The sequence below is a fragment of the Nicotiana tomentosiformis genome, chromosome 9 (assembly GCF_000390325.3).
Source record: "Nicotiana tomentosiformis chromosome 9, ASM39032v3, whole genome shotgun sequence".
Classification (NCBI taxonomy): Eukaryota; Viridiplantae; Streptophyta; class Magnoliopsida; order Solanales; family Solanaceae; genus Nicotiana; species Nicotiana tomentosiformis.
The window spans coordinates 15,841,867-15,913,955 of NC_090820.1; the positions used below are offsets into that span (position 1 = coordinate 15,841,867).

Consider the following 72,089-nt stretch of genomic DNA (forward strand, 5'->3'; position numbering starts at 1 on the left):
ATTATGACCAAAAAAAATAAAAATTACAAATATTATTTAAATTATATATATCGCTCTTTTCACAAGGGCCTAGTAAGAAAAACGTCGTAAATAAGTGTTTATATATATAAAAGGATACAATTGCATTTTGCCACCTCTAGTATTGCTAAATTGGATAGTAGTGAAGAAAATATTTCTTCAAATTGTTGGCTTTGTAATAATAGACAGTAGTGAAGAGCAATTTTCTTCATCTGTTGGCTTACTAACGAATCATATAGTAGTTAAGAAAATTTAGTTTATCTCATGCTTACTTTGGATAGTAGTGAGCAATTTCTTATTTTGTTTTCAGTTGGTTAAATTTTTTTCTAAATTCACTCAACTCTATAGTTCAAAATTGTTGAAGTGTTTTATCATCTCATCTAAAATTTTAAAATGTTAGATAAAGCATATTTTTATTTATTTATTTATTTATATTTTTAATATATTCCCTCAAGTGTGGACCTGGTTCTTTCTTTTTTATTTAATTGAATAGCCAAACATGTGTAAATTTTTTTATAATAGTTGACGGTGAGACACGAACTCATAACTTGTGTTTGCATGTTTAAATATCGTTTTGAATTATGTGATCATTCATCTAAAAGCTTATATCAACGGTTTGAAGAATTTCCACACAGATTAATTACATATATAGACGAATATATGGTTGATATCTCTAACATATTATATTTGGTCAAAATTATAATCTTCCACAGCAAAAACTAGCTTTATAATGCCTTTATTTTTTAATAAAATTTTTTCTGATTTTAAAAATTCAACTGGCTGATTGTGTAATTGTAACTAGACTCAATTAGGAGGAATTGAGTGTGACATGTAATACCATTAAATTAAACACAACTTATTCATTGGTTGGCTATAAATGTGAACATTGCAATTGAAAAATCAAAGTTCGTTGAAACAAACTTGATGTACTAACTGGTACAAGTTGCAAAATTCCACTGTGACAACCATAAAAAAATAAGTGCAATTTTAGCTACCAAGTGACAAGTGACTAACAGCAAATTTCTCTCTTTTACGACTGCTGCTTTTTGAAAAATAATAAAACTTACAATGTATTTGCAATGATTGATCATGATTTATGGAGTTAAAAACAATTAAAGTTTAGTGGGATATGAATTGGACAAAGAAAAGGGAGGTGAATATGGCAACGTGAAAAAGTAAGAAAATCTGGATTAATTATAGTAAATTGGCGACATAAAAGTCAAAGATTTAAAATAAAAATGAGACGCCAGTCTTAATAGGATTTGATTAACAATTTTCAACATTAACCATTATTTAAAGAATAATCTATTGTGTCATTTCATTACTAATTGACCTGCTGCACGTAATTCTCCAGTCTTTGTATCTATTAGTTAATACAAAAGTTTTTGACCTAATAAATTGTTAAGACTAAACATTAACTTCATATCCATGCACTTCGTTCAAAGATAAAATTCGATTTTGCTTCGCTTTATAAGATCTAAGTTTGTAACTTCCAAAGTACTATGTATAACTTGCAAAAAGGATTAATTACGTATATCATTTTGACAAACATATATTTTTTCTTTCGTGTACCGGTAGTTTTAGTGTTAGTATGATATCTTTTTATTCCTAGATCGCTGTCACTACTAACTGTTTGGCTGCTATCTTTCACTTCGATCTTCTTAATGGAGTATCTTGTTATTATTATATATTGCTTGTTGTCACCGCTTCATTTCATCTTTTCTTTAGCCGAGGATCTAACGAAAATAACTTTACTGTCCTCCCAGGGTAGGGGTAAGTTCTGTGTGCACCCTACCCTCCCTAGACCCTATTTATGGAAATTTACTGAGTTTGTTGTTATTGTTGTTGTTATTTTGACAAAGATAAAGAATTTATTTCAAGGTATTGGATGGTGGGGCGGTTAATATTTTTTTATAACTTATAATTTTAAATGAGATAATCACATGCTTCAATATTATAGAATAATTAAGTATGATGATATTTTACAGACTTAAAATCTTAAATTGACTAGGTTTACAAGTAATGAGTCTTAGCACAATGGTCGATATAACTTTGAGGGTTATTACTAAGGCAAATTTATTTCCATCTCGTAAACTTTTTTATTTTACAAAATAAATTTTTTAGCATTAGTCGACTTAAACTCGTTTTACTGTTTTGAAAATTTACATAAGTATTGACAATTTGGGACATTAATTAAGCTAAATCAACTATTCATGCTTTGAGAAATAAAAGACCCTATTTTCTGTCAAAGGGTCTTTAGATAAGACAATTGTTTCTTTGCTTTGACTCAAAGTAAAATGTCGACCTTTTGTCTTCTAATGATTTCCCATTACATTTGAAGAAATTTTTAACACCCATTTGCGCTGAAATAATAGTTGTTCTTTAACTGATTTTGACCAGAAATTAAAGCTACCCATTTCTCCAGTTACGTCTCAAATTTGGAATTTCCAAAGTCTCAATTTTCAACTAGACTAAAGAAAATCTTACATTTATTATTATTTTATTTTCAACAGTATGAGACTATTAGACACCATTCTGTACACATTTCGTAACCTGATGGTATCTTGTTATAAATTGAACCTGAGAGTCGACGCTATATTTATGTAACATTAGTGATATTATTAATTTTTGGCCTATGCTTGCACGACTTTAAAACACGTTATTAGGGTTTAAAGCTTGCTTTGTTCAAATAACTACTAATATATTTGCCTTATAGGTTGATATAATATTTGCTTAGAGTGTTCTATGCACCTTTATAGGGACTCAACATTCTCGTCGAGGTCTGTCACATCGCATCCAAGATTGCACGCGAAGCAGCTTTCATGCCAAGTTTAACAATTGAATTCACTAGTAACATTGTCTATTTTTGTCTAGCTAGGTTGACACGGCCTTAAAATGTATACACGTATATATACACGTATATATTTTTAAAAAATAGTAATATATTATAGTTATACTTTATATACAAAACAAATTTTAGTTGAATATAAATGCGAGTCCGCTACCTTTAAATCCCGGTCTGTCTTTAATCGTTGTGAAGGCCAATATCTGTTGGGTGGTATGCACTTAATTTTCTTTTAAGAAATACAATGTGAACATGGTATAGTATAATACGGATATTATACGTCACGTCAATCAACAAAACTACAAAAGCAAAGGAATAAAATGTATGCTGGCACACGTGTGCTATATAAAGACATGGCCTAAAAAGTTGACTTTGACTAATTGGATAAAAGTCTTCTAACAAAGTACACTATTTTTGTTGGCACACTAAATTAGCAATATTCTTCAACATTTTATTAGTATTTTTCTTTAGATATGTAGTGGGGAAAAAACAAAAATCAAGTAGCTATAAAAAGATAAGGATTAAAACTATAAATGAAAAGAAACAAGGATAATAAATATATTAAAGCAATAATTAAGTGGACTATAGGACTCTCTCACGCCCGACACAGTATAAACATAAAATGCGATTAGGAAAAAGAAAAAGATAGCGAAAGTGTTAATATGATACTAATAAACTAGAAGAGCAGAAAATGATTAACAAGAAAAAGACAATGTTGTAAAAAAGTATACAATAATTGAGTTGGAAAAATATAAGAAATACAAGTAAGCAATATAATACAGCTGGAAACTTAAATTTACCCAAAACAATAAAGGGAAAAGAAAGATCAAATTTTGACCAAATTTAGGAGGCTTCAAGGAATTGAAAAGCAGACATGAAAAAGCAGGCTGAATCCTCTTTGATTTGAAGTGCTTCACTCAATGAACATAGTGGACCTCCATTTACTTTTCAACTCAGTACACATTTGATTTTGGAATTTCGGATACTTCTAAAAATTAATGAATAATATCATTTATCCAATGGTGGAGTACCCTTATTTCGCCAGAAATTATATGGTGTATAAAAGTTAAAAAAAAATGTGTATATGTATTTATGATCCCCATTAAGAAAGAGGAGTCGTTAGAGCAGCAATAAAGTTGTTTCTGTGTGACCTAGGTTATGAGTTCGAGCCGTGGAATCAACCACTAAACTTATTGCATTTGATTAATTAGTCTACCTACATCACACCCCTTAGGACGCAACCCTTCCTCAGATCATGTGTGAACACGAGATACATTATGTACCGAGCTACCACATTAAATCCTCATTAACTTCATATATTTACTTTTTTATATTTTGACTCATCTATAATCATAGCTTCGTTATTACCTTTATCCAAATTTAAACATTGTTAGAGGCATCAACATCATGGGACGGAGGTCTTGTACTTGAAAATCTCATGAATTAAAGACGGATAACATAGCATCTCCATTGTTTTAGCAATTAAAAAATCTTATAAATAATCCAATAGTCAAGATTTCTGATTGGATTTTCTTTTCTCAACAGACATTTATGTATCAATATAAAATGACAAAGTAGGAGACCCGAATCAGGCAAAATTGGCAATATGACAAATAGAACAAGTGACAAGGTTAAGGTTGTTGGACTTTAAGTTAGTAAAAATGAAAGAATTGTGAAAAGGTACCAATTTGCCTTAACTATTTTTGAGGTAAAGTTGGAATATAATTAACTTACTCGCTAAAAATAAAATTAACATGTTTTTAAAAGTACTATTTTCTTGGGCGAAGTCCATGAGAATTTTAATAATGAGTAGTATATGTTCTCATTTTTCTTTTAAGTATAAGCTTATGCCACTGAAACTTGGCGGTTGCATATTTAAGTAAAAATAGCACGGGCTAGTCAGTTTTCGAACTGATAATTGAAAAATAACAGCATTTGTAAAGTCATTAAAAAATAGTCACTATTTTTCTACAACACGGACCGGTCCAATATAATATACTGGAGATTGATGCACCTGTGTATGAACTTCCAGCATATTATGCTGGAACTCCAACATGCGGAAAGTTCCAGCATAATATACTGGAGATTGGAGCACCTGTGTATGATCTTCCAGCATATTATGCTGGATCGGTATATTATATAGGAACTCCAGTATATTATACTTGAACTCTAATATAATATGTTAGAATATTTTCCGGATTTTGAACAGTATTTTTGTTCATATTTATCTTTACAATAAAAGTGACTAAATTTCGATTATTTTTGAAACTGTGGCTATTTTTCAATTACCACTTGTAAATCTGGTTATTTTTGAATTTCTTCCTATATTTACTTATCAATGATAAAAAAGAATATTGCTTTTACTAGTCGAGATTTCTAACTGGTACATTTTCTGAGTTAATTCCCAAATTACAGTCATTCAATTTGATGAAATTACCTAATAAAATTAGTTTTTTTTGTTTTAGGATAAAAAAAAGTCACTAAAACACTTACTTGAGTATTTTTGGAAAAACAAATAAATAATTTAATAATATTTTTGTTCTAAGATAAGGAAATAGATAAATTCATCAACTTGAATGACCATTTAGAATTAATTCTACATTTTCCTCTTCTTCTTTTCTTCCTTTTTCGGGGACAAACTTTGGTGTTTTGTGATTCTGCGTTTTGGCAACAAATTATAAGAATGCAACTTGAGTTGACAATATACCCGTTAAATCCAAGAACTATTACTATGTCACCAATGAGAACGCAGATTTCTTCCTCTTTTTCCTCCTATTTGTACTTTATCATTCAAATATACATAAATAAATAAATAGAATTATAAAACGTGAGACAAAGAATGTAGGCTACTTTCCGCCCTTTCTTTGTTCTTATTATTTATTTGCTTCGTACGTAATCATTTCACTTTTGGTGGGTAATCTTTGCAATTATCAAAATTTAGCTTGACTCAACAAAGAATTTAAGACAAAAATTGTGACTTTTGAAATTTGTGATCTTAAAAGTTTAAGTGGTAAAAGTTTTATGGACCAATGATATTTGTGTGGTTATAAAAACTTCTCATTAAGATAAAATGAGTAAAATAAAAAGTTTAAAGTTGAATTATTTTCAATTATAGAAATGCGTCATTCTTTTTTAAAAGAACTATTAAGGAAAGTGTGTCATCTAAATTGAAACGGACAAAGTATTATTTTTCAATATTGACAGTTGTTTTGCTTTCGAAAACATAAATCCCTTTTAATCTTTAATTTAACATGGTTGTGATTTGAAAAAGAGGCAATCTGAAAATGATTGAGTCAATCAATGATATTTTCAAGGAGTGACTGCTTTCACTCTACTTTCAATAAGATAGCCTTTTGAATTTGCTGAGATTAAATTTCATCTTCATATACTTTCAGATTTTCAGTATTGAATCAAACAAAATTTGAATGTCACAAACCATAACCTTTACGTTCTACCATTAAATATCTTCATACGACTTAAATATGTTAGTGAAAATGCATCAAAAAATTATGTGGGTGTTAAATGTAGAGAAATCTATTGCTTTTGTCTGTCATATTTATGTAATAGTGTTTGACTAAGCGTGAACTTTAAGAAAATTAAAGAGGACCTTTTGAAGTTTAAGAAATTAATAACGATATACATAAAATTATCTCCGTGTGATCTATAAGTCACAGATCCAAATCGTGTAAGTAATTACTAGTGTTTGTATTAGGGTAAGTTATCCATCAAACCCCCTAGAGTGCGGCCTTGTCAGACCATGCGTGAACGTGAGATACTTTGTCCACCGAATTTTATTCTGGACATAAATTGTTTTATATTTTAGTACTCAGCTTTCATTATGCCGGAAAAAAAGTATGGATTTAATACTAAAAATAAGTAGGAAAATAATTAAAAGGCGTTTATCGATAGAAGTGGGCACAGCACGTGGATTGACTTGGTCTTATCTATCACGTGCATTATGTTTTTTATGAATGTTATTTGCAACTTGTAGCCACTAAAGTCCATCTCTTGTAACTTTCAAATACTAGTTTTGTGATTTTGTACGAATAAATATAACTTTATGTTAATTCGCACTAATAAACAACAGACATCGATCACGACCAAATAGTGTACATACAATTGGTAAAAAATACCCTTTTAATGAGTACAAATATTATATATTAAAGTTAAAAAAAATTAAAAATGTCAGTTGATCTCATAAGGATCAAAGTAGGATTTCTCAAAGCTGATTGCAAAAGTTTATCGAAAAAATGTTTTACAACTAATTATATATAGCTGTTTATAACATTTCACCAAATTCTCTTGTTGGAAAAGTATATTAAAGAATTAAAAATACGTAGACCAAATGATTGAAAGATGAGCACAAAGAATAGATTAGATATGAGAACTTTTTTGTTAAATTAAATAAAATTTTATTAGGAAAAAGCATTCTTTTGTGTGATTAATATTACCTACAGGCAAGTGGCCAAACCACACCTCTCAATCTTAAAAAGATAGGCGGCTAAAGCAAACAGCTGAAGACAAGTCTCCTCAAATGGTGATGTTTTTTGGTTTAACTAGTCTTATGAGTACCTACGTCGGTAAGTATATAATCTATTTTAAAAAATCATATAAAAATAATATGCTTTCACTATAAAACCAAATTTGTTTAATATAAGTTACTAAAAATAATAAATGTTAATCATATTTAGCTTGCTCAATAAATGAGAAATATGACTTTGATTTTTGGTATTTCCGCCGGCTATCGAAGTTATGTAATTGACTTTTTTTCTCCCTCCATCTCTCTGTCTCTTCTATATTTTTAAATATTTTTTGTTATTTATTCTGATTATTGAGTGTTGTTTAAAAATACTATACAAAAATCCACGAAGAAGATAATTTTGTTTGAGTAAAAAATTTTAAAATTTTAAAAATAATATTAAATGGATTATAGTCATGGTATGACCAAAAAAAGGAATTATGGTCATTGTTATATTATTCAAATAAGAAAACATTTCATATGAGGCAAATCATGAGTGCTTTTAAAATTTAAAATATCAACACTTCCAATATAGTTTAAAGAAAGAAGAATTCAGAATGTTAAAATTGATGAGTATATATTTCAGTTTTGAATCTTAATTATTATTATTTTAACTTTCCAAATAGGAGTTACGTGAAATTGGGACTAATATTGGGATGAGATACTTGTATAACGGTTTTGGACTTAGCTTTATGCATGAACTTATTTTAAAGTTCTTGTGCAATCTTGTGTAATTAGTTTTGTAAGTAGATCATCAAAAATTCATATAAACCCTTTGAATCATCTAAAGCTCTTTTTATTAATAACATTTTAAAAATTATAAATACTAATATCATGTCATGAATGTAAATTTGATAGAACCTTCCGCCCGAAATTTTTTCGTATTTTAACTTTTGTTTGGTCTTCATTATTCAACTCTTTATAAAAAAAAAAATCAAATTTTCTTTTATTTTATTTTGTTTGATAACAATATTTATGTATTTGTGGGTTATGCAACTTATAATTTAAGAGTTATTGATCTTTGGTATCAACTTACAAATAACTATATTCACTAATATTCATTTTAGTAATGAATCAGAGTATTTAATTGTTTGTTAATTTATTAAACAACCTAGTGAAAGCACACACTCCTAAGTTGTGTTATATAATTTTGATTTATTCCTCTAAGACCGTTTTCTAATTTATTTAATTTGTAACTTGGTTGGCTCGTAAAAAATTCAATGATGAAACTACTGTTGTTCGAGGAAAAAAAAGATTGAATTCTCTATTAAAAAATATTTTTGTACTTACTTTTTGAATTAAAAAAAAAATACTATTTTAATAATAATAAAATAGAAATAAAAATTATTACTATTTATTATTATTATTATTATTATTATTATTATTATTATTATTATTATTATTATTATTATTATTATTATTATTATTGCTACTACTACTATACACTTATTTTTACTACTGCTGCTACTATTCTTATTTATATTGGCATGATAATAATATGAGTTGAGTTTAAAGAAAATAATGATGATTTATACCACTTACCAAAATTTTGTTTGGGACTAAGACGTATTATTGTTGTTATTTTTTTTTTAAGAGGTGAGATGATAGTTTACTGGACATTTGGATATTGTTTATTGTGACTTGTCGTTTCTATGTGTTGTCTTTTCTTATATGGTCATTCTATTTTGAAAGAGGACTTTTAGCTTTACATACTAGTACTATTCGACAGTACTAACATCCCTTTTGTCGGGGGCGCTGCATCTTTAATGGATGCAGGTGAATCCACAGCAGGCGACATTCATCTGTGATAGCGGCACACTTTCTTCAGCTGACTTGCTGAGCCCCCTTCATTTCGGGGGTTATGTATCTTTTGTTTCTCATCTACTATATTTTTGAGGTATAGCCGGGGTCTTGTTGTCGGCATTTTCATATTACTCTAATATTGTACTTAGAGGCTCCGTAGATAGGTTGTAGGTTGTGGTTGATGTTGGGAATTGAACTAGAAATGTTAGTATTTAGAAATCATATTTTTCATTAATTCTATAAACTCGTAATATTTTAGAAATTATGAATGAAACTGCTAATGGGAATGAAATGGAAGTTGTTAATAAAAATCTTTTCAGTGTTTGATTAATGGAGTACATCTCCTATTTATTCATGGATGAGTTTGGGTAGAAGGAAATCTAACATGTTTGCTCGGCCGAGTTCTTTCGGTTGAGCGCCGGTCGCGCTCCCCAAGTTTGGGGCGTGACAGAACCGGCTACTGCTCCCGGGGATATGGATACTTCTATTCCTTCCGATTCTAGTGATGCTGCATCTTAGCTTTTTCTTTCCCTGTTTTGTATTTCTTTTGGCCCATTCTTGTGAATGTATACATATTTTTACTCGAATGTTTGATTGAGTTCTTCTTTTGCTTGAATGTCTGCATATTTTCCTCTTTTTCTGTATGTGGTCTCGGGCGTATTTTCTTTGATGCATTTCTGTTGTCGAGAATTATCCCTTTTACATGAGGGTTTCAATAAGTATTTGCAAAAGTTTGGTTCCTGCATCTTTTTCATATGTGGCTTCAGGTGTATTTTTCCCGATAGCATTTTCGGTTCTGGGAATATATTCTTCCGGACCAAACCCTTTAACATGAGGGTTTCAATAAGAGAGGGCCCTCTTATGTTTACGGTACTCTTGAAGAGGACGTCTCCTGTTTATTACGGCACTAACATTTGAAGTACTTGTTTAACTTTTAAATGACAAAATTAGCTCATCGTGTAGACAAGAAACGAGACAAAAGGAAAAGGATTCCATTTCATTGCTATAGTTTACATAGGCATTTTGCTACGTAGGAAAGAAGCTGCCATGACTTGTGGCTATCTTGTTTCTTTGGGGCTGGCTGTGCAATCCCTGGTCCCGATGATGCGTGGCATTCAGTGTTGCCTTACATGACTTTCATTTCCGGTTGACGTGGCATTCAAAGTTGCCTTGCCGGATTTTCGTTCCCAATTAACGTGTCATTTAGAGTTGCCTTGCTGGATTTTCATTCCCTGACATGAAAGGGAATAGAACAACATGAATAGAAGAAGTCATTTCTCTACACTCTTCTTGCCTGCTCTTGAGCTTCTTGATGTTTGATTGCTAAAGCCATTGCTCTACGCACTTTCTAGCCACTTCGATTTAAATATTGGGCACAACCCCTACCTCCCATCAGCTTAGTATTAAAATAAGTAATCTACACCTCTCTCTACATATACGTATTTGTTTTTGGACAGGTGTGTTCCACGTGTATCTCGTACTAATTGATACAAATATTTTAAAAGTATAATAATACACGTGCGATAGAAGTTGAAGGGAAAAAGGCAACTCAAGTTGATGAATGTGAACTTATTAGGCGGATACTTATTGCCATTGCAAAGCACAATCATATCTAAAAATTGCTTTTAGAAAGGTTGATGTGGCATTTAGTGTTGCCTTACCGGATTTTCATTCCCGGTTGATGTGGCATTTAGTGTTGCCTTATAATCATATTATTACCCCCCCCCCCCAATTGTTCTAATGCATAGAATGCGAGTTGGAACACTGGAAGTCCTGTATCTTCTAAGGTTCCACAGATAAATTGTTGCGTAACCCTTAGCTTAGTACCATATTTTGCTTTCCCTTTAGGAATTCATGCTGTCGAGCGAAAGAATACCTGACAATCCCTAGCGGTTTATGCTCGTGAACGACCGTATAACCCTTGTTCGGTAGCAAACTTAACTTCCCGGTGGGAATTTGCTACCCAATCAAAGATTACCTTATCGTCCTCGAGTGGAGACTTGTTTGTTTTGACTTTTCATAACAGGTCTTATTACTGCTGTTGTTGTAGTATGCTTGTGGTCGTTGCCGCATTAATAATCCTTGCTTTCTGTCTAACTGTTGTTTGAATGTTGTTTGTCAACAGTAATATTTTTTGAGATGAGCCACGTTCCAGTTGATGGGCAAGTTGTCTCCGTTGTGCTTTTCTAACTCGTATGACCCTTTATCGGTGATAGCTGAAACTTGGTAAGGGCCTTCCCATTTAGAGGCTAACTTGCCGGCGTTGCGTTCTCGAGTGTTTTGAGTCACCTTCCTCAAGACCAAGTCCCCTAATTTGAAGTAACGGAGGTTGGTTCTTTGGTTTAATACCGCTTCACCCTCTATTTTTGAGCTGCCATTCTTACATGTGCCATGCCCCTACGTCCTTCGAGCATTTCTAAGTTGATTAACATTGCCTCATTGTTTGATTATACATTTGCCTGGGAATATATTAAAGTGGGCTCCCCCACTTCCACCAGTATCAAAGATTCTGCGCCATACACGAGGGAAAACGAAGTTTCTCCTGTGCTTGATTTGACAGTTGTTCGGTAGGCCTAGAGTACCCCCGGTAATTCCTCGGGCTAGCGGCTTTTTGCTTCTTCTAGCCTTTTCTTCAGATTTTGCACAATTGTTTTGTTTGTTGACTCTGCTTGTCCGTTTGCGCTCGGATGGTACGGTGACGAGGTAATCCTTTTTACCTTTAAATCTTCAAGGAATTTTGTGACTTTTGCGCCGATAAACTGTGGCCCGTTGTCACATGCAATTTTCTTCAGTATTTCGAACCTGCAAATTATATTTTCCCACAAAAAATCGACCACTTCGCACTCTCCGGTCTTTTGATAAGGAACTGCTTCCACCCATTTTGAAATATGTCCAGTCCCCATTTCATGAACGACCACGAGGACAGAACTGAATGCAGGGGTTCCGTCGATTGATGTACTAGTGGTGTGTGGCGTTGGCACTTATCACATTTTCATACAAAGTGTTTGGCATCTTGTTCCATACGGGGACAGTAATATCTTGCTCGGACTAACTTCAGCATCAGAGAATCTGCGTCCGAGTGGTTGTCGCATATCCCTTCACGGACTTCTCTCATGACATAATTGGCTTCTAATACACCTAAGCACTAGGCCAACGGTCCTTGAAAGGATTTTATGTACTATTGGCCTTTCTTGAAGCTATAGCGTGCGGCTTTGGCGCACAATGCTCTCGATGTTTTGGGATCTTCGGGCAACTTTCCATGATCGAGGTAATTAATTATCTCGTTTCTCTAGTCCTAGACCAGACTAGTCGAATTTACCTCATAATAACCATCTGTGTCCAAGGCTAAGTTCATCAGTTATATAATCATACTTGATTCCGGTCTTTGGATTTCTGTTGATGAGCCCAGATTTGCTAATGCATGTGCCTCCACGTTTTCTTCCCTCGGGATGTGGGTTATTGGCCACTCCCAGAATCTTGTTAGTAAAGATTGAACCCTCACTACGTATTATTGCATACGCTCTTCTTTGGTGTCAAAAATTCTGTAGACCTAATTTACCACCAAATGTGAATCACATTTCACTTTGATGGCTTCGGAGTCAAGTCCCGGGGCTAATTCGAGCCCTGCAATCAAAGTTTCATACTCTGCCTCATTGTTAGTTAGAGGGATCGTTCTGATGACTTGCCTTAAGGTTTCCCCCGAAGGCGTGATCAAGACTATTCCGAGACCCTTTCACATTTGAAGCTTCGTCCGTGAATAAGGTCCAGATTCCCGGTGCCAGTTCTGACACCATTGTTGCCTCTTTGGCAGCCAGAGGCATTAGTCCAAGGCTGAAATCGGCCACGAAGTCAGCCAGGACTTGTGTTTTAATCGTTGTCCTCGATTTATACTTTATGTCAAAATCGCTCATTTGAATGGCCTATTTGGACAATCTGCCCGAGAGTTCGGGTTTATGAAGTATATTTCTCAAAGGAAAAGCAGTCACCACAGTTATCGGGTGGCATTGGAAGTAGGGCCTTAGCTTCCGGGCGACTACCACGAGAGCTAAGGCCAGCTTTTCCATATATGGGTAGCGTGTTTCTGCTCCCGTTAAATTTTTGCTATTGTAATATGTGGGGAATTATGTACCTTTTCCTACCAGACTAAAACTACGCTTACCGCAACTTCTGAGACCGCCAAGTAGACCAACAATGATTTTCCTTCTTTAGGTTTCGATAGCAACTAAGGTCTTGACAAGTATTTCTTCAATTCCTTCAAGGCTTGCCGATACTCTGGCGTCCACTCGAAGTTGTTTTTCTTTTTGAGCAGTGTGAAGAAGCGAAGACACTTCTCCGATGATCGGGAAATGAACCTGCTCAAACCCGCTAATCTGTCTGTGAGTCTCTGTACTTCCTTTACATTGAATAATTGATCTGGGATGTCCTCTATGGCCTTGATTTTGTTGGAATTCACCTCAATTCCTCTTTATGAGACCAGGAATCCAAAGAATTTACCTGATCCGACCCCGAACGCACACTTCTCGGGGTTAAGCTTCATATTGTGCTCCCTTAGTGTGTCAAATGTTTCTTGCAAATGTCTCAGGTGATTACCTGCATGTAGAGACTTTACGAGCATATCGTCTATATATACTTCCATAGTTCTTCCTATTTATTTTTTGAACATCTTATTTACGAGCTGGTGGTAAGTGGTTCCGTCGTGTTTTAGTCCGAAGAGCATTACGTTGTAACAATATGTACCAAAATATGTTATAAACGAAGTCTTTTCCCGGTCTTCCGGGTTCATCTTGATCTTATTGTACCCGTAATAGGCATCGAGGAAACTCATTAACTCGAGCCCGGCCTTAGCGTCGATCATTTGATCGATATTTGGCAATGGGAATGAGTCCTTCGGTCATGCCTTCTTAAGGTCTTTATAATCTACGCACATGCAAAATTTGTTCTTTTTCTTAGGAACTACTACCACATTAGCTAGCCAGTCCGGATATCTTACCTCTCGTAGTGAACCAATCTTAAGTAGACGAGTTACCACTTCTCTAACGAATCTATTCCTTGCTTTTGCAATAGGGCGTTTCTTTTGCCTTACCGGAGATATGCTCTGGTCCAAGCTTAGCTTGTGTACGACGATCTCAGTCGGGATTCCTGTCATATCCTCGTGCGACCATGCAAAACAATCGGCGTTAATTTTAAGGAATTCAATAAAACCTGACATGAGGTCCCGGTGTAGTCCTGTTCCCAAATATAATTTCCTTTTTGGGAATTTTTTGTACAGTACAACCTGCTCCAGCTCCTATGTCGTGGATTTTGTTGCATCCTTTTCCTCTGGTACCTGAAAATACCTTTGTACACGATATTGCTCCGACTCTCCTACCTCCGGGGGAATTTCTTCAGGTCAGGGTCGGAAGTCGCTTCCGGTAACTGCTATGCCGCAGGTTCCTTCCCTTGCTAAGGGATACCGAGATTGCATTCATCTATATTGCTGCCAGTTGATCACCCCTTATCTGCTTGATCCCCTCGTGTGTTGGAAATTTCAACAGTTCGTGGTACGTCGAGGGCAAAACTTTCATTTCGTGCAGCCATGGCCTCCCCAGGATGATATTATAGCCCATGTCCTCGTCTACTATTTTGAAGAGAGCCGTCTTCGTTACGCCCTCGGCATCCGTAAGAAGTAAAATTTCCCCTCGGGTTCTCACGTTTGCGAGGTTGAATCCATCAAGGAGCTTTGTTGTTGGGACGATTCTCCCGGTGAGTTTAGCTTGATCTACAACTCTCCATTGTATGATATTGGCGGAACTTTCTGGATCCACTAAAACACGTTTAATTTTAAAATTTAACACATTTAAAGAAATTACCAGTGCGTCGTGGGTTATTGATACCTTTATTTTCTTCGCGGTCGAGAATGTGATCCCATTAATCTCGCTCCCTCCGAAGATCATCTTGATCGCTTGGCGTGAAGGTTCCTCTCCTGCTTTCGAGGTTTGAGTGTCGCTCTTATCCCAGCCATAATTATTTTTGGTGTCGCGCCTCTTTTTCTTGCGAAATCGGGTTTCGCCGTTGACAACTCTTTTAAAGGAAGGGTTATTCAAAAGAGAGTCGTGACCTAACGGATTAAGGTGCGTTAGGGCACCTATTTGCAAATAACTCGGGTTTACTAGTTTGTATCACCAAAGATCGGGTTAGGACTCAAACTACCTCGAGGAGAAGGTGTTAGGCACTCCTCGAGGTCCACAATGGTGGGTCCCAGCCGAACTCGAATTATGTGAATTGATCTAAGAGAAAAGAAACAGTTTGGACAAATAAAGAAATATTTTAACAGGAACGGGGGGAGGGGGGGTCCTAAGTTTTTTAGCCTAAAGGATCACCCCGTGCAACATAAATAATATTTCATAACTACCTCAAGATGGGGTATTACTCATATTATTCAGCGAGCACAGACTATCATTTCATGCTACCCGATTACTATATTAAAGTTATTTACCTAAAGCGCTCTATTTAATTCTAAGTCCTGCCCTATGCGTGCACTACCCGTCCCATGCCTATGGTCCATGAGGCATTTGGACCTCTATTTCAGGGTAGTTCTAGACCTTAACTTAGGCTGCTCAAAAGAAAAAAAACACTAAGCGACAGACAAAAACAGTTAGGACTCTCAAATAGAAATAAGTATGGGCTCAAGTTAGCCTCCGCATTTAGACATCAAATGCACGCCAAACTGATTAGCATTGACAGATTTTATTAATTGCAGAATCCTATAGGCAGTATATCTATGTGATATTGAATGAACGAGCAGGCAGTCATGTATAAAATCAGTTTCTTAATACGATTATTAGAATCTACATAAATTTGCCTACTGATTTTAGCATAATACGATTAAGCCTATTAGTATGGTATCTAGGTGTTTTATGCGATAGTAAATAGTGGCAAGTCACAGAAACAGACCCAGAATTATTTGTTTTAGCCCTACAAGCATGTTTTCCATCGAGGGTGAAAATATAGTATTTGGAAACTCATGAATAAACATGCAGAAATTAAATTAGTTCGAACATATAGGCATGCTTTCTACAATTTGATCTAGTTTTAGATCCTATAGGCATGATTTCTATAATTTGATCAGAACGGTGCGTAAACAGAAATTTGCATACATATTGGATCATACCAGAACATAATTGAACCAAGTATTGAACCTATGGACATGGCTGCTAGCACATAATGACTGAACATAATAAAGTACCTATAGGCATGATTTCTAACACATCACATATGATAACACATTGATGGACCTATAGGCAGGACTTCTACCCAAGTTATTGCAAATATAAAATAGGAACCCCTTCCCAATTTCACTAACACCCAAGAATTGTTATTACAAATAATTATTACATACCAGAATTTAATAAATAAATTACAAAGTAAGTGTAACTATAGGGAGCCTACAACCAACCCAAATACACCTGGACAGGCCATGCCTTCCACTCACAATAGCTCCAAAACCCATGTTCATAGATACAAAGTAACCAGTTGTTGAGTGATTCACTCATATATCAAGGCTAAACATACAGAACCCAAATCCCTAATGTCTCAGAGTTCCCAAGGGCTTCAAGAACCCAGGACAGTGCTCACACTAGAGAGATCAGAGGATAGAACCTAAGTAGCCTTGGCTTTCAGCTGGTTAGGAGTAAGAATTCAGAAGGATCAGGGGAGTAGAATGGGATTAGGGAATCTACTGAAGGACAGAATCACATATTGAGCATATATGAATAAATAGTAGACATGCTTAATCCTAAGCAGACTTAATTAAGTTTTAGGAATCAAATCAATCACATGCTAACAAGGCAAGTTCATAAGCAGATTCATAGTGATAACAAAAGAGCCAGATTAGACTAAGTGCAGGAACTAGTATCATAAGAAGGGATCCCATTAACTAGCAATAGGTCAGGACATGTTAAAACTGATTAAGGCAGTTACTAGAGGTGTCATAATATAGTAAGAACAAAGTCAAACAAGCCACATTATAACAAGTTCAACAAACTGGCTTATAAATCTATTATTGCACACATCTATACATGGTTAACCAATCCACAGGAAAAGGTATTAGAGCATGTTTATAAACAGGTTCATAACAGACTTAACTTTAAAAGATAGTCATCAATAACATAGAGCTTACGCAGAATTTCATTAATCAACTCAAAATAGGTTCAAACATGTCTCAAACTACAAGTAATAGCATTTAAGATAACATAGTCTAATTAAAATAACACGTTGAGCAAATAATCATAGTGAAATGACAGAGGGTCTAATAACTCACCGGTTGAGATAAAACAGGGAAAAAGGGATCCAACAGTGTGGTAAATATCACCAACAAAAGCAAGAAATTGGAGATTTTTGGCCTTGGCTTTCAGCCGGTCAGGAATCAGAATACAGAATGAGATTATTCAAGAGTGAAAGCACACACCTTTGTTATAGTAGTGAAAAAATTGTGAACTCAGAACTTCCAAGTCCCTTTTTTAGGGGAGTGGGGAGGGGTTTACATAGTGCAGGGATTAGAACATAAACATGAAAAATAACTGGTTTAAACACTAAAAAGGGCAAGTACTTAAATCAATAAAATTGAAACCCTAAATTTTAGGTAAAAATACACAAGATTTGCAGATAATTAGGCAAAGAATCACATAATGGGTACAATGAACATAGACAGAAAATTATTCACAAGAAGCACAGAGTAGAACTGGATTTGGTTCAAGTAAAAAAAAGTCTGAAACGCTAATTTGGGTAAATCACAAAATCGGCGGAAAAATAAAGGCAAAGAATCACATATTAGCATAAAACGAACATAGATAGGAGATTATTCAAAAAGAAACACAGAATCGAACCAGATTTGGTTCAATTAGAGAAGATCTGAAACCCTAATTTAAGGCAAGTAAAAGGAATCAACAGAAATAGGCAGATTCATGCGTAATAGAATGAATATAGACGAAATAATGCTAAAAATCAAGCTTGAACCAGTTTTGGTTCGATTCAAAAGAGAATCTGAAACCCTAACCTTAGGGAATCAGCAAGATAAGAACGAATAAGAACAAATCGGGCTTACATAGTTCAAAATAACACGTTTGGAATTAAGGTCATCCAGATTCAAGAGGTAAAGATCGATTTGGACAGAATCAAAGATGGGGCACTTTCCATATTTAGGAAAGTACTTAAGTTATTCCATAAAATAGCACCAAATAAGGGAAATATCTCGAGATGGTAGGTGAATGGGGAAATAATCCCATTAGGAACGGGATTTGGGGGGATTTTAGTGAGGTGGATGGATTAGGGTTCATCAGAGGAGGGAAATAGAGGCGGCGGATTTGGAAAATGAGGGTTAGGGTTTAGGGGGTGGAGATATAAGAAAAGGGAAGGATCGTTTATGAGCCGTTGATCACTTTTTATCAACGGTTGGGATTTGAGAAGACTGGGTTAGGTTTAATTGAGTGGGTAAGGGTAATTGGGCCAGGGGTATTGGGCTTGGGGTAATTGGGTAGGTTTGGGTAGTTTAGATCCGAAAATTTAATTGAAAATTAGGGCCAGATTTTAAATACCTAATTTATTAAATAAATAAATTATAAAATAATGAGTAAATAACAAAAATATCATTTGTGCATAAAAATGATTAAAATAATTATTTAACACTACAAAAATATAAAAGGTTATTTTGTGCATAAATAAAGTAATTATAAGCAATTTAGCCTTAAAAAATGCAAACGTAATTATAACAAATGTACTAAAAATATTTAAAACCTAATATGGGTGTAAATGATAAGTTTAGATGATAAAACTATCATAAAATAATTTGTAAGGTAGTTAATAGATATTTATATATAATAAAATACCGAAATATATTGATTTAAAGCCTTTAAAAATTATGAAAAATACTTATATACGCTTGTAGATCAATTGATGATGCATGTGCACTATCTTGAAAGTATATATATATATATATATATATATATATATATATATATATATATATATATATATATATATATATATATATATATTGGAAAATATGAGAGAAAAATTGGGTATCAACATTTGGCTTGGTCACTCAAGAATTCCTTGAGGTGACTATTTTTTAACAGTGTTGCCACTTCTTCACGGAGGTGCCGGCAGTCCGCAATTCGGTGACCATTAGTGTCGTGGTATTCACACCATAAATTTGGATCCCTATAGCTGGGATCAGACCTCATCAGTCTCGGGAATCTCGCTTCTTTGATATCTCTTATGGCAGACACTAACTCCACCAGGCTGATGTTAAAGTTATATTATGATAATTTTGGATGGGAAGGACCTCGTGGCCCCTGGGTTTCTCTATCCTGCAACGATCTGTTATTCTGCTCGCGATCGGTCCTACTGTCAACGGTGAACTTGTCCGATGTCTGGAAGCCCCTGTCACGATCTTCCATCCGCTTGTAGGGCAGAAACCGAACCCTTGAAACTTGTCTATGTGAGTCGACGTAGTCCTTTATTTTTTATTTGTTCTTCTCTCGTCCCTTTGGTGATGATGGGAAGTCAACCTGATCGTCTTCGATCCTTATCTTTGACTCGTACCAGTTGTGGACATCCGCCCAAGTTGTTGCTTGAAACTCGAGCAGACTTTCCTTCAATTTTCGGGAAGCATGTGAACTCCTCGGGTTCAAACCCTTAGTGAATGCTTCAGCTACCCATTCGCCCGGGACGGCCGGTAACAACATCATTTCCTTCTGTAACCGGCTAACGAACCTTCGTAATAACTCGGATTCTCCCTGTGCGATCCTGAATATGTAAACTTTTCGGGGTCGTACCTTTCTGGCGCCGGCATGGGCCTTGATGAACGAATCCGTGAGCATTTCGAAAAAATCTATGGAATGTTCGAGCAATAATGAGTACAATGTCAAGGCTCCCCTCGTGAGAGTCTCACCAAATTTCTTCATTAACACAGACTCGATTTTGTAAGGAGCCAGATCATTTCCTTTCACCGCCGTTGTGTAGTTGGTGATGTGTTCCTGTGGATCTGAGGTCCCATTGTATTTTGGCACTTCAGGCATTCTGAATCGCTTTGGGATTAATTCTGGGGCTGCACTCGGTTTGTACGGTAATTGGATGTATTTATTCGAGCTAGGGCCTTTCAATACCGGGGGGTGCTCCCGGGATTTGGTCCATGCGGGCGTTTACTTCCTTCATGAACCGCAAGAGTACCTCCTTGAACAAATCGTTATCTCCGTTGAGGCCAGATCTACTCCCCCTCAGCCCGGTCGGAGCCAACTTCTCCCCTAGAGTATTGTTGTCGACTCTCTGCATCGTTTGGTTCGTTAAAACAATGAGAGGAACTCGATCTCGCATGTTTGCATTATTTGAAGCGTTTGATAGTGCCTATTTTAACTCCTTCATAATCTGATCCTGCCACGTGAGGTGGTCGAGAATGATTGCCTGTTGCTCTTGCAGGATCCTTACCGTGTCTGCTACGTGCCCCTGGTCAGCATCATCTAGAGTCGCCTCGTGTATTTGCCTGGGGTACCGCCCGTCATACACCGACGTGGCATATTCCCCCTCATTGCGAGTGTCGCTGATTGAGTCCTCAAAATGGGAATATTCCCCGTGAACCTCAGGATCGCGAGTGTTAATAACAGTATTGATTGTTAATGTTTTTGGTGATTTTTGCTAAGATAGAAAACAATCAAAGCTTGTCTATAGAGAAAAAATAAGGACCAATTTTAATCGCACGACTGTCTAGGTCCCACGGTGGGCGCCAAACTGTTTACCGGAAATATGGTATAGTTGAATTTGTTCGTGCTTTCTAGACAAATGAATCAATTTGATCTCAAAAGATAATGAATTAATCAATTTTCGTACAAGATACTTAGCTCAAATGTACATAAAATGATAGATTTGGAGTGTCTTGGAACATGGTTCCCGTCTTACTATGATAGTTGAAATGCTATATTAGAATCTCTTCTTTGGAGCATGATAAGAACAACAAGCTAGAGAGAAATAACAAGCTAGAGAGAGAAATAATATCGAAATGCTATATTAGAATCTCTTCTTTGATGCCGAGAAAATCGTGTCTTACTATGATAGTTGATCCTATTATTTATAGCTTAGTGGGCGTAATGGTCAGGCCCACCTCTAACGACCATTATCGAGGTGTGATAATGGAAACCTAACGGTAAACATAAATGCTCAGATTTCTTTAATTAGTCGTTACTCTTTAATGCTATGAAATATTCTTCATTAAATGTCATCGGGCACAACATGCTTAATGCCCTTACGAACTTGCCTTCTTCGGTGACACACGAGATAGTTGTGCCCGGTTTTCCATCCTCCTGATTTTGATTTCACGTGTCCCCTTCTCAGGTGGCCACGTAGCATAACGTATTTTACCCAATACAGGAACTCAAATAAGCGCCTACATCAAATGTACCGTACGAGGTTCTTTAATTATGTTTCCAAATATTATATAATCGTAGGATTTCCTATATATATCTCAAATATGGAAAATTTAATAATTACAATTTTAGTTAATTTTATTTTCAATATCTTAAATATCTTAAATATTAGGAAGAATATTATTAAACGACTATTATGTCTAGTGTAAACTTTATTTTTAAAGGGTAAAACAGGCGAACGACATTTCGCTAAAGGTTTCTTGGTTTTAATATAGTATAAATAAATTAGTTTGATTTTATTAATTTATTTAGTTTTTACCATTTTTCGAAAACATGAGAAAACATTGTATCTTTAGATTAGTTTATGAGCAACCGTTTTCGAAAAACATATACAATCAAATTTTTCTATAGCAGTCTCATTTGTTTCTATATCTTTTGGCCGCTATACTGAAGTGATGTTATAGAGGACATATATTAACATAACATGAAGATCGATTCCGATAAAAACTTAGCTTTTATAGTGAATGACTATTATATAAGAATGTTGTTTTAAAAAAGTCTAAATGTATATCAACTATTTTAAACATTGAGTTTTGTATTTGTTCGATTTGCATCGTACTCAGCATAGCCCGAACAAATCAACAAAGCAAAGAATAAATTTCATAAATGGTTAATAAATTTCTTTTTTCTATTTATCAAAATCACATAACTTTTTGTTTTGTCACATAAAAATCATAATACTTTCGCTACCACCAACAACAATAACAACAAAAAATCCAGTATAATCTTATAAGTGGGGTATTCGGAGGGTACGGTGTACTCAGACCTTACCCCTATCTTATGAAGATAGAGACTCTCGGTTCAAAGAAAGCATAGCAAAAAATCACAATATTCACCAAAAGGGTATATTTCCGGCTAGGGTAACTTTTCTGTTATATTGGTGAGAGCATTGTGATTTTTATGTGATAACACAGGTGAAAAAAAAGAGAGAGTTTGGGGACCGATTATAAGAATTTACCCACCAAAGTGATGATTTGACTCTACGTGATTGGAGATCTCTATAAACCTATTTTTTTAAAATGAATAATATGACATTATTGTTAAACATTTTGATTTGCTTTTTGGAAATAAAGATCTTTTTGTAGTTAAAGTTCACTCTGTTTTTTTGAAAACCAGTGATCCCAATTTTAATTTTTCCCCCTGAATATTGTATTTATAATCAAATTAATACTCGAAGAATAATCATCATATCGATATATTATCTATACCAGTTGAGAAATGGACCATTTGTGTCGTTTTGTCTCAAAAAAGATACTTATTTAATAAACTATAGAGCAAACTAATTTGGAATAAAGTACACTGGCATGCCAGATTTGGCTCACTAAAACTTTATAATTATGTAATAAGGGGGACCAAGTTGCACCATTTGTAAACTTGAGAACCCACGACCCAGCTTCCTAAATCTTTACAATTAATTATTGTTTAGTCCTTGAAAAAACAAAAATAGAAATTAGAACACCCATGTGACTATTTCACAGCGGAAAAACCTTTTTTAATAAAAAGAATCCCAACTTGTCTAACCGTCATGTAGTGACGACAAATTTTCTTGATTTTCTTTCTTTGAATAAAATAACGACAGATTTTCAAATATTCTATTTGAGTTATCATAATATATATATCTAAAAATAAGATTCATGAATTTCCATGCAGGATTACACTTTGTCCGCATACATTTATTGGGCCCTACTCAGTCACACGTTTAACGAAACGGTGACATAGGAGACCGCTTCGTCGGATTTTTTTAATTAAATATACACATTTAATATCCTAAAAAATGGATAAATAGGAAAAAATAACACCACTTGATATAAATTCTCTCTTGACACGTGAGTTATGTGCCTGATTTTGTAAATATTTGAGAGACTTAGGCTATTTCTTGTATAAGATAATTAAAATTATTATTCTCGTTTTTCTATAAATTTAGATATCGCTTAAATTCCTATGTACACCCCTTTCTTGTGTAATCGTGTTGTTTTACCAAATCACTTCATGACAAATTCTTACTAATTAAATTAATAAGCTTTAGGGCTAATCACTTATACTAAGTCCACACATTTAACGTAAAATATTTAAACTTGATTTGTTCAAATCACTTCTTTCGTTCCTTTTTCGTGTTTTTTTAAAACCTTTGTGGATGTCTACAAATTGAAAAAGCTAAAATAAATAGAGGCAGATTAGGGAGTTAAATTTTATGGATTCAGATTTAGGATTCTATTATATTCATCAAATTTAATGGATTTGAAATCTGCTATTTGTATTTATTTAATAAATTTTTTAACACATATATAAAGTCTTAATTAAAGATATTAGATTTAGATAAACTCATCTCTTATTAACGAGATCTCTCCCAGAAAATAAGAAGCTTTTTATTTGGATTTTCAACTAGTGTGTGTGATATCTTATGCAAATATCTATTCCTGCAATAAAGTTGGCAAAATCAGCCCATAACTCAACTCCTTCAAATTTTGACGGGTTAAGTGAATGATGTAATTAAATTAAAGAAAGAAACAAATGACTAACAAGATCATTTAAAAAATAGTGTGAATTACACGAGGATTTTCTGCGCATTATATCGAAAAATTCATATGTGATTTAGTTAGTTATAAAATCTTACCCAATTTTAACAACAATTTGTATGAACACTAGTCTTGACTCTTCAGTTGGACAATTGCGCTATGGCAAAAAATATTTTATCATGTTAATAAATGTGACATTTAAGGAAACGATTTAACCCTCCTACTCAAAATTGGTATAATTCATTTTTCCTTTTCTTATCGACATATATACCGTCCATTTTATAATTGAGCGTTTAATTAATTTTTTTTAAGTGTAATACACACTTGTCGTACAACATGTAAAAAATATATTTATTCAAATCATTATTTTCTTTTATTATTTCTTAGTGAGAGAGAGAGAGAGATCCAACTTCGTGGAAATCGCAAACAAAGACGACTTTTTGAAATTGAGACGCTGGTTTTGGACTTATTCGTTTATTTTGTTATAAATAATTATGTATTTTACAAGCATAAATAGGTAGCCAACCTTGGTCTTTCTCATTTCTTGAAGAAAAGAGAGCACTGAAAAAGAGCTAAAACTTTCTGTTCAAAAACACATCCAAAAGAAACAGTACACTTCTGAAGAATAAAACCAAGTGATTAAAGAGTCATTTGTTCACAAATCAAGATTAGCAAGTGATTAAAGCAAAAATGGTGAGAGCTCCTTGTTGTGAGAAGATGGGGTTGAAAAAAGGACCATGGACTCCTGAAGAAGATCAAATTCTTGTTTCTTATATTCAAACAAATGGCCATGGCAATTGGAGAGCCCTCCCTAAACTAGCTGGTAATTAATTAATTCCTTCAAATTCCAATCTTAAACTCTTCTTCATTTCTTAACACCTTTTTACTGCATCCAATGTTCAGACTAATTCAGATTCACGCTGCAATAAAAAAACACTTCCTACCAAGAGTTTTTTTGGCTATCATTTTTTTCCATTTCTTATATGATCAAGATATTAGGTCAGACCCGAATACAAAGTATTCGGCGTTATACAGAATCCGGGGAAAGGCCAGCACTCCGGTGTTATATAGGCCGCCTACTCCGATACAAATTTCAGTGGATGATTTTCCGGCTCGAACTCGTGATCTATAAGTCACTCGAGACAACTTGACGGTTGGTCCGAGACTTCCCTTCTAATGATCAAGATATTGATTGGAAAACAAATATGTGAAAGTTGCAAAAGATTGGTTTAGAATTTGTAGCATTCTGTTAGAGAATGAAAACCCATTTTTGTATTAACATTTTCTTGAAATTTTTACTAGTAAAAAAATCATTTGTTAATGTTTTTTTCATTTTGGATTGATCAGGACTTTTGAGATGTGGGAAGAGTTGCAGATTGCGTTGGACTAACTATTTGCGTCCAGATATAAAGAGGGGAAACTTTACTAGAGAAGAAGAAGACTCCATTATTCAGTTACATGAAATGCTTGGCAATAGGTCAGTTTCAAAAATCAAATTTTTTTATTTTTCACCTTTTCTCCAAATTAACAAAATTCAAAATCTGAGAAAACCATATTCTTTATTTGCTAATTAATTAAACAGTTTCCTGATCTATCACATTCATATAATCCCTTCACTTTTTTCTTATGACTAAAAAAAAAAAGAAATAAATTTTAAGAATAATGATCACAACTCTAAAAGATTGTAAGAGTATTGTCTTTATCATATTCAATAATGCCTTGCATGCTGACATGCTCATAATCATTATTCACTGAAAAAGAAAAAAAAAAGAAGAAAAAATAATCAGACTTTCTTTCATTTTTAATTCCCTTTTTATAAAGACAATGCCAGTCATGCTAATTTTTATCTTGGTAAAACCTTTATCTTTTTTATTCAGAGAGTAGTTACAAAATATAATTGAGATTAAACAAAAGAAAAGTATCAGAATATACTTATCTAATCATTTTGTTTGTATCAAGGAATAATCCAAATATATATAAAAAGATTGGTTTAGACAGGTTTGTAGTTACATAATATAATCTCATTAATTAGCAAATCTATGTCATTAACTTGCTAAACAAATCAAGTCATGTGATTCATATCTCTATAGGTTCTTGTGACAATAATTAAAGTTAAGCACTACGTACCTTAATGCTTGTCCACTTCTCTTTAAATTACAATTATAAATATTTTGTTTAGATTTTGTACGAATAAAAATTTCCTTAATTATTTTTTCAGATGGTCTGCAATAGCAGCGAGATTACCGGGACGAACGGACAATGAAATTAAAAATGTATGGCACACCCACTTGAAAAAGAGGCTTAAAAATTACCAGCCTCCTCAAAACTCCAAAAGACACTCCAAAAACAACCTTGATTCCAAAGCTCCTAGTACTTCTCAAACCTTCAATAATTCAGACAATTTTAGCAATATCCAAGAAGATATTAATGGGCCCGTGACCGGCCCGAACTCGCCACAACGATCGTCTAGTGAGATGTCGACTGTCACGGTTGATTCAACAGCCATGACGACCATCACAATCGATGATCAGAATATGTTTAAGCAATTAGATGAGATGGACTCGTCTGAAAATTTTATTCCAGAGATTGATGAGAGTTTTTGGACGGATGATTTATCCACAAGCGATAACTCGACTTTTGGTATGGAGGGTACCGGTGGAGAATTACAAGTCCAATTTCCATTTTCTTCGGTGAAGCAAGAAAGTATGGACATGGTTGGAGCAAAATTAGAGGACGACATGGACTTTTGGTACAATGTTTTCATAAAGTCCGGGGACTTACTAGATTTACCGGAATTTTGAGTGGTCAATTTGATTGTAATACAAAACTTGAAGTAGTGGAATGCCAGCTAATTATTGGGAGTCAACAAGTTTGAAACTTCATGTTTGTTTATTGACCTTTACCTCTTGATAGGACCACCAAATACTACAAGTTGATACTTTCTTTTTTTTAGTTAGGATAATCTTTTTCTTTTCTTTTCTTTTTCCTACTTTTTTTCCTGTCTTTATTTTAACCCTTTTAGTTAGTTTAATTGGGAGAAAGCATATAGTGGATGGTGATATGAAAAAAGAAAGATTATGATGGAATAATTATTAGTAATATTAATTAGGATTAGGAAAAAAAAGATTTTAGAGAAAAGACTTCAAGAAACTCTAGTCAACATCCTCCTAACTTAGCTTAATTGTATGTGAATTACCTCTTTTGTAACATGACATTACCCAAAAAGAATAAAAATGTTTTCATTTTCATCTTATTCTCTTTAAATTGGATAAACTATTGTCTTCATTTTCCATGATGAAGTTGACATTGAGTTTAATACAATTCTTAATTTCTGGTTTAATATAACTATTTAATATTTGGATAGCACTAATCCGACTAATTTAAATTAGCATGCATAAGATTTATTAAAGAGAGAATTAAATACCCACTAAAAATTCAATACGGGGAATCGGTAGTGAGTGTTTTTACCAATCCACCGGTAAATTACCTATTATTTTGGTCAATTTATTTTTTTCATCTCAAAGAGGCAATATATTCTCTTAACATCTTAAATTAATTTGAGCCCGACTATTTTTTTTTAAGTTTGCAATACTTCACCATATATATTATTTGAATCACAACAAGTAATCTATTAACTGCTATTAAGTATTGGGAACGAAAATAATTAGAAATATTCATAATCCCTTGGAATTGTGTCGTACTCTTAACAAAGGTCTTGTTTTCCATAAGTTTAAACGTCTTAGAGACAATTTCTACATGCATTCATATGTCGATTGAGGGAGCGAAATTAGAATATAAATTGTATAGTACTCTTATGCTTGTATTTAAATTTAATTATGTATATTGCATTAGAAAATTGTACAAAATGCTTATATGGATAACTTATAAATACATGATTTGTATAAACTATAAAGTTTCCTTAGTGTATAAGTTTCCATTTTTCTGAATTTTGATAATATCCCCCCTCCCCCGGCCGAGGTATATGATTCGAACGCAATTATTTTGATTTTTGCCGTCGATATCCGGTATTTATTTTGAGGTCCGTCTAATCTACATAATAAAGTCTATGCCATACATTCGCACTAAAATATTGATCTTTGATACCTTTAAATGACCTCCAACTAAAACGAACGTGCTAACCACAAATACCTATCCCATCTATAGCCTAGGTTTGATGATGATATATGTTCCTATTTTGACAATCAAATAGGGTTTTCTTATATTTTTATTTAATGTTGTTTTCCTATTCCAGATATCTACTGTTACAAATGAAAAAAATGGTAGATCGATTTCACGTAAAATTCATACTAATTAATTAGACTATCATATTCTTGAACTCCATTATTCTTTTGGATTTTGGAGCTAGAGTAAAAGATTTGATGATGGTTCCGAGCATATGTAATAGAACCAGTTTTAGCTAATGCCAATGTCAGGGCGAGGGACTCGCAATAGCAGTACCAGCTCTACGAAGTCAGAATCGAATCTTTCTGTTGGCTTTTTCAATTCATTCATGAATAAAAATTCAAGGGCATGAAGCGGGTACTTCCAGCTGCTTCTTATTATGGCATATTATTTTTTGTGACGAAAATGAAAGAAAAGTGAGAAGAGCGTGCTCTTTTCAAATCGTGGCACCTATATATGATCATAATCACCATAGCAATAAGAGAATTTTAATCAGATTTCTTCACTAATAGTCTGGTTCCCCTTTCTTGTTGAGCATCTCTCTAGACAGGGCTGGAGTTAGAATAAGTAATTCATCCATAGTCCGATTCCATAGTATAGATTATGTGAATGATCATTTAGCTAGTAGCTTAAATATTGATTACTAAGTGATAAAAATTTTACATTTAAAACTTTACCTACTCCGATATCATATTAAATTATGGGCACAACATCATATGACGACTAACATGCATGCTACAAGATAACATTTTATTTTTTATTTTTACCGGTATATTGACAACCTATTCCTTAATAGAGAATTAGAGATGAAATATAGAGTCGGAAAAGATTTATTACGTGGAATCATAAGGGAGAAAACTCTATCAGTATATGACTAATAAACAAAAGGAGGAACAAAGAAATTAAGGAAGTGAAAGAAAAAAAAAGGAGTTTTTACTAGTCATATTAATCACAAATAAGATAAAAAGCAACTGAGGCGAAAATTTCTACTGAAATGACTTAACTCACTACTAGAAGAATAAGAATTAAATTAATTATTAAAAAATTATGTTAGCTACAAGTGATTTAGCGATAAATTAGCGATGAAGTTTATAGCTAATTTTAATTATTTTTTTTGTAATGATTTTATTACTATCCGCAAAGCCATCTTTAAATTCTCACATAGAGCTTTGGTGGTCTTCCAAACTTGTCAACGTGGAATTAGTTATAATTGAATCTTGAAATTGGAAAAATAAATAAATGCAACTAAACGTGGTCCCTAATTTTCGAATACTAGGTGAAGTCCTACGTTGTTCTTAGTCTTTTGGTTTGTCTTGTTCTTAAAAAACTATTTATGATTTCGACTACTCTTTCAATGAAACTGTACTATATATAGTTATCATACTTATTAGTCAATTGGAGCAAGTCATGAGCACAAAAATCAAAATGATGGGATTGGCTAGCTAGCTATTGTTCTTAGTCGTGGTGGGTAGCCACATTATTAGAGAAGAAATTAGAATTAATGGACTTGATGAGAATTAAACACTTATAATTTTTTAATGCAAGGTAGGATTTCTAGCTTGCTGATTTGCTATAATCTACATATTTTTAGAAAGACAAATAATTTTAGTAATTAATTGAGTACAATTCTGTTTGTTCTATTGATTCTTATCTCTAGATTGTATTTAGTGATTCGAGGGCTAGAGTAGCCTATTTCTCGAACGTAGGATAATACGGACCGGACCTCATTTGATGTATTTGATCTCCATTAAAGTCGAGCACTGTATAGATTTTCTTAAAGTATTAGATTATCAAGAAGCATTAGGCCATATTGAGTTGATCTTGGGGAAAAACATCTTTTGATCACTTCGGTCTTGAAAAAGATATTATTATATGTCTTGATCTTTTTGTGCATATTCTAAGTTTATGGGATTTTTGAGATTAGAAACTACACATTTAAAAATTCATTAAAATTACAACGAATGGTAGATCTGAAACCATGAGTTTAAAAAAATATATTGAATTCGATGTTAAAATTCTTAAAAGTTAACATACAAAATTTAAAATGGTACCTTATCATACTGCTCATTATTTTCACATAATGGAACGAATCATTAGGGATGGCAATTGGGAGGAAATATCTCATTGTATATATAGAGTAGCTTCTCAACAAATGAAAGAAAGGGGGGGGGGGGGGTAAAATGAAGAATAGAGGTTTCTTTATTCTGATCGTAATGTCATTTTGACAAACTAGAAGTTGAACCTAAGCAGTAAGCCATTTATTTGGGCTGAAGCATTAATTTAAGGGGACTTACTCTTTTATAAACTATACTATAATATTGATCAAAATCATATTTTAATCAACTGATACAAATGAACTATTTCATGTGAACTATTTCATGTCAAACAAATAATTTTAGTGACATGTTAATTTAAATTAAAAAAAAATAAAGAGAAAAAATGAAAGAGAATCTAAACGCGGTAGGACGGGGTAGGTCAAAATTTTGGAAAAAAGCTATATGTGACAGGACAGGGCGGGTCAAAATCTTAGTGGGCCAAGGCTTGACCTGCCCCGCCCCGCCCGCCCCAATTGCCATCTCTAAATCATTTCCTTTTTGCTAACATAATTCTGCGTTTGGTTTCATATCCAAGAAATTTAAAATGACTTTCATTACATTGACTCACTTCATCCTTTTCTCATCCTCCCTTCTAAATGCATAACAATCTAAATATCGGAAATTTATCCCTCCCCCAGGGATATCCTTTATTTTCTGATTAATTTCATAGGATAGCTGCTATCTCCTACCAACACAGGTAAGGGCGGAGCTAGGTGGGTGAAAGAGGTTCAGCTAACACTATTAAAAAAAAAAAAGGAGGGGGGGGGGGGGGGGGGAGGGGCCTGCCAAAACAGATCGACGTTGGTCATTAATTGACAAAAATTGATCGAAAATCGACCGATTCGTGGCGGTCGGTAACTGTATGGTCGGTAGAGCCAATCGGCCGACTTCGGTTGGTATTTTTTGACCGATTTTGGTTGGTCAATTAAATTCCAAAAAAATATTTGCCGAAAAGACCGACCGAGGTCGGTCGGTATTTTTAATTATATAATAAAAAATCACCATTTGGGAATCGAATCGGGTTCTGTGTTGTGGCAGAATACTATTCTATCACTAGACCATTGGTGCATTTTGTTTTAAGACTGTTTTTTATTTCATTTATACTGTTTAATTGTATTTTTGCGCGAAAATAACCAACCGATGTCGGTCGGTTTTATTAAAAAATAAAATTAGCGACCGAAATCGGTCGGTTTTTAAAATGATCGGCCGAATTAACCGACCGATTTCGATCGATTTTTTGAATATTTATTTTAATTTATTTTAAATGAAAAACCGACCAAAGTTGGTCGGTTTCTTGAAAAATAAATTTTGCGGGATGCAAAGTATAGTTTACCGCATTTTTACGCCAAAAAAAAACCCGACCAACTTTGGTCGATTTCTTAGAAAAAAATTGAAAAATAAAATATTTTAAAAAATCGACCGACTTCGGTCGGTTTTTCGGCTGGTTTTTTGACCGACCGACGATTTTGGCCGAATTTCTAGTGTAAACCTCCACCGCCGGAGATTATAATGTATATATAAGATTTAAACAAATTTTCATATATATATATTAGGTGTTGAATGCTCTTAGCTTCTTTGCGTATTTACTTTTTTTATTTTTTAAATTCTCTTTGGTGATAATCCTGTTTTCGCCACTAAACACAGGTACCGAATTACTCTGTCTATCAAAACTTGGACATATGAAAAAAAAACACTTATTTTTTTTGCCTCCACTTGGATTTGATAAGGCTCTCATCTTGAGCTAAAATGGCTAGTTACAATTATGGCTAAATCAAGCTGAGATAGGACAGAATTTCAAAGGCCGTAGCAACCATAAATAGATTTATCAATTCACCTTCAAAGTATCCTGTTGAGAAAAGTACGTACTTAGCTTCCAAAATTTCCAGGCAAATTTAGACTAGACTTTGATTGGGTAATCGCAAGTTAATTCATTCTAACATATCACAGGCATGATTGACTTTCACTGACATAAAGCTCTTGGAAAAGAGATGTAAAATTTATAACAATAGAAATATCTTTGCAGTTAATACGGTTTAACTCTGGAGTCTTAAAAGTTTAATAAATAAGAAAAATCAAGTAGTGCCTTATCTTTAGATGTAGGTTTAACCCTGTTCGTTTTGTATATCTAGGAACAAATATGGTCCTCTATCATTGCCAAAACTGGCCACATTTGGTCCAGCAAATGTTTCGGTTAAAGTTTTAACAGATCTGTGTTTGAAAATCTTTATTAGGTCGAAACCGGCAAATGTGACTTATAAATCGCAGTTGGTAAATTATGAATAATCACATTATATAATGCGCTTAATTGCAAAATAAGTAGCAATCACAAATTTGATTATAACTCTGCATGCGATGTATAAGTCGCATTATAAATACGATTTATAAATCGCGCTCCACTATAAGTAGCACTAAAAATTTCACTCTCGGCACAAGTGTCCACTTTTGCATAGATAAAGGATTATTTTAATTCAGAGTTATATATATGAAAAGACAAAGTTAAACCAACCCTTAAATATAAAGGGCCATTTGAGCCTTTTTTCTCTTATGCCCTTTTGGGTAAATTGGAAATTTGGTACTCTAAGAAGGTTTAAGACTTTCAAGAACTTGATGAAATTACAAAAAAGATTAGGAATTGTTACGCTGCTGCTTCCCTTTTTAAAGATTATTTTCATAAATAACAAGCTCATCTCATTACTTCCGTACCCTAACTTGGAAATGTTTTAATTGTTCTAACTCAATGCAGTTTCTCTAGAACATGCAATAATTCTATATAGAGCTGCTAAAACATGTATTACATATATATTACTGTTATAAAATAAAAGTAATTTAGTAAAACATGAACAAGACATGTTGTTATGAAATAAAAGTAATTTAATAAAACATGAATAAGAATTGGAGATAGAGAGAAGGAAGAGATTTTCTTCTTCAATTGTGTGTATTTTCTTATCTATTACAAGACCTTTGTATAGGCATGAAAAGTGAAGAAAAATATGTCATTGAATATATCATTAAGCATAGAAATATGTCATTAAATATGTCATTAAGCATTTGAGAAGATCATGGAGGAAGAGTAGACATACACCAAAATTTAATTTTTCTTATAACACTCTTCCTTGGATGTTCATAGATAATGTGCCTCGTTAAAACCTTATTAGGCAAAAAACCTATGTGAAAAAATTTCTAGTGAAGGAAAAAGAGTGCACATGTTTAGAAATACGCCTTTTGGTTGCCTCGTTAAAAACCTTGTAAGGAAAAAAGAGTACAACGCGTATTAACTCCTCATGATGAGAGTATCAATTCACATCCTTGAGCCTTCGCATCCCAATCTTGTACACTAGTTTCTTGAAGTTTGACGTCGGTAGAGATTTGGTGAACAGATCAGCCATATTATCACTTGAACGGATCTGTTGCACATTGATATCACCATTCTTTTGAAGATCATGTGTGAAAAATAACTTTGGTGAAATTTGCTTTGTCCTATCCCCTTTTATGAATCATCCCTTCAACTGGGCTATGCATGCTACATTGTCTTCATACAAAATTGTAGGTAGTTTATCACATTTCAAACCACATTTGTCTCGAATAAGGTGTATTATAGACCTCAACCATACACATTCTCGACTTGCTTCATGAATAGCAATTATCTCAGTATGATTAGATGAAATAGCCACGATTGATTGTTTAATCGATCGCCAAGATCTGGCAGTCCCTCCATATGTAAACACATAGCTTATTTGAGATCGAGCCTTGTATGGGTTAGATAAATACCCAGCATCGCCATAACCAACAAGATCGGGACTGCAATCATTGCCATAAAATAATCTCATATCGGTAGTCCCTTTTAGATACCGCAATATGTGTTTGATTCCATTTCAATGTCTCCTTGTAGGAGCAGAGCTATATCTTGTTAAGACATTAACTGAAAAAGTTATGTCAAACCTTGTAATATTAGAAAGATACATTAGTGCACCAATTGCACTAAGATATGATACTTCGGGACCAAGAAACTCTTCATTATTTTCATGAAGTCGGAATAGATGTGCTTTATCCATATAGAATCGTTTTAAAATAATTTTAGTGTATGTTGATTGATGGACAAAAATTTCATATTTCATATACTCAATTTGTAGACCAAGACAAAACTTTATCTTTCCAAGATCTTTCATTTCAAATTCTTTCTTTAAATAGTCTACTGCTTTAGGAAGCTCCCTAGGAGTTCCAATGATATTTAAATCATCAACATACACGGTGATTATAACAAATTTAGATCCAGATTTTTTTTATAAAGACACAAGGACAAATTAAATCATTCTTGTACCTTTCTTTCATCAGGTACTCACTCAGGCGATTATACCACATGCGCCCTGATTGTTTCAATCCGTATAAGGATTTTTGAAGCTTTATTTAATAAATTTCTTGGAAACTTTAATATGCTTCAGAACAATTTAAATCCTTCAATGATTTCCATTATACATATATCACGTTTTTCTTGTATTGCCAGATTAAAACCTGAAATGACGACATCCAGCACAAGAGAACATGTCTCTATATAATCAATGCTAGGATATTTACAAATCTTCTTGTGATACAAGTCGTCTTTATGTCTATCGACTTGACCTTTTTTTTTTCCGCACAAGAACATATTTATACCTCCATTGATTTTATACTTTCAGGTGTTGGGACTATCCGTCCAATTTCATATTTTTCAGGTGAAATCAATTTTCATTGCGTATTTTTCATTTGGCCAATTATTTATCTGTCCAAATTTTATGACAGATTTGAGCTCAAGATCCTCGTCAATATTAATAATATGGAGCGCTACATTATATTAACAATATCGTCGACGATCATTTTATATCGGTTCTACTATTATCCAATAAAGACATAATTTATTGAGATCTCTTTATCTTATTATTTTCAGGTACCTGAGCCTCTCCCATGAGGTCTTATGAAGTGTTATGTCGTGGTGCTCTTTTAGAGCACTTGCCTCCTTATTATGACCATCTTGAACATTTGCTCCTTCTTCAAGGAGTTTTATCTTTGGAACCGATTAGTCTATTATGCTTCATGTATGCCATAGACTCTATTCATTATGAACTTTCTTTTATTTGGAGTATTAGCAGTTGAATATGACATTTAGTTTTGAGTCAGAAAATACGCCTGGCAATATTTTGCAATTGAATTATCACTTGAACTTCAAGTTCACATTTTCTCGTACGAAAATCTAGATGTACTCATAATAATTCATTACATGCATTATTTTTTCAGCTGCCCATTTTCCCCCTATTATTGGGATCACCAACACATATCCCTATCCTTATTTGGGGATCCATCTTTGTGCATTGTGGTGGAACAATTAAATCATATAATACATTCATATTTCTAGATAGAAATTATTTGGTTCCTGACCCTGAACCGATTGTGATAGGGAGAACTTATCATAACTTGGTTAGATGCGCGTACAAGTGTTGTTGTATATTAAATAATACATCACATACCAAATTTTATTTTGGTAGTTTTGTTCTCATAACCAATGGTTTAGATATAATTGGAGGCATACAATTTCTGTTACACCAACTTGGATTTAAACCAGTATTATCAAGATAAATCATCATAATTTATATCCCGGAACTGTACTATAATAATTTGAGCAATCAATCTTGCAAAAGCCAAACTGCAAGTTGATAATAAATGCACATGTGACCATAGAATAGATGCATCTATTAAAATCATATAATAGTAAACGGTCCACATGGAAGGTGACTGAGCCCATATATTTATCACCTTTTATTCGTTCCATAAATCAAGGGATTCAATCCCAACCTTAACTTGTATATCATGAGAATAAGCAGCAGAAGATAATTCTTGAAGAATCTTATATTTCTTCAATATATGCCAATGTAATTCTCAATTAATTTTTCGCAACATAATTGAACCGAGATGGTCAACCGGTCATGCCAACCAATATTTATTTCAGTAAACCTCTAGTTTACTTGTGGCTTGTGATTGCATCATCATACTTATACTTGTGTAGTATAAATAGGAGAAAAGTCAGGTAACCTTTCATATTTACTCAGTATGATTATAGTAATATAAAGATATTCAATCTTCTTTTCATTTATAGTCTCAATATGCCAACCACTTTGGCTAATATATTTGTAAATCAAAATGTTTCTTTTGAAACTTACTACAAAATTAATGTCATGAACAATTTCATTCATCCGGGTAGTAACAAATTAGTTTTTTCAGAGCTCTTAACTGCTTTTGTACTATAAGATCTTTTGTCACACCATCCATATAATGAATGTCTCCTTCACAAAGAGAATCATATCATAATAATTGTCATGTTCAAAATCATCATAAGCAAAATAATTTCTTGTTTAATTTTGCTTTTAATAACTTTCATAAGGCTTGACAAAATATTTTTGACGTATCACATGTATGCGACCAATGATATATTCATGTAACTACACAGTAATATTCATTATCTTTCTTTGTCTCAAACCTTCCTTAGAGGTGAGTTGTAGTATTTATCCAACCATGCACAAGTACATTATTATGCATAATCTTTATCACATATATATTTTCACATTCACTTTCACGAATGAGTATGCATTCTCAATGTTTATCACAAGTCACATTCTCTTCAAAGAATTGAGTATAATAATACAATGTGCTTTATTTTATTTTTTTCCTACCAATTTGATGGTAAACATTGTCTTGTTCTCTCTTTTTATAATTACCATAGTGATAACTATTATTATTTTGGCCCTTCGCACGCTCGCATTCATTGGTCAACCACTTGTCTTTATTTAGACTTATCATGAATTGCTATCACATTCACTTCAAGAATGGAACAAATCAAGTGGGACAAGTTTCATGCTTTTTCATGGAAAAAAACATTATTTTTTCTTTAGTTATTATTATTATTATTATCAATATGGTGCATTAACACTCAAACCCAATGCCATGCTGCCTTACCCATATAAAGGCATGCTAGGCCATAATGCGTTGGAACTTGAATCCAATGTCTTTTCATCAACATAGTGCGTTGGGACTTGAACCCATCGTCTTACCCTCAATCTTTAGCATAATATGCTAAAATTCACTAGGACTCGCACTCGAGCCTTTAAAATATTATTACTTCATAATTATAGGCATAAGTAAATTAACTTTCAAGAAGACATATATAACTATTTTAATCTTGAAACAGTTCCTCTGCAACAAAAATGCTAGTTAGGATATATGTCATTTTTTTTTTAAAATGATACAATCATTTTTATATTTTAATAAATTAATTAGGGGAAAGGTGCAGATAACCTATAACCACTTATATTTAAAAGACTATAAGAACTTCACCAAAAAAATCCAATATGGAGGAATGAGCCTTATGTTTCTAGCAAAAATATTTAAGGCTTAATGCATAACTGTGACTATTATAAATTATAACTATAATGAGTTTATATTGATTGTATATTCGAATGCCAAATTTGCAAGGTATTGTAAAATCGCCTACATATTTGATAATTTTGCTTTCAATGAAATACATCATGTGATAGTAAAAATATTATTATTAAATTACCTTAATAATTGTCTATCATAGTATGTAAATGGTCAGAACATATATATAAGCTGAAATATTATCTTTATCCTATAAGAGATGTAGCAAATAAAGACATACCTTTCCAGTTCTTTATTTCACTCGATACAATTGAAAAAAAATATTTTAACTAAACACTGCACATAAAGTTAATGCAAAGATATGAAAGTATGAATGAGTTTAGATGGATGTAAAACTTACCTTTGTATTATCATCCAAGACATTTTTCATTGTACTTTGATCTCATTGTCTGCTTATAATTTACATAGTCTTGACGTAGAAGATCATGAAATGAAATGAGCAATTCGTGCTGATAACGTGTTATAAAATAAAAGTAATTTAATAAAACATGAACAACACATGTTATGAAATAAAAGTAATTTAGTAAAACACAAACAAGAAATGGAGATAGAGAGAAGAAAGAGATTTTCTTCTTCAATTGTGTGTATTTTCTTATCTATTACAAGACCTTTATATAGGCATAAAAAGTGAAGAAAAATATATCATTAAACATGTCATTAAGCATAAAAATATGTCATTGAACATGTCATTAAGCATCTGAGAAGATCAAGTTAGAACATCCACCATAATTTAATTTTTCTTATAGCAATTAAGAATATATTTCAACATTCCATTGCAAACAACGCGCTCGAATTAAGATTTGATATGACAGTTGCTAAATGCATTGCTCTAACTCAGGCATTTTGATCCAATATTTGCCTAGTCATTCCACTACCCAACCCCTAATCGGCAAACATCAAAATAAATGGAAATTTGGCTGAAAAATGCATTTGAAGCCATTCAAAGGCAATGAGGTGAAAATAGAAGGTTAACTCCATGCAACAACAACGGACCCCGTGTAATCCCAAAAATGATAGAACAAGTGGAGTCCATGCTATCTCAAAGGTAGAGGTGGAAGTATATCCCAAGAAGCCACAAGCAATGATGTATACTCCAAGATGTTTTAAATGATGAGCAAAAGCAATGACACAGAAAATATCATCTTAGGGACAACACAAAATGCTAATTATTCATGAAAATATCAGTTATATTTCAAAACATTGAAATAAAAATAGAGTAGAATTAAAGAGTAAACAACTGACGACGCAACGTCCCCAATTATCACTTTCCTCGAGAATCAACAATGGCCTTATTCAAAACTGAAGCCACTTCTATTATCGCATACACTCCACTCCCCATATGTTGAAAAGGCAATTTAAGTAAGGCAGGAGTATGCCAATGCTTTTTCCTCGGATAGTTCCTCAGCTGTTGCGTCCAACTTCTTTCTTGAGAACTCATCAATTGGAAGACCTGGGCACACCAACAAATAAAATACATAAGACCCTGTCACAGCCAACTTTACAAAATTTATATTACCACCAAGGGAACAAAATACTCCCACATAAGCGTTATCTAAAGAGAGAAAGGGAGAGCAATAAGGAACCTTCAGACCCCAAGGTTCAACACTAACAAAAAAAAGAAACTAATAAAAGAAAAGGAGAGAAATCTAACATGAATACAACATGTAAAAACATCAAGAAGGCAAATAAGATGCAGAAGGAACAACTCAGTTTTATTACAAACCAGATAAGTAATATCTGAATTGCAAAATTCAACTTGCAATATATTGGGAGAGAAATCTTTCAGACAAATCATTAGGTAACATCTAAAACTAAAACTTCAGACATGGTTCGCATCCTTTATTAAGCCATGCCAACGAATGTAACTAAATGCTTTCACTAACCTTGAACAACACACCATTCTCCATTTTTGCATGTAACTGGGAAGGAATAAATAAGCCCAGCTGGGACATTGTATGACCCATCAGAGTAAACACCCATAGAAACCCAAGTTCCCTGCAACATTTGGTTAGAGAAAGAAATGAGACAAGCACTACTTTCGATTTAAACCTACCAAATATCTGCACAAATAATTCCTTTATTTTATATACAACAAGGCCCCAAAGTTAAAAACTCTACCTCTGGAGTTCCAAGAACCCAATCACGTATGTGATCACAAGCAGAACTAGCAGCGGAAAGGGCACTAGAAAGCTTTCTAGCCTTAATAATGGCAGCACCCCTCTGCTGTACAGTAGAAATGAACTCACCATTCAACCTAAATAAAAGGAATACAATTATCAGTTAAAACGCAAGCAGGGAAAAAGAAAGTGCTAATCAGTTCACAACCAGTCACTGATTGATTATACCATGCATCATCAGCCACAAGTTCACGGACTGGCTTATCTCCAGCTGGTGTTGCAACTGTTGCATGGTTGACATCTGGGTACTGTGATGATGAGTGGTTTCCCCAAATGATGACATTTTTAACATCGCTCACTTGAACATTCAGTCTCTCTGAGATTTGACCTAGGGCCCTGTTATGGTCCAACCTTGTGAGACAGGTAATGTTCTTCTCAGGAATGGATGGTGCATATTCTTTCAAGATCAATGCATTTGTATTGGCAGGGTTAGCAACGACCAACACCTGGAAGAGACAAAAAGGCAAAACTTTTAATACCTCAAACGGAATGAAGTTGCATAACATACTCACATGGAAATCCTGAAACAAGTTATCAATACATCCATTGACACAAATAGAAGGCAATAAAAACAGTCATTTTGTAGCAGAATGAACTTATGCAAGTAACACAGAAGATGAAAATCACAAGCATGTTCCATACATATTGTGATTATTTGCTCGGAAACTTTGATCAACGACACAAGACATTAAGTTGACAATAAGCATCGCGAAACTACTGTCACTGACTTAGGATATCTATTCAGCTAATTTTCTGAAACTTTCATCAACAACATAAGACATCAAGTTGACAATAAGCACCGCGTAACTATTCTCACTTAGGTGATCTATTCAGCCAATTGATCAATTACCTCCACAGTCAAATAGAAGAATAATCTTATCCAGTAGCTAGAAATATATCATGCAATGCTGAACACTAGGTGCAATTTATAAGATAGAAAAGTTAACATACAAGACAATCTAAACACAGATCTATATACTTTACCCGACCTTGCAGTTGGGAGCTGCATGCTTCTCCAGAGCAGAAGCCTGGGACTTGTAAATAGAAACATTCTTGGACATCACATCTTTTCTCTCCATGCCTTCTTTCCTGGGGAAACCTCCAACCATGACGGCAACATTGACACCAGTGCATGCTTCAACAGCATCAGTTGTGGCAACAACACCTGCCACATACATAGCAAAACATACCATTTAGCCCATGTTTATTTCCGACAAGTAATAAAACGGCAAAGCATTAAAGTTACACGAAGCAAGGGTACCAACCCTTAAGAAGAGGGAAGGCAGCATCCACTAATTCCATCTTCACTCCATTCAATGCCTCTGCGGCAGGTGGAATATCCAACATGTGGAGAATTACAGGCTGATCTGCACCCAACATCACTCCCCTGGCAATCATTGGCACCAAAGCATATCCAATTTGTCCTAGAAAACAGAAACAAACATTATCCCGTTAACACAACATTCCAATTTACTCCCAATTTTAAAACCAATAAAAACTTCAAAAAAAAAATCCAACTTTAGAAAAAAGTCTTAAATCCTTGAAAATAGATTTTGGGAAAGTACCTAACTAGCCATTCTTCATACTTATCTAACACATGAGATGCTTTTCCAGACCATGAATCCATAAATTTGCATGACATAATAATATTATTACATGTTGGTTTTTCATTTCTGAATCATAAGCATAACAAACACATCAACTCAATCATGCTACATCAATAAAAACTACACCTCAATCTCAAACTAGCTGGGCATGGTGTTTTTTTTATAAGCGTAGTGTCCGGACCAGCTTGCGCATACCTCGACTAATTTCACGGGATACCTACTACCTCCCACCAGCAACAGGTACCAGGTAACTCTATCCACCAAGGCTTGGATAGATGGGAAAAAATCACCTAGTGTATTTTGCCTCCACTGGGCCTGAGACCTCATGGATCTTATCCACTTCATTGACCACTAGACCACACCCTTGGGTGTAGTTGGGCATGGTGTCGAGAATAGTGAAAAACCAATTTGTTTCATTTAGACCTGTTTATTCAGATATAATTGATAGTTTCGGAATCTACAAAGTTCTCGGAAAAACAAAATAGTGAAATAAATTAGCAAAATTTCTGATCATCAGAATCATAGGCAAAAACTAGAAAATAGGCTATCTTTTAAATATAATTAACATCACCAGTCAACACAGTTAAGACCAAGTGGTGAAACAACAAATACGTCACCTAAAGGAAATGAATCAACTAACGTAAACAAAGTCATACTTACCCTGCTCTGTTTTACTTGCCCAATATGCATTTTGCACACCCCTTAAGAAAATATTAATTAAGTATTTATTTTACTAGATTACCCTTATTAATCTCTATTAATACTATAATTTTAAATCTCAATTCTAGTAACAGAAGCAATGATTTGAAACCAAATGTTGCAAATAGAATCTTTGAATTTGGAGCCACAATCTTTCAAACATTAATACTCCCTCCATTCCTTTTTACTTGTCCAGTACACTAAAAATAGATTTTTTATTTTACTTATCCACTTCAGCAAATCAAGAGAGACTAATTTGTACTCAATTTTACCCTTATTATTAAGTGACTATTTCCCAAGCCATTTACCCAACTTATTTGTAATTGCAATGGGCACCTACAACAACCTCCCATTTTGGATCCAGTATATAAATTGCTTTTTTTATGATGGATATTGGTCCTATGGGAGCACCAAGTGATGGGACGGCCATTTAGAGGCCACGGCAGGACTACCATAGGGAAGGCCGCTTCCACTAGCTAACATAGAAATAGATTCTTGAATAGAAATAGTCTCCAGGTGAATCTCTTCTCTTCCTGACCGACCAGGCTGAATCGGGGCACCACTTGGGATGGGAATAACTCAACCCACATGCATCATAGTACTCCATAGTAAAAGTAATTTATACAGTGGAGACAAGATACTACTCCATAGTATTGTTACGTCAGCTTGGAAAATCGGAGCTGTTTAAGTTGCACATTGCAATTAATATGCTTTGGAAATCTAATTTCACTACTAACACTTCAGTAAGTTTGGACATAGTTACATCATAAGGGTAAAAATGGAAAAAATTAATTAATTCGCTTTTGATTTACTAAAGAAGACATGTAAAAAGATAAATCTATTAATAACATACTGGACAAGTAAAAAGGAAAAGAAATGGGAAATATTAATGTTAAAACATTCTAGCTCCAATTATTAGTTGGATTCAATTACTAAGCTTAAATTAAAACTTTTTAATTTCAAACCATTGCTTCTGTTAACATATTTGAATTTTGTAAGTAAGAATATTAATTGAAATAACTTATAACATTAATAAGGGTAATTTAATTAAATAAACTTAATTAATATTTTCTTAAAGGGAGTACAAAATACATAGGAGACGATGTTGTTGATTCATTTCCTTGAGGGAGTCAAATTTGACTATTTTATTTGATGCTATTTACCATTTACTATTTTAGCCGAGTCAAAATTGACTCTTTTTGGAACGGGTGGAGTATTAACTTCACACCACATATAGGAAAACACAATCGCAAATAAATTAACAAATGATCAAAAAGATCAGGAGTTAAATCAAAAGCACTAACAGTAAGCAAGTAGATCCGTGATTAAATCCGATAAGCATCAATACTAAACATCAATCGAACCTCAAGTCAAAATAAAGTAAAACAGTAGCAGATCTAAGCCATAAAAACAAAAAGAAAACAGAAAATAAGCTTTAAGATTAGATCAATTACCGGCGGCACCGGTAACGAGAACGCGAACTGGATCTTTAGCCATTTCGTAGAAGATCTAGAAGTCTCCGTTGAGCAATGAAAACTATAATCAGAGCTGAGATTACGAGTGTGAAGGGAAGTGACAGTGCAAGGAGATATTTATTGGCACGAGACGTGCGGTCAATACGGTGCCGTTAGGAGACGACGACGTCGTTTCCGAGTATTTCTGAAGATAGCCTCGGGCTGCGAGATTTTGTTTTGGGGGCGTGGGGTCCTAGAATCCGTCCCCAAGTATTTCGAAATTTAATTTTCGAAATCTTAAGAAAGTGTATCTTTTATATGTTTTCTAAGTAAAAAGTATTTTTTTTAAAATGTTATACTAATTAAAATTTTAAATCCTAAGAAAAATAAAAAACTTTTAAAATTATTTTTTTGAGTTTTAAGAAATTTTTTTAGGGAGTCTTGGCGTAACTGGTAAAGTTGCTGTCATGTGATAAGAAAGTCACTGGTTCGAGCCGTGAAAATAACCATTTGCAAAAATGTAGAATAAGACTACGTACAATAGCGTCTTGTGGTTCGGTGTTCGCCGGACCCGCATATAGCGGGAGTTAGTGTACCAGATTACCTTTTCCTTTTAAGAAATTTCAAAAATTTAGCTTAGAGGTCTTCGAAAATAATAGTTCAAAAAGGATTTTTTTTTTTTTTTTTTCCTTCTAGTAACTCAATATGAGTTTGCAACCAATATTTACAAAGTGGTGAAATAAAAGCAATATTTATGAAACTCGAAAGATAAGTGCCACCTAAATTCTAACAAAGGGGTGGTCCATGCGTGAGGCTTACGTGTTATCAAACAAGTAAACGGTTCCTTTTTTCTTTTCTTTTTGTAAGTTCTTTATCATTTTCTTTTGAGATTTTTGTTTTGTATTTGTGACTTTTCGAGAAAGAAAAAGAGGTTTTTTTCGTGTTGGCTTTTAGGACTAATGAAGCATGCTGAAATTATCGCACTAAAACATGGCTTAAAAATTAAAAAGGAAAATCTGCTACTAATAGAAACTGAAACAAATTGTAAGAAAATTACTACTATATATTTCCTAATCTCCAATACTTGAATATGAAAAGTTTTTGCTTGCTTAATAATTTATGATGTACTCTTTTTTTGTTTTATTATCTTTTTTATGAAGATGATTGTCTAGGTACTATGTACCCTAAATAATCAAGTTATGTCTCTTAGCCTCAATAATACTAATATTAGTTTTCTTTGACAAAAAAAGTAGATCATCTAAATACAGGATATGCTTTCACAATTGAAAGTACTTTCAGACTATTGTTTTGTCATATTTGTTTATCAATTTATTTTTGAAGTATTAACCAATATAGTATATATCGTTATCAATCTAACGCACATGGTTTAGTCATGAAAGTAGTAGTTTGTTAGGGTGATAATTGAATGGGCCAAAATTTGTTTTTAAAATATTTAAGTCAAAATAATACTAAGGAAAGAGTTCCCAAGTCGTCATTTTGTCGAAATTGCCCGAGAAGTAGCAAAGTCTGTGGTCGAAGAGTCAATGAGAGTTGTAGTCGAGGTGTCAATAAGGGCCGAGGTCGAGGTTGAGTATCGTTGACAGAGTTGTAACAGCTAGTTTTCAAGATAGGATACTAAAGACAATATTCTAGTGGATATTCTCTGCACTTGTACTATTAGGGTTTGTTAGGAACATATCTCATATAAATAGAAAAAGAGGCAATGATAAGGGACATGTGATATTCATTTGTAAATAACACACTTTGAGTTAAAGATTCGGCTCTCACTTGCTAAGATACAAACATCACATTTTCACTGAGATTCTTGCCCACACTTTTTCACTAGATCCGAGAATAACTCGAATATTCAAGGGATTGTCTATCATTAATCATTGTGAGGAAGAACATCCATTTATTTCATCTTTTCTTGGGTGACTCATTCCCTCTATTTACTTAAATGTCATTTATTGTTATTCATTTTTATTAAATGCAACACTATTATTTCTGATTTGTGGAATATTTATTACACATCACTGTTATTGACCATTCACATTTGCGTGGTATTTATTGTTTCTTTAAGAACCCAATCTAAGGATATTATTATTAGCTACGATTAATCCCTATTCACATAAATTTAATTATTTGAACCAAGATTTATATTTTCTTGTCAAATAATTTGGTACCGTTTGTGGGGATTTCTTAGTTAAATTTTTAGTTTCCTCTAGATCTACAATCAACACAGGTCACTAACGTTAAAAAATCTCGAGATCTCCTTTCTTTTGGTGTACAAAATCCTACATGGCAGGTAACCAAGAGAAAAGGACAAGAATAGCAGATGGCTTCCCGACCAGCATCTTAAATGTCATCAACGAAAGTTGTGAGACGGTAGGTGTGGACACGATGCCCAGCGCATCACCTAGGCGAGAGAGGTCACACCCCCAAACTACAACATAACAAAAATATAACGACCTAGCCGGTCATTTTGGGTATTACAGTCCTGTTTTCTCATTTACTGCTCAATTTATGCTTTACAATTATTTTATGACTTATAAGGTTAATTGGTTCGGATCCGGTGACTTTTTGGAATGAATTGGAATACTTAGTTCTAAGGTTTAAAGTTTAAGTTAAAATAATGTGTAAACGATCCTGGAATGGAGTTTTGATGATTCCAATAGCTCCGTATAGTGATTTTGGACTTATGAGCGTATTTGGAAAATTATTTGGAAGTCCGTAGTGGAATTTAGCTTGAAATGGCGAAAAGTAAATTTTTGGGAAGTTTTACGCGGGGGTTAACTTTTTGATATCCGAGTCAGAATCTAGTTCTGAAAATTTTCATAACTCCGTTATGTCATTTATGACTTGTGTGCAAAATTTGAGGTCAATCGGACTTGATTTAATAGGTTTCGGCATCGAATGTAGAAGTTGAAAATTCTTAAGTTCCTTAAGCTTGAATTGGGGTATGATTCGTGGTTTTAGCATTGTTTTGTGTGATTTGAGGTTTCAACTAAGTTTGTATGATATTTTAGGACTTGTTGGTATGATTTGATGGGTCTGGGAGGCTTTGTTGTATTTTTGGATTATTGGTTGAGAGACTAGTAAAGTTAAGAAATCTGGGAGTTTGACCATGATCAATATCGGGTCAAGACGATCTCTTTTCAGTGTTTTGAGTACGCGAGCAGGTCCGTAGCATGTTTTATGATTGAAATTCATATATGGTTTGTGTCCAGGAGGTTCCGAATGAATTTCAGAGTGATTTCAGATCATTTCGGAGAAGTTTGAGTTTGTTGGTTTCTGGTGTGGTAATATTCATTTGCAATTGCGAATCATTTATGGCAATTGCGAAAACACTAGAAGAATAAAGAATTTCATGGTTTAAGGTAAGCAACACTTCTAAACTTGGTTCTGAGGGTATGAATCCCCGAATTTAGTATGATATAAATTGTTTGGAAGTGACACACAAGATAGGTGACGAGCATGTGGACGTGCACCATATAAATTGTGTCTTGAATAAATCCTGTGCAGTTGTAAGCTCATATTAAAGATCATGTTTAGGCTACGTGCCAATATTTTTGGGACCCATGGGGTCGTGTTGCTATTGAATTAATTGTTCAAAAAAATATACATTTCACACTCAGTAATATTTATCCATTGTGAGGATATTTATAGGATTGAGTTGCGCGACGCAGCAGGCCATAATGGCTTTATATATTATTATTATATGGATCGGGGCTACCCGCCTGCAGCAAGCCTTATTGGCTTTATTATTAAATGGATCGGGACTACTCACCTACAGCATGCCTTATTGGCTTTATTATTATACGGATCGGGACTGCTCGCTTGCAGTAGGCCATATCGGCTTTATATAGCGCTTGGGCTGAAGGAGCCCCTCCGAGAGTCTGCACACACCCTCAGTGAGCGCAGTTGATTTATAGCACTAGGGCTGAAGGAGCCCCTCCGGAGTCTGTACACACCCCCAGTGAGCGTAGATGATTATATATATTCGGGATGGACTTCTCCGGGGCATGGACTTGCCTTACTTATGATGATTATATATATATATATATATATATATATATATATATATATATATATATGATGGATTTTCCCAGGGCATGAACTTGCCTTACTTATTTATATTGTAATGAATTTACCAGGACATGAATCTTGTCCGTATCATTTGCATTTGGGGATAAATTATCTCAGGGATGGATTGGCCTTATACGGTACTGAGTGACTGACTGTCAGTCGATGTATATATATACAGGTTGGAACACCCCTGGGCTGGATTGGCCATAAACAGTACCGAGTGACCGAATAATTGGTGACTAGTATTTACTTGAGGTCTTTCTACTGAGATGTCGTATTCCTCATATCATGCAGTATTGATCTATTTTACTTGTACTGAGTTTAACTATTAAAATTGAAAGCATGTTTGCATTTTGTACCATTATTTATACTAGACTGTACCTGCGAAGCTTGTCATTGCTTTCAGCCCAGAGGTTAGTCTTGTTACTTATTGAGTTAGTTGTACTTATACTACACTTTACATCTAGTGTGCAGATTCAGGTGCTCCCGGATACGACGACTACTAGAATTCGGAGTTATTTCCGTTGGAGACTATCAAGGTAGCTGCTTGACGATCGCAGACTTGATTCCCTTCCTGTTTAGTTATTGTACTGTTTTATATTTGAGACAGTGATTTTTATCAGTTAGACCTTATATTCAATTAGATGCTCATGTACTCAGTGACACCGGGGTTTGGGAGTGTTATATTTGTATTTTTGAGATTTTCTTCAGCTGAATTTAATTATCATGTTTTCAAATTTAAGGATATGATGGTTTATTGAGATTGTCGGCTTGCCTAGTATTGAGATAGGCGCTATCACGACAGGTGAGATTTTGGGTCATGACAAGTTGGTATTAGAGCCTTAGGTGACATAGGTCTCACGAGTCATGAGCAGGTTTAGTAGAGCCTTGCGGATCGGTATGGAGACGTCTGTACCTATCTTCGAAAGGCTGTCGAACCCTTAGGAATTTTTCACTTTCTTGTATTCTATCGTGCGAAATTGATTCAGCTTGAAACATAACTCTTTGAATTCCTTCCACGCATTTCGTATGCGCATATGAGCGCTCGGTATCAGTTGTGCATCGCTAGCTTGTGATTCCATGAATGATGTTTGAGATGTGTATTCCGTGTTCTGGTGATGGGCCAATCTGGAGGACTTGAGGCCAGGTTTAGACCACAACTTAGGCTCGGTAGCTTCAGTCAGTGGCGAAGCCAGGAAATTCAACAAGGGTGTTCAAACCTTTGCCAGTGGGCTATGTAAGGGTGTTCAAAGTCTATTTTTAATCAATAACAAGTAATATTTTACCTTATACAGAGTATAATTTTCCGGCGAAGGGTGGTCAGTTGACCACCCTTGGAGGAACGTAGCTTCGCCCCTGGCTTCAGTTGTAACTTGTACATTTGGACCCATATGTCCGGTAATGTCCCTACGAGTGTGAATGTTTTGAAAGATCTTTCACGTTGTTAAATTTTTGGGTAAATTAAATTCTTGTGTGTGGTCAATGAGTTTGAACTCAGAAAGATTCAGTGATTTCATAGCAATTGTGGCTGCAAAAGGGTATAACAAGATGCCAAATTGAGACTAAGCAGGTAAGTTATCTCCTGCGGCGTAATTTATGTAGGTGTGTTCCTTATGATGTGAATAGAGAGTTTCTTTTCTGCCAGCGGGGTGTATGTGTTGAAACTTGAATTTGAATCTGGTTGAGAAAGTTGACTTGAGTGTTAAGAGAATGAATGCGAGATTAGCGGATGATTGAGGTATTTTATGGTTGGTGTGTCTTGAGCTTGAGAAGAATTTTCATTGAACTGACTGCAATATTAAGGCAGTAATAAAGTATGGGTATTGTGAGTTATCAAGTATTTTAATCTATGGCTTTGAACCAAGTGGGGGAGCCTGCTATTGACAATTCAATTCATGGTTATGTTCAAATTCTTTTATTTTGGTCTGAAGTATACTGGGAATCAGTGGTGACTTGTAGAGGTGGAGTTCGAGAATGACTCGAGTAAGAAAATTTCTGGATACAGGTTATATTGCGCTTTATGAGTCTATAAAAATCGTGGGACGAGTGAATTATTTTTTTGTGAATGATGTAGTGCGCACGGAGTATGAATTTAATAGGTAGTATTAAAGTAGAGTTACTTCTTTTAGTATTGTTGTGTTAATGAGGTACGTGTCTTTTGGCCCATTTGGGCGGTGTAATATGGATTTGAACAAAGGGGGTGACTCTCGGGAAAGTTCTAATGAATTCGAGATTAATATGTAACAATTGAGAATTTTTGGCGAATTTGTTTATGGCTAAAATATGATATTTAAGTTGGATGGTGTTGAGGCTTGTGGCATTTTGTATATTATTATGGATTTTATATTTCGGTATCAGAAAGGTGAATGAAATGGCCTTAGACTCAAATAAGGTATTTTTTAGAGTGGGTATTTTGGTTGTAGTATTTATAGGGGTAATTATGATGTGGTACTCTACAGATATTTTGGTGACAATATTCTTGGGTTTTGGTGACCTACGTGGTTTGGCCGATTTAGAGGAATTTAGTTCTAATAGCTTGGTTATGTGCATATGGATTTTAAAGTGTTCTTGATGGTTTTTATCATGGTTTGAACCGGATATTTTCTACTAGTGTGGGAAACGTGTTGTGTATTGTGATTTCCTCTTGGAAGCAAGAAAGATAAAGGCTTCTAACTAACCGGATATGTAATTTGCTGGTGACCCAGAGTTGATAATGAGATTCTTGTGCTTTTCACATGATGGCATGATAGATGTGATGTGGTGTGCAGGATTTAGATTTATATGTACAAGATGGCAGTTCATTCTTGAAAGGAAAATCACGAATTCTAGATAGAATGGTCAGTGTTATATATTTAGATGAATGTTATAGTTGCTCGGCAATCCCTGAGAAGGGTGCGCGGTTGAAAGGGGCATTATGTTTTAATTTACGGATGTTCATTGGTATTGCGGTGCTCTCCTGGTTGATAGACTGTTGATATTTAAATTATTGATATGTGGCACGGAAGAATTATGAAAATATTCCGGGTGGGATGATCGTGCATGTAGGATGTGATAGTCATTCGAATGCTGGAGTTGTGATCAGTTATAATGGTTCATGTGTACTTATTTGATTGCTCCAGTATGATATGCTTGGATTAGAGGCATGCGACCATGCCGGGCAGACTAGGTTATTGGCACGTGAGTTGTCCGTACGGATTCATATACTGATATTATTAGCACGTGAGTTGTCCGTACGGGTCTAGATATTTATATTATTGACACGTGAGTTGTCCGTGCGGGTCCAGATATTGATACTATAGCACGTGAGTTGTCCGTGCGAGTGATGTTAATGTGATCTCTAGAAAAGCGGGTTACTGTTATTAAATTTGTGTGTCTTGGTTCTACTATATATAATGAGCGTATAGCATTACAATTGTGGTGATGCTTGTTTAACTTACAATACGGTTCTCTACTTTGAGACATCTTCCATTTTGGGTACAAGGTTGCGCAGTTGTGGATTGAGTTGTATTGGTGTGGCATGTCAATGGGATAGTTATGTTTAATAATATAAGGTCATTGGACCTAGAATGGGTACTATCAGGTTTGATTACGATATATTGGGAGGATAATACTTAAAGTCGGCTTAGAAAGTAATTATGGTTCTGGTTGGGGTAGGAGAGCTCCATGACTTGTCGATCAGATAAGATGTTATAAGATTTCGCGTGTTTCTTTCATTATCAGTAGTGTGCGAAAGTTTTAAAACGAGGTTTTGATTGATATGGGGTTTAATACTATTACCGGATTACTTTGGAGTAGTTAATATGATCAAAAATGGTGTTACGAGTATGCAAGTTGTATAGTATGTTATGCGATTATATCTGGGATTATGGTTATGGCTGGATACAACTTGTTTAGGCTATTACAGTGGGTAGATGTGAGATTCGGGTATTGAAAAGAATTCTGGATGTTAGAAATTTGGTTCCAAGGTTTTGGGCTAAGGTTAAATTAATGATTTTCAGTTATGTTGTACGGTCAGACCTATATAGAATAGGGTAACGTGAGATCACCCCGGGTATGTGTGTGGTAAGGTGGAATAGAGATTTGAAGGTTAAGAAGAACTCTTGACACGTTCGAGGACGAACATATGTTTAAATGGGGGAGAATATAACGACCCGACCGGTCATTTTGGGTATTACAGCCCCGTTTCCCCATTTACTGCTCAATTTATGCTTTACAGTTATTTTATGACTTACCGGGTTAATTGGTTTGGATCCGGTGAGGTTTTGGAATGAATTGGAACATTTAGTTTCAAGGTTTAAAGCTTAAGTTAAAATAGTGACCGGATGTCGATTTATGTGTAAACGACCCTGGAATGTAGTTTTGATGATTCCAATAGCGCCGTATGGTAATTTTGGACTTAGGAGCGTGTCCGAAAAATTATTCGGAAGTCCGTAGTGGAATTTGGCTTGAAATGGCGAAAATTAAATTTTTGAAAAGTTTGACCAGGGGGTTTACTTTTTGATATCGGGGGCGGAATCCAGTTCTGAAAATTTTCATAGCTCCGTTATATCATTTATGACTTGTGTGCAAAATTTGAGGTCAATCGAACTTAATTTAATAGGTTTTGGCATCGAATGTAGAAGTTGGAAATTCTTAAATTCCTTAAGCTTGAATTGGGGTATGATTCGTGGTTTTAACGTTGTTTTGTGTGATTTGAGGTTTCAACTAAGTTTGTATGATATTTTAGGACTTGTTGGTATGATTTGACGGGTCTCAGGAGGCTTTGTTGTATTTTTGGATCATTGGTTGAGAGACTAGTAAAGTTAAAAAATTTGGGAGTTTGACCATGGTCAATATCGGGTCAAGACGATCTCTTTTCAGTGTTTTGAGTGCGCGAGCAGGTCCGTAGTATATTTTATGATTGAAATTCATATATGGTTTGTGACGAGGAGGTTCTGGATGAATTTCAGGGTGGTTTCGGATCATTTCGGAGAAGTTTGAGTTTGCTGGTTTCTAGTGTGGTACTATTCATTCGCAATTGCGTATCATTTATGGTAATTGCGAAAACACTGTTCATTCGCAATTGCGAACCATTTATGGAAATTGCGAAAACATTCTTCATGGAAGGTACTATTCATTCGCAAATGCGAAGTTTTTGTCCGCAAATACGAACCTGGGCAGAATGTTTCCATTTTTACGATTTGGAGCTCGGATTGAGGCGATTTTTGGGAGATGTTCGGAAAAAACATCGGGGTAAGTATTCTTAACTCAATTTTGGTTGAATTACCCAAATCCATCACAATTTTTATCATTTAATTGGTGAATTAAGTTGGAAAAGTTTGAAAACCCTCTTGGATAAATTTAAGGATTTGAGAGACGAATTTTTATCGGAATTTAGAAATTTTTGTATGGTTAGACTCGTGGTTGGACGAGCATTCATATTTTATAACTTTTGTCGGGTTCTGAGACATGGGCCCCACAGGCAATTTTTATGATAAATTTCGGATTTTTGCTCGAAAATTAGTATTTACTTTGAAATTAATTCCAATAATTTATATCAACTGAATCGTATTAATTGTGACTAGATTCGAGGCGTTCGGAGGCCGATTTGCGAGGCAAAGGCATAAATTATTTGGAGGTGACACACACAATAAGTGACGAGCATGTGGACGTGCACCATATAAATTGTCTTGAATAAACCCTGTGCAGTTGTAAGATTAATGAATCATGTTATTATGTGAACATTCTCCACGTGTTAGAGAAATTGAGCTGAAGCTCCTATTAAAGATCATGTTTAGGCTACGTGACAATATTTTTGGGACCCATGGGGTCGTGTTGCTATTGAATTAATTGTTCAAAAAAATATACATTTCACACTCAGTAATATTTATCCATTGTGAGGATATTTATAGGATTGAGCTGCGCGACGCAGCAGGCCATAATGGCTTTATACATTATTATTATATGGATCGGGTCTACCCGCCTGCAGCAGGCCTTATTGGCTTTATTATTAAATGGATCGGGGTTGCTCGCCTGCAGCAAGCCTTATTGGCTTTATTATTATACGGATCGGGACTGCCCGCCTGCAGTAGGCCATATCGGCTTTATATAGCGCTTGGGCTGAAGGAGCCCCTTCAAGAGTCTGTACACACTCCCAGTGAGCGCGGTTGATTTATAGCGCTTGGGCTGAAGGAGCCCCTCCGGAGTCTGTACACACCCCCAGTGAGCGTAGATGATTATATATATTCGGGATGGACTTCCCCGGGGCATGGACTTGCCTTACTTAAGATGATTATATATATATTCGGGATGGATTTTTTCAGGGCATGGACTTGCCTTACTTATTTATATTGTAATGAATTTACCAGGACATGGATCTTGTCCGTATCATTTGCATTTGGGGATAAATTATCCTTATATATATATATATATATATATATATATATGGGTTGGAACACCCCTGGGCTGGATTGGCCATAAATAGTACCGAGTGACCGAATAATTGGTGACCATTATTTACTTGAGGTCTTTCTACTGAGATGTCATATTCCTCATATCATGCACTATTGATCTATTTCACTTGTTCTGAGTTTAACTGTTAAAATTGAAAGCATGTTTACATTTTGTACCATTATTTATACTAGACTGTACCTGCGGAACTCGTCATCGCTTTCAGCCCAGAGGTTAGTCTTGTTACTTATTGAGTTAGTTGTATTCATACTACACTCTGCACCTCGTGTGCATATCCAGGTGCTCCCGGATACGATGGCTACTAGAATTTAGAGTTATTTCTGTTGGAGACTATCAAGGTAGCTGCTTGACGACTGCATACTTGACTCCCTTCCTGTTTAGTTATTGTATTGTTCTATATTTCAGACAATGATTTTTGTCAGTCAGACTTTGTATTCAATTAGATGCTCATGTACTCAGTGTTACCGGGTTTTGGGAGTATTATATTTGTATTTGTGAGATTTCTTTCGCTGAATTTAGTTATCATGTTTTCAAATTTAAGGATATGATAGTTTATTGAGATTGTCGCCTTGCCTAGTATTGAGATAAGCGCCATCACGACAGGTGAGATTTTGGGTCGTGACAAAAACCCAGCGGTAAAGGGGCCTCCACGTCTATATAGGAAGGGACACCCCCAGCTGTGAAGAAACTCCTTGAGGCATGGCTAACCGATACGCTAGCAAGCGTCCTCAACAAACCCGCCCCAGGCATGACTGCAGAAACTGCAAGAACTTGTACGATACTACAAACACACAAGCAATGCAACCAACCCCTCCCTCCAACGACATGTATAACTCACAATGTCATTGATAGAGCAGGTAATAACGCCCTCGCTATCATTCTAAAAAGTATGGAAGAAATGAAGAATGAAAATAAGGCGCTCCAAGACCAGATGAAAGAACACCAAGAACGGATTGACAAATACCAGGCGCTCCTAAGCTGCTACCGAAAAGGGACGCCGACCGGTTCGTAGAGTAACCGTACAACGATGATGCAGCCCCGCATGCCATAACAAAGACCTTCAAAATGCCGCCCTATCTCAGGATATATGACGGTATGACCGACCCTGAAGATCATATGACCCACTACGTCACCGCCGTAAAAGGCAACGATCTTGACAAGGAACAGGTGTCCTCCATTTTACTGAAGAGGTTTGGCGAGACTCTCACAGGAGGGGCATTAACATGGTATTCGCAGCTACCATCACGCTCCATAGAAACCTTCGAATAAATGATTGATAAGTTCGTAACCGCACATGCCGGAGCCAAGAAGGCCAAGGCGAGGGTAAACGACATATTCGCTATTACGCAGTCCTTGGGAGAGGGACTAAGGGACTTCCTCTCCCGATTCAACAGAGTAAGGATGACTTTGCCCAACGTATCTGAAGGGATGGCGGTCGCAACTTTTCAGAACGGATTTAATTGAGAGGGTTCGAGAGCAACTAGAAAATGGTTGAGTGGATTGATGAAGTATCCCCAACCACTTGGGACGAAATCCACAACGCTTATTGTGCCGAGGTCCGAGCAGACGAGAATGATCTCAATGGACCAACTCACTAGCTAACCTTAGTACAAGACGAATCCAGAAAAGAACGAAGAGACAGTACTAGAAGAGATCACCTGATTCCACAACCTAACAGGGAACGACACCAACCATATGTCAGGGCGGCCGTGATAAGTGAAGATTTTGACTACTTATTAGCGCCTTTTAACTTTTGTTTTAGTATAAAAGCAATAAATTATTCTCCCGGAACTAATAAAATTGTACAAAATTGCAGGAATGCTGGAAGTTGAGCTCCTGAGATAAAATCTGACTAAATGAGCAGTCTAAGCAAAAAGGCAATAAAGGGGCACGAAAGTATAAAATGTGCAATGAGCAGAAGGAATTTTGCGGATGCAGAAGAAATTGCGGATCGCACAATTCCATATGCGGCCGAAACCAAAGAGGAAAAAATCTACAGATAATTATGCAAATTGCGGACCGCACATGAATTATGCGGCCGCAAAAGCTGGGCTAGGATTCAAGATAAGAGAATATGCAAATTTCCAAGTCCAGGACCTCAGTGAATTATGGATCGCACAATATTTGTGCGGCCGCAGAAGATAGCCTTGTGGTCGCAACCCTAACATTGCAGACCGTAGAATATTGTCTTGCGGTCGTAGTTCTAAATCTGCGGACCGCAGAAAAGCTGCTTTGCGGCCGCAGTACAGAATTGTGCGGCAGTAGAACTCCTTCTCCTGTCAGATGAAGAAATCTGCGGACTGCACATGAAATTGGGTGGCCGCAGAACCTCTCGAGGGGTATTTTTGTCCGAAATTTTTAGCCTTGTATAAATAGACGAGTTTCACAAAATTAGGTCAAGGTTTGAACATCAGCAATTATTGTAGCCGTTTTTCTTTGCTATTTTTTGATGTTTACTTTGCTTTGGTGTATTTTACAATAGATTTAGCCATTTTAATTTTTTATTATGAGTTTAATTAGTCTTTCTTCTTCATTTTCTTCAAACCAAAGTATGAGTAGCTAGATTTTTACTAGGGTTGTGACCCAACCCTAATGTTTAAACCTTATAAGTATTTAATTTAGTGCTTGTTTATGATTTGGTATTTATTATTTAGCTTAGTTCATGCTTTAATTTGAGGAATTAATGTTTGCAAATATTAGTTCATGCCTATTTGACTTAGTCTCTTCTTGAGAAAGAGAGACCTAGTCTAAGATAACTTGGCTAACAAGGAATTGAGTTAATTGAGAGATTGATTTATCCAATTAAAGGGTTCAACCTAGAGATAGTAATAACCCGACTTGAGCTTTTATCAACTATTTTGTATGATACCCATTTGGTCTTGAGAAAACCAAATTGGGCAAAATCACTCTCTGACCGAGAGGTATTGAATGGGTAATTTAGAGTTGATAGCTATAATACACCCCAGTCAACAGAACAAACTTTAAAGTCTTTTTCCCATTATGCAAATACCTAGGTAATGGTCACAACCCTAGGCTTTTTATCAATTTGGAAAAACCCCAAAAATAGTTATATCTAGTTTTCTTTCTTTATTTTACAATCAATAGAGTAAAATCAGAAATAGAAAACCAATCTTTTTGTGGAAGTACAATCTAGATAGTTCAATCACGTGCATTGAAATATATATCCCTAACTCCCATCTTAGCTCCATGTGGATTCGACCTCGACTCTTAGTTGGGTATCTATAATTGTAACCGAGCGTTTCATACCTCTTTTGAGGTGTACATTTGGACGCGATCAGGCCGCCACTCCCTCCCTCCTCTATGAAGAGGTATGCCTCATTTATTATCTACTCACAAATTTTGTGTATCGCTTATAGAAACAGTCTACGCCCTTGAGAAACTTGGAACAAAAGTGAAGTGGCACGATATCACATACCAGCTGCGAAGAACGATAAAGTCACAAGTGCTCTCCGACTTCAGCGCAAAAATAATGCTTGAAGTCGAAAAGGAAGCCGTCCAGACTTCCCTGCAAACACAAGACATATGGGTCCTATACACTGATGGTGCATCCAACACATCAAGGTCCGAACTGGGACTCGTACTTGAGGTCCCAACAGGCGAGATAATTCGCCAGTCCATAAGGTGCCCGAATATGACTAACAAAGAGGCCGAGTATGAGGCCGTAATTGCAGGATCAAGGCTAGCACTCAAATATGGGGCGAAACCGTTTTGACTAACGGTTAAAACTCAATTGTGACTCCCAACTCGTAGTCAATCAAGTCATAGGGACTTTCCAAATCAAGGAACAAAGATTGCAAAAATACTAGACCGAAATCTGCAAGCTATTGCCTCTGTTCGAGGAATGCCAACTTGATCAAATCCCACGAGCACAGAATGCTGAAGCAGATGGCCTCGCAAAATTAGCCTCAACTACCAAAAACATCATGATTGGAGATAAAAACGTAGTCCATCTCCTCAACTCATCACTGGACCAAGTCGGGGTAAGAACCATAAACATAACTTGGGACTGTCACAATCGTATTATCGCATATTTGTAAGACGGTACACTCCCCGGCAACAAAAAAAGAGGCCAAAAAACAAAGAATACAGGCAGCCAGATACAACCTACTTCATAGCGACCTGTATAAGAGGACTTACGGTGGTCTTCTAGCGAAGTTCTTGGGCCCGAAACAAACCCAACACGTCCACGAAGAAGTCCATGAAGTCCATTGAGGAGCTCACTCCGGCAATCGAGCACTGGTCGAATGCCTCATACGGGCGAGATACTGCTGGCCCACCATGAAAAAGGATGCCGCAGACTTCGTGAGAAAATGCGAATAATGCCAAATTAAGCCCCAATGAATGACCAAGTGGGCGAGCACCTCCACTCGGTTACCTCCCCTTGGCCGTTCATCAAATGGGGAATAAATATCGTGGGCCCCATCCCAGCGGGGCGAGGTAACGTACGATTCCTTTTGGTTTTAACTGACTACTTCTCTAAATGGGTGGAAGCAGGAGCATTTGCCTAAATACGGGAACATGAGGTAATCACCTTTATATGGAGAAACATCATATGCCAATTCGGCATACCTAAGGAAATCGGTTGTGACAATAGTCGCAGTTCATAGAGAAGAACACCACCGAGTTCTTCGAAAAATGGCATATCAAGATGATGCTCTCAACCCCATACTATCCAGCGGGTAACGGCCAAGAAGAATCCTCCAATAAGTATATACTAAACATCATAAAGAAAAATCTTGAAGACGCCAAGAGATTATGGGCGGAATGTTACTAGAAGTATTATGGGCCTACCGAACAACTCCGAAGACGAACATAGGAGAGACGCCCTACTCTTTGGTCTATGGGACAGAGGTAGTAATACTGATCGAGGTCGGAAAATCTAGCCTAAGGTACTCCCATGAAAGCGACGCAAGTAACAACGAGAGCAGAAGACAAGATCTCGATGAAATAGACTATCGGACAGACATGGCCTACATAAGAATGGTCGCCCAAAAATACAAGCAGAACGTTATTAAGATAAGAAAGAAAAGGTTCGGCCGCTTAAAGTCGAGGACTACGTACTGAAAGCCAAACCTCTAGCGAGCAAAGATCCCCGAGAAGGCAAGCTGAGAACGAACTGGGACGGTCCGTACAAAATCACAGCAAAAGCAAATAAGAGTTCATTCCACCTAGATACAATGGAAGGAAAGCTACTACCAAACAACTAGAATGTCAACCACCTCAAATACTTCAACTTCTGAGAGAAAAAGCGCCCCCAAGTCGTACTCTTTCTTTCCTCACTTGAGTTTTGTCCCATTTGGGTTTTCTCAAGGAGGTTTTTAACGAGGCGATGAAGGGAACACTTCGAGTCGAAGTATGCGAAGGTAGGGTCGTGATAACTATTTCATTGCTAGACCTCTCAATACTCTCCAAGTCAACCAATGAAGGGATTAGATAGACTGGGACTGGAACTGAAACGCCAGCCAACACCCAACAATCTGTAAATTTCTCCAAGTGTGTAACCAAAGCAATAATGTCAAAGAAATAAGAAACTTTACGCTTATCAGCACACATTTTTCACATTAAGGTTATGTTCAATTACGATCGAACAAACACCTACCGGCCCTCGACCGTGATCTAATGAAAGATTATGTTCAACCCCACTAGAACAAACACCTAACGACCCTCGATCGTGATCTAATGAAAGGTTATGTTCAACCCCGCTTGAACAAACACCTATCGGCCCTCGATCGCGATCCAATAAAAGGTTATGTTCGACCCCGCTCAAATAAATACTTATCGGCCTCGGCCACAATCTAATGAAAGGTTATGTTCGACCTCGCTCGAACAAACACTTACCGGCCCTCGGCCGTGATCTAAGAAAAAATTATGTTCGACCCCACTCAAACAAACATCTACCGGCCCTCAGCCACAATCTAATGAAAGGTTATGCTCGACCCCGCTCGAACAAACACCTATCGGCCCTCAGAAGAAATCTAATGGACGGTTATGCTCGACCCCGCTCGACCAAACACTTACCGGCCCTCGACCGCGATCCAATGACAGGTTATGTTCTACCTCGCTCGAACAAACACCTATCGGCCATCAGCCACATCCCAAACAAAGAAACAAAAATATACACAAGTATGGAAAATAAACCACGGGAAGAAAAGAAGATACAAGAAATAACTTTGATATTTCACATACTTGAAACTGTTTACAATAGGCTCGTGAGGACGGCGGCAAAAATATACAAAAAACCAAAAGAAAAAACTACCGGCCACCACCATCACGGTCTTCAACATCCTCGCCGACTTGGCCCTCAACAGCGTCGCCACCCTGACCATCAACACCCTCGCCACCGCCACCTTCGCCCTTAAAATATGTAGCGTCACCAGTCTCAGGCATAACAGGATCATATCCACAAGAGACTCGAGCTTCACGAGCCTTAACACGAGCATATTCGAGGGCAACCTCAGAAACGGATCCTGCCGCATGCAAATCTCAAAAGATATCTAACTGAGCCTCGACATGAATCCACTCCTCATACAACTCCCGAGGAACGTTAGGAAAATCTGAAGTAGGTGAAGAGGATGGATGGGCCAGTAATCGGGCCTTCTCGGCCTCAAGAGTAGTAACTCGATCATAGAGGCCAGAAGTCTCTTTCTCCAACTCTCCAATACTCTCATCGAGCCGCTCTTCTTTTAAGCTTTGTTGTTTCTAAGTCATTATCTCGCTCAGAACGGAGAGTCCGGATCACCACCTTAAGAGACTCTTCCTTCCTCAAAGCCTCCAACCGAGCGGACTCCGCCTTCTCTATATCCCCTGCCTTCTCGGCGACCTCGCCACCTTGAGCCTCCGCCTTGAATTGGCACTCCTCAAGCTGGGCACGCAGCACAACCATCTGAGCTTGGAGATCACTGCACTGGGCTTCAACCCCCTTGGTGAGCTAAAGCTATTCCTCTTTACTACTCAACGTCCCCTCCAAGATGCTGCACTTCCCCACCATATGCACTAGCTCTTCGTCCCTGGACTTCAAATCCTTTCTCAATTGGCGCAGATTTCCGCCCTCATGAAGCTGACACCGGAGCTCCCGATACTTCTCAAGAACTTTGAAGTACTTGTCCTTTAAGTTCACATAGATGTTTTTATGCCTATGCTCCCTACGAGCACTCTCAATTTCTAAGACGACCGTCTATAAAACGTACAAAATAAGCTAGAGACTATGAAAGAACAAAACCAAAGGAAAAACAACTAACAATGAATGTATTTACCCGAAATGCGAGACTAGCAATGTTATTCGACAGGTCAATGTCGTTCATATCCTTGAGGGTCGTGCACTTAACTTCTGAACTGGGGGGGGGGGGACAAGGAAAGGGATAATCTGCTCGGTATTCACAAGAATATTACGGTCCATCGGGATCGTAATAGTCCTCGAACCCCCCTCTAACCTCACTTCAAGTTGAGTAAGCCCCTCGTCGATTATCCTCAACTCATAAGCCAACATCCTCCTCAACAACACCCTCACTTCTATCATCAGTCGAAGGAGGTACGTACACCACAATGCCAGAAGATGAGGCCTCTTCGTGCCTTGGAAGTACAAGGTCATCACCCGTCATGCCTTCGACCACAACCCCCTCAGGTCCGCCGCAATGCCGGAAGATAAGGCCTCTTCGCATCTTGGAAGTACAGGGCCGTCACCCGTCACGCCTTCGACTACAGACCCCTCAGGTCATGCATATATATCCTCCAAACAAATGGTCTCGAGACTAGCCTCCGGTCTCTCCCTGATATGCACTGTGGCTGTCTCCCGAAGGACAAAGCCACAGTCTCCCACATCGATGGCCGCCGACCTCTCCCCCATGACGTCTACGGACCTCCTCTTACGAGGCATCAAAACCCCATCAGCAGGAAAAAGCTCATCGTCCTCATCGATAAGACAGAATAATTAAGGAGCTGAGGTTTCCGCGGCCGAAGAAGGGATAGATTCGGAAGCAGCCATTGTCAAAGAAGTGACCGGGGAATGAACAGAAGCAGCCACCATCAAAGAAGGGACCGGGGCATGAACAGAAGCAGCCGCAGTCGAAGAAGGGGCGGGAGCCGAAGACGTAGTAGCTTTCCTCTTTCGGAACAAGGGTGGGGAGCTTTCGACCTCCTCGACGATCCCCTAGCCGAAGCTAGGAAAAACACACGGAAATGGAAAGGTCAGCAAAAGTAAACAAAAAGAAAACGAGCTAAGACACTGGTGATAAAAGGAACTTACCAGTCGAAGGGAGAGCATGCCGAAACTTCTTGAAGAAAGCTGACCACTCATGGATCCCTAACCACTCATGGATCCCTACGATGTAAGAGAGGAGCCGACCAGCCCAGTCAGAAATATCTTTGACCAAAGGAGGATGCGAGGTCTTGGCTGCATGAGAAAATGACAAGAGGTCAAAGCCCACGACTAAGCACGGGAGAAAAATCAGATACCTACATATACGGAAATTAGGTACTTATGAGTATAATTCCAAGCCTCAGGAAAACTGTCGACGTTAGCCATCGCGTCCTCGGTTCTAACGAAAAAGAAGTTGAACTAGAATTGGCAGTTAGGTTTGTCATCCATCTTCACCACCAAACACTTGCCTCCTCGGTGGCGAAGGTTCAGCATTGTCCCCCTATAAAAGCTGGGGGCGAACAAATGTATTAAATGTTGAAGAGTCAGTTCGACCTCAGCTAGCTCGACAAATTCAGTAAGTATCCTTATAAACTTATAAACGTACGGCGCAAGCTGAGCTAGGCAAACGCCATAATAACGACAGAATTCCTTTGCTAACGGAAGAAGAGGGAGAGTGTAGCCGACTTGGAAAGGATACACGTAAAAGGCACAATACCCAGGATGGTGGACCTGCATAGTGTCCCACCCAGCCGGGATTAATTCGACGTGATCAGAAAGGCCGGACTTATCCTTAAGCTCTCCCAATTCCTTCTCCGTCATCACTGACTGAAAGGCTCCAGGGTCAGCATCAGGTAATTTGGAGAAATCAGATCTAGTATCAGGGTTGCGAGGAATTATCTCATCCACCAATGGGAAGCTTCCATCCTTGACAATGGCAGGAATATTCTCCTCGTGATGGGGAAACAACATCGCCAAAAAAAAAGGAGAGAAGTATCAAACGATGAAGAATTGAGAATAATGCAAATCACTCAAACAAATAGGAGAGTTTTAAAGCAAGGAAAGATCAAGAGAGTAATATAGGGTTTCGAAATAACAAAAAACTTAAAACTTCAAAATCGCACCCAAATACCTCTATTTATAAGGATATTAGCACCAGGACCGAAAGTTGTTCATTATTACTGGCACCGGAACCGAAGCCGCAGGTTCAATCAGGGGTCACACGCGAAACGAATCAACACATCGAAAATATACATCATAATGACTCATGACGTCATCCTAATTCGTGGATACCATAACTCAAACAAATCGACCGGAAAAATCGAAGCGTTTGAAATGAGCGGCCCACGTAGGGCCATGTTACCAGTTCGTCGTAACCACCATGACCTGCACATCTCGATCGATTGTTTCGACCACAACGAATAAAATTCGCTCATCGTACCCCCTGAAGTCGACCTTAATAAGCGGAGGGACTAACTATACGGACCAAAATCCGTCTTTAGAATATTTAAGCCAAGATAATACCTTGGGAAGAGTTCCCAAATCGTCGTTTGTCGAAATGGCCCGAGAAGCAGCGAAGTCTGTGGTCGAAGAGTCAACGAGAGTCGTAGTCAGGTGTCAACAAGGGTCGAGGTCGAGTATCGTTGACAGAGCTGTAACGGCTAGTTTTTAAGATAGGATACTAAAGAGAATATTCTAGTGAATATTCTCTGTACTTGTACTATTAGGATTTTTTAGGAACATATCCCATATAAATAAAAAAAGAGATAATGATATGGGACATGTGATATTCATTTGTAAAGAACACACTTTGACTTAAAGATTCGACTCTTACTTGCTAAGATACAAACATCACCTTTTCAGTGAAAGACTAACTCGAATATTCACTTGCTAATATCACATTTCTACTAGATCCAAGAATAACTTGAATATTCAAGGGATTGTCTATTATTCATCATTGTCACGAAGAACATCCATTTATTTCATCTTTATTTACTTAAATAAATGATATTTATTGCTATTCATTGTTATTAAATGCAACACTATTATTTCTGATTTGTGGAATAGTTATTGCACATCAGTTACTGACCGGCCATATTTGCATGGTATTTATTGCTTCTTTAAGAACCCCATCTAAGGATATTATTATTAGCTAATATTAACCCCTATTAACATAAATTTAATTATTTGAGTCAATATCTATATTTTCTGGTCAAACAATAATAAGTTTTTTCTATATTTTTTATTTGTTTGGCGGATCATGTTTGTTGGTAAGAAATATGTTCTAAGTAATATATAAATATTTTTTTCTCTAGTCGGTGTTAGGTATTCATATTGAAACCTTGATTAATTTGAATTCGCACCATATAATTAAGGTTTATAAAGGGGAAAGTGCTATCTAGCTATCAAGATTTATTTTCATTTCAAAGTTTGAGCCCGAGATATTCGATTAAGAATGATGGAAGCACCGCACCACTTGTTGGTAATATCTAAATAATTGGTCAAATGTGAATATTTGTTTTATTATGTGGAAGTTGTAATTGTAAAATTCTTGTTGACGGAAATATAAAGGCGAAACCTAATGTATTAAATATTTACACTGGCAGCAAACAAGCAAAGTCTACAATTGATACTACTCATTAGGGCGTTCATGGTTCGGTTTGGATTGGTTTTTCCTTAAAAAGAAAAAATCCAAACCAAGTAAGTCGATTCTTCAAATATTGTAACCAAACCAATCCAATTAAGTCGGTTTTTTATCGATCCGATTTTTGTCGGTTTTGGTCGATTTTTTGTTTTTTTCGGTTATTTATCGGGTTTTTTCTTAAATATGAGATATACACTACCAAACACATATTCCGGAGACTACATTTTCAACATAACACTATCAAACCAATTGCTCTTTGAGAAATCTATCATTTACCAAGATATATTGATGATAATTGAATCAACTAGTGACGAATAATTTAATTACTCCATTAAAATCGATTATTTTTAACATGAAATAAATTTCTGTACTTAGCAAAAGAAAACTAGCAATCAAATTAGAATGTAAAGGCAAAAAATTAGATTATTATATTAGCAAAAAAACTAGACTAAAAATATAAACGACTAATATGTACCATAAAATTTTAGAAATTTTATATAGAAATATACATATATAAAGGTGTAATAATAAATTTAAATAGCTATTTCTATAGTCGGTTTGGTTTGCTTTTTTCGGTTATTTTTTGATTAAAACCAAAACCAAACCAAATTTGATCGGTTTTTAAAATTCAAAATCAAAACCAAACCAAATCTAAAAAGTATCGGATTTTTTGATCGGTTTGATTCGATTTTCGGGTTTTTATGAACACCCCTACTACTCACTCAGTAGTATCCTAGTGAACCTACAATTGATAAAATCTTTAAATATCTTTTACCTTAAAACATACTCATACATTATATTTCTAATACAATTTGAATTACGTGTTGTAGTTCAATTTGCACTCACACCCCGAAAAAAACAAGGAGATACTAGTTTAGTAACTATACGGAAAAAGATAAAATGGTCCTATAAAATCTGTGAACTGTCTAATTTGCACTCACACCCCGAAAAAAACAAGGAGATACTAGTTTAGTAACTATACGAAAAAGATAAAATGGTCCTATAAAATCTGTGAACTGTCTAATTTGCACTCACACCCCGAAAAAAACAAGGAGATACTAGTTTAGTAACTATACGAAAAAGATAAAATGGTCCTATAAAATCTGTGAACTGCCTAATTTGCACTCACACCCCGAAAAAAACAAGGAGATACTAGTTTAGTAACTATACGAAAAAAGATAAAATGATCCTACAAAATCTGTGAACTGCCTTGACTAATCTATAAAGGCTTTCTATATAGCCTTTCTTAGGGCGTTTGAGTCTACCGAAAGGTTATCGAATAAGCATTTTAAAGGGTGGAGATTGTCGGTCACTCTCACTGTTTTTTTTTTTTTTGTTTTTTTAAAGCCTTTCTGTCTTTCAATTATATACATTATTATTATTATTATTATTATTATTATTATCTTCTTAAAATTTTTTTTTCCTTAAGAGCCTGTTTGGCCAAGCTTATGAGAGGCCAAATATACTCTCATTTTTCAAAAAAGTATTTTTTGAAAAATTTAAGGTATTTTGCCAAAATAAAAAAGTACTTTTAAGCAGCAGCATAAGCAGTTTTTTTTGCTTTTGGGGAGAAGCTACAAATTCTAGCTTCTTCTAAGAAGCAGAAGCAGAAGCAGAAGCAGAAAATTAATTTATTCAAGACAAAAATAACTTTACAATAAATTTATATTTTTCAAATTATCCCTTACTAATTTAATATTTTTCTTTTCCTTTTTATTTCTATTATTCATTTCTTTACTTTTTATTTTAGTCATATTTTTATTCTCTTTCTCCTATTCCTACGAGTAGATTTTAAATTTATTTTGCATGATGTATTTTGATACATTTAAATTATCATGTAAACAATAAGTAATACCAAATACTTAATGTTATTGCTTTGGAATAACTATATTTTATATTGTTTACCCGTAAAACAGTACAGTTGAATTTATACGTGGTTTCTAGATAAGTGAACTAATTTGATCCTGAAATAATACAATGATCGAAGAAATACACAATACTTAGCCTTAGAATGTAGATGAAATAGCAAAGATGGTGATTCCGTGAGCACGGTTTCCGAACACAGCAATGATGAGATCAAAAATCAAGAAAGTGAAATTGTGTAAAGCTTTGTATAGAATATAGTATATGTTCTTGCGAGAAAATTCCTCCCCTTACAATGATAACAGAACTCACTATTTATAGCTACGTCTAGGGAAAACGGTCCTAGGATCATACCCTCATTTAATGCCAATTATGAGAGTCATTGATGAAGATGTAACAGTGAACATAAATGCCAAATTCTCTATAACGGACCGTCGCTCTTAATACTGCAGAATATTCCTTAGTAAATATTACCGGACGCAGAGCATTTAATACACTTTTACGAATGTTATCCTTTTCGGTGACAAACAGGATGGTTGTGTTCGGTCCTCAGCCATGCCATCTTGGATTCTACGTGTCCTCCTTTTAGCCAGCCACATGTCATATCATATTTTACCCTATACAGATAGTCCCCCTACTTTTCAGTGACATAACTTTGTGTTACCGGGAAGTTGGTAGAAATACCTTTTTGGCAGGAATTACTATAATTTCCTCTGAAGGTCTCTGACAGTTGATTAGATACACGTCTCTCCATATTTAATGCCCAAAACATGCACCATCCCATGATTCAGCACATGTTTTACCGGTTATCGAGGTAATCATGGCCATGAATTTAGCGGCCAAAATTATACTTATACGCAACTTCCTTTTCCTTTGCGTTTCACAATTGCTTGAGCTTCTGATTTGCATCCTTATTTTCCATCCCTTTCCTAATTTTCTTCAAACACAAACTCTTTACCCTCTTCTTTTCCAATGGCTTCTTCCTCTAAACGTGCTGGTTTTATAAAGAATAAGAACAAAATCGAGGATTTCGTTCCTCCAGCAGTGGGTTGCATCATCCCAAGAAGGCTTAGTACTTCGTAGGATTTTGAAGAGAAATTTTCTACTGCTAACCCTTGTACATGGGCTGTTAGTAGGTACCCTTCTTCCATTCGCCCTTCCAGTTTTCCTGGTGTGAAGGAGGACTACCACTGCAATGAGTTGGAAATTATTTCTCCTGATCTATCGGAGCGGGTAACCCTTCCCAAGGAACGTTTTACATACTTTTTCATGTATCCCTTCACTTTGGATGTGTTCTCTTTGAGCGGAGAGCTTGATTCCGTGCTTGCGGAGTTTTGCCTTTACTACCAGGTGTGTTTGGCACATGTAAGTCCTTCAGTGTAGAGTACGATCGCCTATCTCTGACGTTTGTGCCAAGAAAATGGAGAAGAGCTAACCTTAGCTCATATGATGAATCTCTATTCCCCCAAAATCTTCTGCGGGGGAATGATAAACCTTTGCAAGTGTGGTCACCATGCTTTGTTGTTTAGCATTGATGATGATAATGACCGTGGGTGGATGGAACGATTTGTTCCAGTTGTCACCAATAAAATTATTCCGACAACGGCTTCATCCTTTCCGGTTGCTTGGAATCGCACTCGTAAGTTCTTTGTATAATATTCCTCTTACTAGATATTCTTCTATGGTCGTATCATCTCTTTACCCTTCGCATATTTCAGCAACTCGACGGCACCCACCAGTGGTGGAAGGTTTGAACCGGTGGGTTCAGAAGATCTTGGACGTCATAACGCCCGAAAATCATTCGTGGAAAGAACTGACACTTAAATACGGGTGGAAGGCCAAAAATCATGGTAGCTTTAATTTACCTTGCTTCCATTTTTGTATATGAAGAACTTAGTTGAACCCTTCTGAATTTGTTCATGGAATTAGGTCTACCTGCAGACTCTGTTGCTATCCCCCGGATGTTCTGGCTGATCCTACTGATGCAGCGAGGCTGCTTCAGGAAGCACTTACTCAAACATGTATCTCTGGTACTGTTTCAGGTGCAAATACTTCTTCAGGAAGACGCACCTCCGCAGCCGGGGAAAAGAATAAAAACCCGAATCATCTCCAATAGTGATAATGACTGGTCCTCCTTCTGGGTCAGTCGTAGTCACCGTGATGATTGACGATGATGAAGAAGTTGTTGATGAGGGAGCTTCTTTACACAGAAGGCGACGATCCTCATCATCTCAACAGGATGCTCGACCTATTGAGATAGTTACACCAACTGAAGATGATGTCTCGGCACTTTGGGGAGAATATGATTTGGTAGAATATGCCAACATCCGTTTTCAGGCCCCAATTGCTGCAACCGGTGTTGCGGGTCGAGTACCAGGTCCTTTCCATCTTTGGTTGGCGATCATCAAACAACCAGCACTGCATTTGATGTAGCTGCTTCTCACTCTTCAACTCCATCAGCTTCATCTCCACCTTCATCGACACCAGCAACTGCTACATCATTTCCATCTTTGTCTACTCTTCTACCAGCGATTGCTACACCATCTCCATAGGTCGCACCTGACCATAAAGAAGGTGTTCCTCTTCCACAGTCCCCAGTTCATGGGAATTTAGGGCAAAATTATGTCGCCCCTTCTGAAAATCCACAAAGGAGGAGGAACATTACTCTTTTGGTCTCTACCGGGTGCAACCTGCTATCATGGCAGGTGGAGCTTGCTAATTACCTGAAGTCTTTGGCTTCAGAAAAAGACTGGGGAAAGATTCAGACACTCTCGAGTGAGTGTTTGTTAGACAATGATATGCATAACGTCGCGATGGTACGTTCCTTCATTCCTCTGTTATTTCTTCTACTTTTGAACGAATGTATTCTAAGTTTTACCTCTTCTTATTTTATAGGCCAACTTTTATACCTCTGAGGGCCTTCAAAGGTTAATTCGTGAGAAGGAAGAACTTAATTCTGAACGGGATCAACTTTTGGCGGAACGGAACCAGACTGTTCTCCACCTCTCGGAACTGGAAACCAGGGCTACTGAGGCTGCTGTTTTGGAGGCTCATTTGCAGCAAAGAGAGCAAGAAGTGATAACCTTTAGCCAAGAAATTAGGCTATTGAGGGTTAATTTTGACGAGGCCAAGGCCAAATGGGCAGAATTTCAGAACGTCGTTCTTGCTGCAACCAACCGTGAGGCTGCCTTCGCTGAAAGAGTGATTAAGTTGGAAGCAGTCTTGAACTCCAAAAGTGAAGAGCTTGCTGCTATGGAAAGGTAACATGCTTAGCTATAAGAGAAGTACATGAAAACCATTGAGCATAATAGGCTCTTTAGATCCGCCCAGGAAAACCTTTCCACCGAGGTTACTCAACTCAAAGAAGAACTCAAGCACCGAGCGGCTTCCCTCATTATTGAAATGACTTATTCCATGTATAGCATGAGGAGAAAAATCTTAGAAAAGGCCAAAGATGGTATCATTGATGTTGGTGCCAAAATTGCTAAGGCCCGAGAGCTTGAGTTGGCTGTGAAAAATGGACTCCCGACGTAGTCTGGTGCTCCAGGTTCTTCTAATTCCGGTTATGAGTTTTCAGAAACTGAAGAGGGATTGGAAGGCGATGAGGCTGAAGACAAAACTGGGGAAAGCGTTAAGCTATCGGCGAAGCCACCTGCTTTTACGGCAATGCGAATACTTCTCTTCCTCCTGGTTCCGGAGGCGCTGCAGTTTAGCTTTTTCTATCTTTTCTCATTTTGTACTTGTAACATTTTGGCCTTTTCTTGTGAATAAAGACATACTTTTTGTTCAAATATCGTGTGAGTCTTACTTTCATTTGAATATCCATGCAAACCTTTAGCTTTTGCATTTGCTCGAGCATTCTGCACATGTTGTTCAATTCATGCTTTACTATGTGTAGTCTCGGATGCCTTTTCTTTGAAGCATTTTGGTTCCGAGTATTATCCCTTTTACGTGAGGGTTTTTATGAATTTTTGCGCAAGTTTTCCCTTTACGTGAGGGTTTCTATGAATATTTGTGCAAGTTTCCCTTTTACGTGAGGGATTATTTGCGCAAGTTTGCTTTTTGCGTCTTTTTTATTTGCGGCTTCGGGTGTATTTTTCTCCGATGGCATTTTGGATTTCGGGCATTGATTCTTCCGGAACCAACCCTTTAACGTGAGATTTTTTATAAGAGAGGGCCCTCTTATATTTACGGTGCTCTTGAAGAGGACGTTTCTTGTTCATTACGGCACTAACATTTGAAGTACTTGTTTAACTTTCAAATGACAAAATTAGCTCATCGTTCAGACAAGAAACAAGATAAAAAAAAGATTTCATTTTATTCCTTCTATTTTCATAAATTGCCATCTTGTACAACTTATTTCTATGGGGCTGGCTGCGCAGTCCCTGGTCCCGGTGATGTATTTTATTTCCGAATTTTTGTTCCCGGTTGATGTGGCAGTCATTGTTGCCGTATCCTCATATCATTCCCCCCCAGTATTCGAATGCGAAGAATGCGAATTGGAACACTGGAAGTCTTGTATCTTTGAGTGTCCCACTAATGAATTGCTAGGTAATCCTTCACTCGACAACATATCTTGTTTCCCCTTAGCAATCTATGCTATCGAGCGAAAGAATACCTAACAGTCCTCTGGCGGTTTGTGCCCGTGAGAGTTTGGGTAACCTCTGTTCGGTAACAAATTTAACTTCCCGGTGGGAATTTGCTATCGAACCAAAGATTATCTAATTATCCCCGAGTGGAAGCTTGTTCGTTTCCCTTGCTATCAAAGGTCTTATTGCTGCTATCATTGTAGTATGATTTTTGTTTCTGCCTCATTAAAAACCTTGCTAGAAAAACCCAATTGGGACAAAAACTGGACGAAGGAAAAAAGAGTGCAACACATACTTTCTGTTTGGGCATCGTTCATCAACAATAATATCTTTTGAGGTGTGCCATGTTCCAGTTGCTGGGCAATTTGTCCCCATTCTGGTTCTCACACTCGTACGAACCTTTCCCAGTGACAGCTGAAATCGGGTAGGGACCTTTCCACGTTGGACCTAGCTTTCCCTCATTGAGCTCC

General features: G+C 36.0%; 2 protein-coding genes across 2 annotated transcripts; one reads left to right on the top strand and one right to left on the bottom strand.

Moving 5' to 3' along the window:
- The first annotated feature begins 24,708 nt into the window (after positions 1-24,708).
- On the top strand, positions 24,709-27,404 carry LOC104119296 (transcription factor MYB30-like). Its single transcript, XM_009630757.4, has 3 exons — positions 24,709-24,979; positions 25,504-25,633; positions 26,375-27,404. The coding sequence occupies exons 1-3, from the start codon at positions 24,847-24,849 to the stop codon at positions 26,955-26,957; spliced, it is 846 nt and encodes a 281-aa protein (XP_009629052.1). The 5' UTR covers positions 24,709-24,846; the 3' UTR covers positions 26,958-27,404.
- An 11,634-nt stretch (positions 27,405-39,038) lies between these two features.
- Positions 39,039-44,039, bottom strand: LOC104119297 (malate dehydrogenase). Its single transcript, XM_009630758.4, has 7 exons — positions 43,833-44,039; positions 41,338-41,496; positions 41,062-41,237; positions 40,241-40,518; positions 40,014-40,149; positions 39,779-39,890; positions 39,039-39,345 (listed from the first exon to the last, which is right to left on the bottom strand). Exons 1-7 carry the CDS (start codon positions 43,873-43,875, stop codon positions 39,251-39,253), a joined length of 999 nt encoding a protein of 332 aa, XP_009629053.1. The 5' UTR covers positions 43,876-44,039; the 3' UTR covers positions 39,039-39,250.
- Between the last annotated feature and the right edge of the window lie 28,050 nt (positions 44,040-72,089).

Bases quoted from the DNA above. Each gene is read 5' to 3' on its own strand.
- LOC104119296 (XM_009630757.4), top strand. From the start codon at position 24,847: ATGGTGAGAGCTCCTTGTTGTGAGAAGATGGGGTTGAAAAAAGGACCA. The intron at 24,980-25,503 runs GTAATTAATTAA...TGGATTGATCAG, and splicing joins AGCCCTCCCTAAACTAGCTG to GACTTTTGAGATGTGGGAAG. The intron at 25,634-26,374 runs GTCAGTTTCAAA...TTATTTTTTCAG, and splicing joins CATGAAATGCTTGGCAATAG to ATGGTCTGCAATAGCAGCGA.
- LOC104119297 (XM_009630758.4), bottom strand. From the start codon at position 43,875: ATGGCTAAAGATCCAGTTCGCGTTCTCGTTACCGGTGCCGCCG. The intron at 41,497-43,832 runs GTAATTGATCTA...TCTGTTTTCTAG, and splicing joins TCTCGTTACCGGTGCCGCCG to GACAAATTGGATATGCTTTG. The intron at 39,891-40,013 runs GTAGAGTTTTTA...CAAATGTTGCAG, and splicing joins GGGTTCTTGGAACTCCAGAG to GGAACTTGGGTTTCTATGGG.